The following is a 72,089-nucleotide window of genomic DNA, read 5'->3' as shown; positions in this document are numbered from 1 at the left end:
ATTGGAACCTTCTAGGCATTCAAAGTTTTCGTAAAAACGAATTTTAAGAATCAACTAGGCAAACGGATAAGATACTCAAATTCAATAAGATTGGTGAGCATCTTAGTCAAAACCATATCGATCATCTAAGTAATTGTGTAAAGGTTTTCATAAATTGTCTCCAAAACTGTCACCAAGAGTGTTATTGGAAATAGAAACAAGTCATTGTTTGATTTATTGTTTGATGATTCGATTTATGCTTAAAAATGATTCATGGATTGTTCCATGAATAATGTTGCAAGAGTCCTTGATCTTACACCAATTAGAAGGTTTTGAAACACTCTCTAAAATATGGAGTATGAGTTCATCTCTCACTAAGTACATTTGGAAGTCTATGATTATGAGCTTCATGTTCTTCGTGAAGTGCTCGACAGTCAAGGACTTAGATTAGAGATGTGTTATGTTGCTGGACTTCACAACAAACATTTTGGATAATTGTTTTACAAAGCTTCTGAGAATAAATGTTTATTACTCAAATAGCAGTCTTCCAAAAGAGGGAGCTGATATCCAAAAGAGTTAGTGGGAACCACATAGATCTTGATAAGAGTCAAGAGTCAACCAATGAAGAACCTAAAGTTGGTCCTAGATTTCAATTCAAGTTTGAAAGAATTATTGAGGAAACTGACATACCTTCGAATCTTCCCAATAGACTTGATAGAGGACGTCATATACCTAGTTGTATAGATTGGTTCATTGGTAGACAATAATCAGAGTATTTCAGCTATCAGAAGTCATGGCAGGCCCTATAATTTTACAAAATAGAAAAAGGACATGGAGAGCAATATATAGTCTATGAATGTTTGAGTAACTTGGTTAATCAAACACTTGATCTTAAAACTATAAGTGTTAGTAGATCTTCAAGAAGATAACAAACATGGATGGGAACTGAAACATAGTCAAACCAAAATAGGTTATGAACAATGTATAAGCTTATGAAGTTCATTTATGAACTGAAAAAGCATCTCGCAAGATGGGATCTTTGCTTCAATGAAAAAGTTCAAATAGTTTGAATTTCAGGAAACAAATATGGACCATCAGCTATGTGGAATACAATGAGAGTTATTGGGATTCTCATTTCAATGAGAAAGTTCAAAGAGTTTGAACTTCGATAAATGAAAATAAGCCATATATATATATATATATATATATATATATATATATATATATATATATATATATATGTTAATGATAGTGGGAGCAATTAGGATCTTTGTTTCAATGAGAAAGTTCAAAGAATTTGTATTTTGAGAAACGATGATAAGTGATGATAAAGGAAGTAACTAGGATCTTTGTTTCAATGAGAAATTTCAAAGAGGTTAAATTTTTAGAAACAAAGATAAGCTATGGATGTTACAATGTTAGTAGGAGAAACAATACACACACTGAATGTGTTAATCTATAAAGATAGATGTGGATAATTCATTAGGATAAGCCAATAAATATGAAGTCTCGAAGAAACTCAAAATAATTCATAATGTATGGCATTACATTAAGCTAAGGTCATAGTTCTATTATTGATCTAGAAGTAATGAATCATATCCCTCGTGATTTTGCTTGTAGGATCGATCATGTATGCCATGACACATACCATATATGATGACTCGTATGCCTTGATCATAACAGGTCAGATCATATCAACTTGGCGAGAATCAATTAATCAATATCAAGTGTGTTCCTTATTTTCCTAGGTGGACAAAGGATACGACTGTAGTATGAAAGAGTTTATTGTAAAAGTTACACTGATGTTAGGTTTCACGCTAATAAAGACAATTCTATTTGCAGTCATAATTCATGTCTTTTACTGAATGGTGAAGTATTTTCTTGGAAGAGTACCAAGTAATACACCACAGTGGATTAAAAAAAACATGGATTATATTGTAATTAGTAAGATTGAAAAGAAAGCTATGTAACTGAAAGAGATTCATTAGTGGCCTCTTTATTGAAATTCAATCATTGATGATCCTTATGAAAGATTCTTGTGATTGAAAGGGTGAACTTACTTCGAGTATGGATCCCAAAGTCATGAAAGCTCACATGACGTATAATCAGTAAGTACTATCACATTTGATATTTTTTTCAAATGTGAAGACATCATAGTCAATAGAGTCATATCGATAAAATCTTTTCGATCCATTCACCAAGTCAACAAGTCTGACAGTGAGACTGGCAGTGAAACTTGATCATGAGGCATTTGATTTGCAAATGATTTTACTAGAGCCCACTTAAAATAAGTTTGTTTTACATTTTAGAACTTAAGCGGTATAAGGTCTTAACCTAATTTGGTGATTATTAAGTAGAGATTTTAATATATGACGGTGATCAGTCATTTCAATTATTTTATCACTATGTTCTCCTTTTGTGTGTTTAGAATCACTTCCTGAATATTAATTTATTCAAAACTTCACAATCGGTCATACTATTGGGAGTGAGTAATGAGTTAACATTGTCATGAAGTGTTAGTAGATTGTCTATTGTGATTAGACATAGCATGGAGATTGCAAATAACGTTCAGGAGTATTTAAATAGAGATTTAAGTATTGGAACAACCCACCCTCAGAGAGATTACTTCATGGATTCAATCACGAGTAATTATGAGACGATAATATCTTTTATTCTTAAAAAAGAGAGACATTGATTTCTTTGCGTACAACTTGGTTGTGTTTTGGTCTTGCTCAACTGTTATCCGTAACTGGCAGTTATAATGGGTGAGTACATGCATGATTTAATCATTTAATGAGTATACAAAAACTATGTAATAAAAGTTAAGTTGTTTCTTCTCCCCTAATTGTAGAAGTGATATCCTTGGGCCCCATGATGATTTTGTGTTGATATCTTATGTTCCTGGTCGGGTACAGACTAAATTGATGTATTTAATTAGTAGTCTGATTTGATCATTAGAAATCAGAAATCAAAAAACATAAAGTTAACCTATTAGACTGATTCATAATCCATGACTCAGTTCACAATGATATCTTATAGAAACAGAGGAATAATTTACACTTATCTAAGGGCTGATACTTGATAAGATCAGAGTTCGATAGTTTCTATAGAATGCATGCTTTGTTGGTTATGCGATGATTATTTGACCAATAATAGTTGATGAATTGTCCAAATGGGAGACTGTTGGAAATATGTGTCCAATATCATAACTAACTGGTATAACTTTGGGAATAATAACAAACTCTTTTTTGGGTTGCAATCAAGTTAAATAATAGATAGAAATAGTTTTATGGTATTGAGATAATGATTTATTAATTTATTACATGTTAATAAATTAATTAGAAACTAGTTGAAATTAATTAAATTAATTTGGAATTAATTTAGGATTAATTGGAATTAATATAGAGGTGTAGGGATTGAATGTTAATTGTTCAATAGTTGAACAAATGGGACATTCTGGAACCCTTAAGGTGGTGAACGGTTTTGGGAGGTCCTAGAAGGTTTCCAAAATCAATTCATGTAACATATAAGGTAGTGATTTGTATTTATATTAAATCTGATTCTTTAACTGATTCAAATCAGGGTTATCTTATTACCACCATAACTATAAATAGGGGCTTAGGGAGCTCATTATTTATGTCCCTCATACAACCTCTTAAGAGGTTGAGAATTTTGTTCCCAGGCCTGTCTCCTCTCTTGTTTCCATGGTTATTATCTTTTGGGTGTGAGCCATTAGAGGCATTCTACTTTGGGTTCTAGTCCTTCCAAGTAATTACAAGGAGTTCGAGATATTCAAGTGGAACACAAGTATATACTATTATACTTGAAAGGTTAGTAATCATATACCTTTTGATAGTTTAAATTCATAGTTTTAAAATTATGTTGCTATAATAGTAAAACTTATATCATAGGATGCATGTACACTTAGGATTGTTTTTGAATGCTTCTATTGCCTTAATCTAGTATATAGTTGCATAGAAAGTCCAACACAAACAACATTGGTTGTTAGGGTGGGCAAGAGGCCTATATGTTGCTTAGGTGGCCCAAACGACCCAATTAACAAAAATATATTAGGTTGGGTAAGCCTAAGAATACCATACATTCCTCAACCCCTATTCTCCCATATGTTTCTATTATATGAAACCACCACCACGACTGCCATATCCTCCTCTATTGTCGAGACTGCTCCGACCATCGTCGTGAATACTAAATTGACTGATGTCGTGGTAGGTGTTGTAGGAATGCTCGGTAACTAGAATGTAGGGTAAGAAGAGTTATTTGTATAAGTGGACTGACCATTAGGGGAATGAACCTTATTCATACGTTGATCTTCAAGTAAGAGCATAGATCTTATCTTATGAAAGCGGGACTACGCACACAGTGGCAAATCAAGCTTGTAATATAGTCAAAATTAGGAGACAATCCGTTAATGGTGTATGTGGCAATATTTTTTTCTAGTACAACAACACTAATGTTATCAAGGATATCGACTATAGTCTTGATTCGAGTGCTATATTATATGATATTTGAATTGTCGAAAACAATATTGCGAAGTTTGTTGTCAAGTTAGATGGATTTGGTGTCCTTATTGTTGCGAAAAAGGGTTTCCAGGTTCATCCATACTTCGTGGTAGGTGTTGTAGGAATGATCGGTAACTAGAATGTAGGGTAAGAAGAGTTATTTGTATAAGTGGATTGACCATTAGGGGAATGAACCTTTTTCATACGTTGATCTTCAAGTAAGAGCATAGATCTTATCTTATGAAAGTGGGACTACGCACACAGTGGCAAATCAAGCTTGTAATATAGTCAAAATTAGGAGACAATCCGTTAATGGTGTATGTGGCAATATTTTTTCTAGTACAACAAAACTAATGTTATCAAGGATATCGACTATAGTCTTGATTCGAGTGCTATATTATATGATATTTGAATTGTCGAAAACAATATTGCGAAGTTTGTTGTCAAGTTAGATGGATTTGGTGTCCTTATTGTCGCGAAAAAGGGTTTCCAGGTTCATCCATACTTGTTGAGCAGCGGTGTTTTTCTTCAATATCATATGTAATAGAGGTCGTAAGATTGTCTCGTAAATCCACAGAGTCGTTCCGAATCCATTCAACTTTGGTGGGTGTGTATAGTGATTTGTCATTTGGTTCGACAAGATGATCTGAAACATATTAACCATTTTAGTGGGTTTCGAATAACTATTGTCATGAGTCGTAATTCAGTCAATCTAGATCCAAAATAAGTGGGATGTATACTTTGATGTTTGTAATCTCATAATTCTTTTATGTAGTCATGATGGAGAAAAGAAAAAAGATTGGGGTGGGATAGATGGTAGTAAAAGTATTCAGGTACAAGGAGTGTGGTCGGCGGCTAGGGCATTGTCGTTAAGAGCAATAGAAAGAAGGGTAGAAAGAAGTGAAGATAAATTATGAAGGGATAATTACGGGTGTCTGGATTGCTTATTTAAAACAACTTGCTTATTTGTAAAAATGTTTATAAGCTTTTTCAATGTCAAACGGAGTTTTAAAAAAGGTCTTTGGATTTACTTATCATGTATCAAAACGTAGTTTAATAAGCTGATAAGTTGTTTTTTAGTGTTTGATCATTTCTACTTATCAATGTTCTAAATAACGTTAGGCATGACTTTGTCGGCAATGTCAGACCTCAAGTTTTTATAAGTCGTGGCGAGCGACGTCATTTGTAAGGCGTGACCTAAGGCAGCAATTTTGTATATATATATATATATATATATATATATATATATATATATATATATATATATATAGAGAGAGAGAGAGAGAGAGCTAGTTTTAGGTGTTTAAACTAATTATTGTGTTATTGTATGCATAAATATGGGCCAATCAAAATTTAAAATATAAATAAATAATTAAATAAATAAATAAGGGTAATTAGGTAATTTTATAAACAACTTCCCCAAATACTTTCCTATAATTATGCTAGTTGATTTTAACCTAATTTATCCCCTTTTAATTACCACCGACGTCACTTTGAAAAACCCCCCGTAGGATTCGATCGAAAGTGAACAAGATCGACTTCGTCTTCGTCTTCATCTGATCAGAAAGGAAAGACGAACAGAAGCAGGCAGCGACTCGGTGATCAGTGGTGGCTACTGTCAACAGCGGTGGAGTATCGTCATCATCTTCGCCGATTGAAAATCTTGCCATCGTAATCACACTTTCAACTCTCCTGCTGGGGATCCATCGTTTATCTGATTTTTCACACGCAACCGCATTATTTTAAACTTCCGATTTAACCCTATCAGAGGAGAGTGGATTCTCGGCCTCGCTTCTAAAAATCGATTGAATGGGATTGGTTCCAGTCGACAGGCAGTGAGAGTGGAAGAATTGCTTGAGGATCGATGCTTTGTGATTTTGAGAAGTTAGTCGGTGGAGGAAATATGAAGCAGGGCAGGCGGAGGCAATGAATTGGAGGAAAATAGCGGCCGATCGGAGGAGTGCCACGCAAAACGGCTTGAAACTGCCTCCGACTCAATATAGGTACTATATATAAGCCTAACTTGAAATTTATTATATATATAAATTTTACATTAGCAAATCAAAAAAGATTTTGGATAATGGAAGCTAGCAGTAAACTGTTTTATAAGTAAAAAAATGGTGAATGAATCGTTATACAGATCAAGAAGAGATAAGCATAAAGCAAGTGAAGCACTAGAAACCCGATTATTCAACTTAGATAAAGCACTAGAAACTAGTTATTTTTGGTTCATTTTTTGTTTCTTTTTCATTGTTGGTTGCTATTGTTTTATGTGGCAGATTATTTTGTCAGTTGGTGTGTAGTGTATTCAATGGATGATATTGGTGAGATTCCAATTCTATTGGAATGGAATCATGAATTCCAATTCTGTTGGAATGGAATCATGAATTCTAATTCTGTTGGAATGGAGTATGGATATTTTCTCACTGATTTATGCATGTTCTACAATTCTTGGTTATTGGTTTTGGTGCAATTCACAAGTCCACAAATTTTTCCAAAGGAATTTAGTTTTTTATTTTTCATTTGCTAATGCATTATTGGAATCTAAACTACAATTTGGTTTTGTTTTCACAGAAATTGATGCTTGAAGAACGGACCACAAAATTGAAACTGGTTCTAAGCAACATTATTCTTTTAGAATGTATTAGTGTCGTTGTTAGATTTTGATGTTTCTTTCCCGTTTTGAAAGTTCTTTTAGTTTTATTCTTTAACAATAAATGTAATTCTTAACAATTGTTACCCGTATTCTATAAGAAATAATGTATTTTTTGTTTTTTTATTCTTCAATTGATTGTTCAAGAATTTGTTATTCTACAAGAAGTTTTTAAAGTCATGATCAAGAGATAGGTTCAAGAATATTTTTGTAACGTCCGTGTTTCTGGGCTAGGCTTTAATGTCGTTGTAATAGTCTAGGTTAACCTTTGTAACTCATTTTGAAATAATAAGAATGTATTATTTGAGTATTATATGTTTATTGCTTAATTGTGTGATTTAAATGAATTAAGGATAAAAATAAGCGATAAAATAAAATATTAGATAAGCCTGATATCTATGAAGGAATTTGTAGTGGTCGTGGCAAGGTTTCCGAATATATAAAGAATGCCGAAATCCGAGTTATAACGGAGAAGTTATGACCTGTCGAAGTTTCGTAACAGAACCGACACGGCACTGTATGACGTAAAATACGAATTTAAGATAGAGCGATATTTAGCCTTAGTGATCTAAACGGAAGTCGAAGAGTTCGTTAAACCGAGAGCGTGCATAAAAAGAACGTCTAAATCTAACTTCGTATGAGCAAGTTATGATTTTTCTAAATTTCGACTTAGCGGTATGCAACCCGAAACTCGAATATGAGATCGAGCGGCTTTTAGCCGAAAAAATCTAAACGAGAATCGAATATCTCGTCGTTAGTAGTCCAACGGTAAAAAGACAGACGAAAACGGACGTCGGATGAAGAAGTTATGATTTTATAACGGAGTTTTCCTGTCCCGGCCTACTAAAAATAACACAATAAAAATAAAGTGAAAATTAGCCGACGGAGTCTAAATGAAAGTTGTAGATCATAGCCTCACCTAAGCGTGGATATAAAGAACGTCGAAAACGGAGCTCGTATGCGAAAGTTATGAATTTTTGAAGTTTGAGGCATGCATACCAAAGCTTATCCGAACTACACCCCGCGTAGATCTTCGTACGCCCATCGTACTGCTTGTAGGGGAATTACGCCCAGCGTAATCAGGATTTACGCCCAGCGTAAATTGGGGTTTCAGCCCCTATAAATAGAACTCAAGGGCTGCCGAGTTTTGTTGCTCAATTCTTCTCTATCTCTCATTATTGCCTCGTTTTGCGTGCAACTTATACCCCGAAGCCCCGGTATCATTCCCGAGACCCGAAGCAAGTCCCGAAGCCCCGAGTATCCCGAGAAGTAAAGTTTGCGAGCCGAAACTCTGCCCGCGTCAAGCCCGGTTTTGGAGAAAACATCCCGGTTTCATCGAAGATTATTGTTTTAAGAGACGAGGTGTTGTCCGATCATCGTGTTATCAAGTGAGTGTATATTCGTTTTCTTCTAACACATAGATATGAAGTATTCTTTATAAAATATGTGCTATGTGTTTATATATTATTTGTTTATTTGAACTAGTTGTTGAATGGATGTTTTGTACACGTTTTAAGCTGTATATAAATGTATATATTTTATCTACTGATATGTTGGGTAGAACATGGGTGGACAGTTGGTGTGTGATGAAATAAAATGATGAGAGGCCTCGATGTTGTTGTGATCTAGTCATCTAGCGGAGTATGGATGACGACCACCGACTCTTTCTAGACAGTCCAGTGGAACACTAGCAGGCTCATAACCTGTAGGTGTTGTGAACGATGTGTTCACCGGTGTACTTTATCCCCCTCGTGGTTGCCTTTAGGACATTTATTGTGGAGGAAACCCCTTCGCAGTAATATCCACCTCGATGAAAATCCTTAGACTAGGTCCCTTGTGATAGTTGTTTTAGGGACATAAAGTGAGGATAACGGGAATGGGGAATCGGGTTATTGTTGGTTGGTGAAATTAAATATAATTATTTATTGTGGGTTGAAAACCCTATATGCTCACCAGGCTCCCAAGCCTGACCCACTCAGTTTTTCTTTGTATTACAGGTAGTGGCACGAGAGCATAAGTTGGATGACATTGTCAAGATATTTTTGGATTATAGACCAGTAGTTATATGTAACTGTTGTAAGGTCTATTTTGTATTGTTTATGCTTTTGGTCTGTATCGGAACATGACATCCCGAGTTTTGATATATAATGAAAATACATTTCTTTAATAAATGCTTTGATAAACTTTATTTTATCATGTTTTGTTTTGGGGACAAATTTCCGCAACTCTTTTAAATCAATGGATTTACTCTGAAATTATTTTAAAAGCATAAATGAAACCAGTCTTTTCTGGCCGTGATTTTGGGGATGTCACAGTTGGTATCAGAGCATTAGTTTAAGCGAACTAGGAATTTGTAGGATTTCTAGACTTAAACTTAGAATGCTAAGTGAAGATTGTGAGATGAGTGTCTGTTATATTTTAGACACGAGCACTAGTTTATCTTAGGAAAGTTGCCTAAAATGCTTTTATGTGCTAAATGTTATATGTTTTCCATATATGATATTATTTGTTCAGATCTATGGTTTGTTGCCAACCGGATCTGGAAACCTTATGTGTTTAGGATTCTAAGCGTATGACGACGGTATTATAACTAGCATGTAAACGTTTCGGAGTGATAAGGATGATTTGATTATCTATCGTGATTGAAGATTTAAATTCACCTTATTCGGTGTATAGATCAAGAATGGCAAGAACAAGAAGCGGAGTTGGAAACGCGAACGAAAACAGGAATCAACCACATGTAATCGAGCAAATACCTGTTGTAGCTGCTGCACCTGAGCCGGCGACAATGGCTGGTGTACAATTGATGATTCAGACGATGTTGGATCGTCAGATGGAAGAAACTAGACGTCTGCTTCAACAAAATCGCGAAGAACTTTCAATTCAAGTTGAAGAGCCCGAAGTGAATGGAGGGTCGTCGGAAGGAGGTAACTTCAGTGGGACTGTTGGTCAAGCCAACCCACCGATTGTTAGACAAAACAATCGTGATGGAGGAAATGATGGAAGAGGATGTAAATACAAGTATTTTATGGCATCTAAGCCACCGTGTCTATCCGGAAGCCCGACGCCGGTGCAAATTATGGATTGGATCTCCGAAATGGAGACAATGTTTGAAGGTTGCGAATGCACCAACAGGCAGAAGACCGCTCTTGCGATCCCTTTGTTGATATCTGGCGTGTTGACTTGGTGGAAGCTGTTAGATGACTATATGCCCAAGGGAGAAGCGAGCAAGATGTCTTGGGAAGACTTCGTGGTGCAACTCAAATTGCAATACTGCTCCGAGCAGGACCTTCTGCAAATCAATAATGAGTTTTAGAATTTGAAGAAGGGAAAAATGAGCGTTACTGAATACGCTGCTAGTTTCACAGAAAAGATGAAACTTATTCCATACCTAGTTCCAACAGAACTCTCAAAGGTCAATAAGTTTGCCCTCGGATTACCAGCGGATTTTGGTCCAATGGTTAAGCAAGCAACCACATTGAAAGCCACCATCTGGGCTGCTAAGAATGTTGAGACTCAGATCAGGGAGAAGGGTCTAGAGAGATCAGAGGGTGGTGGAAGAGGAAGCTTGATGGGCCTTCAGGGTCCAACAAGAAAAAAAAAATTCTTGAAGTCTAGTTCGAGAGGAGGAGGAGGCGAAGCGAAGTGGTGCGACAAATGCAAGAAGAAGCATCATGGGAAATGTGACGGGGAAGTCACGTGCTTCAAATGTGGAAAGCCAGGGCACTATGCCAATGAATGCACCCTCACCAAGAAAGTTTGTTATGGGTGTGGGGAGGAGGGGCACATCTCGAGGGATTGTCCGAAAAAGAAGGAGGCAGCAAAACCCAACATTCCACCAAAGCCGAAGGCGATAGCCTTTCAGATGACACTGGAAGCTTCTAAAGAAGAAGCTGATGTCGCTTCAGGTACCTTTCTCGTAAACAAATTGTCTGCCCAAATTTTATTTGATTCTGGAGCCAACTACTCCTTTATTTCGCATGAATTTGGTAGAAAACTAGCTTTGCCTGTTGATAGACTAGATAATGCTTTATTAGTCGAAGTTGCTAGTGGCAAGTTTGTACCTGTTAGCCATCGTATGAAAAACATCTTAATCGACCTGAATGGGAATAAGTTCCACGAGGAATTATTGCCTATCGAACTTAACGGTTTCGACATCGTGTTGGGAATGGATTGGCTTAGTGCCAATGATGCCGAAATATTGTGCTGGAAGAAGATAGTAAAAGTAAACCCGCCAGGGAAAGAGTCATTTATGGTGTATGGGGACAAACGCAGGGTAAATTCTGGAATCATTTCTCTAATGAAAGCCAGAAAGTGTTTGGCCAAAGAATGTACATCATATTTGGCGTTCGTGATTGACGCAAAGAAGGAGAAAAAGGAGATGCAGAGCATTCCTGTCGTGTGTGAGTATCCGGAAGTATTTCCCAAAGATCTTCCTGGATTACCACCTGATCGACAAGTAGAATTCCGTATTGACTTGTTACCAGGAACGACGCCAATAGCAAAATCACCTTACCGATTAGCACTAACGGAGATGAAGGAGCTGATGATGCAACTTCAGGAGTTATTGGACAAAGGTTTCATAAGACCTAGTTCATCACCCTAGGGAGCTCCGGTGTTATTCGTGAAAAAGAAAGACGGGAGTATGAGAATGTGCATTGACTACAGAGCTGAATAAGGCAACAATAAAGAATAGATATCTGTTGCCAAGGATTGATGACCTGTTCGATCAACTACAAGGTTCAAGTTATTTTTCAAAGATTGACCAAAGGTCAGGATATCATCAGCTGAAGGTGAGAGAGCAGGATATCAAGAAGACTGCATTCAGAACACGATATAGACACTACGGGTTTTTGGTTATATCGTTTGGACTAACCAATGCTCCAGCAGCATTCATGGATTTAATGAACAGAGTTTGCAATCCGTTCCTTGATAAATCTGTGATAGTGTTCATAGATGACATTTTGATTTATTCGAAAAGCCAAGAGGAGCATGGCAGACACTTGCGAGAAGTGTTGGAAGTCTTGAAGAAGGAGAAGTTGTATGCTAAGTTCTCCAAATGTGATTTTTGGATTCGAGAAGTCCAATTCTTGGGTCACGTGGTCAACCAAGAAGGGATAATGGTTGATCCAGCTAAGATTGAAGCTGTGATGAAGTGGGAACAACCGAAAAGTCCCACGGAGATCCGAAGCTTTTTAGGATTAGCCGGATATTACCGAAGGTTTATCCAAGGCTTTTCTTCGATCGCTACTCCATTAACAGCTTTGACTCATAAAGGATCTACTTACACTTGGAGTGATAAGCACAAAGAAGCATTCGAGTTGCTAAAGAAGAAGCTATGTGAGGCACCGATTCTTTCTCTACCCGATGGAGTTGAAGACTTCGCTGTCTATAGCGATGCGTCTGGTGTTGGGTTGGGTTGTGTTTTGACCCAAAGAGAAAAGGTGATAGCATATGCGTCTCGACAGTTGAAAGAGCATGAAAAGAACTACCCTACTCATGATTTGTAGTTGGCAGCGGTAGTATTTTCTCTAAAGATATGGAGGCATTACCTCTATGGCTCGAAGTGCAAACTTTTTACTGATCATAAGAGTCTCCAATATCTCTTTAGTCAAAAGGAATTGAATATGAGGCAGCGACCATGGCTAGAATTACTTAAGGACTACGACTGTGAGATACTTTACCATCCCGGTAAAGCCAATATTGTTGCTGATGCTCTCAGTCGGAAAGTCAATCTTGAAAGAAAAAGGCCAAGAGCGTTGAGAATAGAAGTTGTCTCGACAATTGTGGAGAGTATAAAGAAAGCTCAAGAAGAAGCTTCTAAGAAGAATGACCGAAAGGAAGAACGTTCAGGCAAAACGTTAGTGTTTGGTACAAACAATCATGGACTAAAGGTATTCCAAGATCGTATTTGGGTACCTAAGTCAGGAGGAATAAGAGATCTTCTGATGGAAGAAGCTCACAAAACCATGTACTCAATTCATCCCAGTAGCACTAAAATGTATAGAGACCTAAAACCCTATTACTGGTGGCCGACGATGAAGCTCGACATTGCGAAGTATGTGGCGGAGTGTGTGACATGTGCGAGAGTCAAGTCACAACATCAGAAACGATACAGGAGTTTAGAACCTTTACCTATGCCTATGGGTAAGTGGGAAGACATCACTATGGATTTTTTCACTAAACTGCCCAGAACAAAGAATGGTCACGACATGATTTGGGTGGTCGTTGATCGCTTCACTAAGAGTGCGCACTTCATAGAAGCCAATGAGAAATGGTCTATGGATAAGCTTGCGAATTCTTACGTGAAGGAAATTATGAGGCTTCACGGTGTTCCGTTAACGATTGTGTCAGATCGTGGCAGCCGTTTCACCTCAAGATTTTGGAAAAGTCTACAAGAGGAATTGGGTACCAAGTTGTGTTTAAGTACAGCTTACCATCCACAGACTGATGGTCAGAGCGAACGAACGATACAAACACTTGAAGATATGCTGAGAGCATGTACCCTGGAATTCCAAGGTAACTGGGACGAACACTTACCTTTGGTAGAATTTTCCTACAATAATAGTTTCCACTCGAGCATAAAGATGGCACATTATCAAGCTTTGTACGGACAGAAGTGTCGTACGTCATCTTGTTGGCTTGAGGCTGGGGAAAAGCAGTTTATGGGACCGGAGATAGTCCATCAAACTGCTGAAAAGCTGAAAATAATCAAGGAAAGAATGTTAGCAGCTCAGGATCGTCAAAAGAGTTATGCTGACAAGAAAAGATGACCGATGACTTTTGAAGTTGGAGATTCGGTTTTGATTAAAGTCTCGCCGTGGAAGGGACTTATAAGGTTTAGTAAAAGGGGAAAGTTAAGTCCAAGGTTTATTGGACCGTTTAAAGCTCTTCAGAGGATTGGGAACCAAGCTTACAAGCTCGAACTACCCGAAGAACTGAATGGAATTCATAACACTTTCCATGTGTGTTATTTGAGGAAGTTCACGGGAGAAGTTCCCGATATAATTCCAATTTCTGAGTTAAGTATTGATGAGAACAAAAGGTTAATTGAAGAACCGGAGGCAATCGTTGACCGAAAGACTAAGAAATTACGACGTAAGATGGTCGAATTGGTGCTTGTCCATTGGAAACATACGAATGGGCCAAATCTCACATGGGAAATGGAGAGTGACATGATGAGTCGCTATCCGCATTTGTTTGTTGATGTGTGATTCCGGGGACGGAATCATTCTAAGGTGGAAAGAATTGTAACGTCCGTGTTTCTGGGCTAGGCTTTAATGTCGTTGTAATAGTCTAGGTTAACCTTTGTAACTCATTTTGAAATAATAAGAATGTATTATTTGAGTATTATATGTTTATTGCTTAATTGTGTGATTTAAATGAATTAAGGATAAAAATAAGCGATAAAATAAAATATTAGATAAGCCTGATATCTATGAAGGAATTTGTAGTAGTCGTGGCAAGGTTTCCGAATATATAAAGAATGCCGAAATCCGAGTTATAACGGAGAAGTTATGACCTGTCGAAGTTTCGTAACAGAACCGACACGGCACTGTATGACGTAAAATACGAATTTAAGATAGAGCGATATTTAGCCTTAGTGATCTAAACGGAAGTCGAAGAGTTCGTTAAACCGAGAGCGTGCATAAAAAGAACGTCTAAATCTAACTTCGTATGAGCAAGTTATGATTTTTCTAAATTTCGACTTAGCGGTATGCAGCCTGAAACTCGAATATGAGATCGAGCGACTTTTAGCCGAAAAAATCTAAACGAGAATCGAAGATCTCGTCGTTAGTAGTCCAACGGTAAAAAGACAGACGAAAACGGACGTCGGATGAAGAAGTTATGATTTTATAACGGAGTTTTCCTGTCCTGGCCTACTAAAAATAATACAATAAAAATAAAGTCAAAAAATAGCCGACGGAGTCTAAATGGAAGTTGTAGATCATAGCCTCAACTACGCGTGGATATAAAGAACGTCGAAAACGGAGCTCGTATGCGAAAGTTATGAATTTTTGAAGTTTGAGGCATGCATACCAAAGCTTATCCGAACTACGCCCCGCGTAGATCTTCGTACGCCCAGCGTACTGCTTGTAGGGGCATTACGCCCAGCGTAATCAGGATTTACGCCCAGCGTAAATCGGGGTTTCAGCCCCTATAAATAGAACTCAAGGGCTGCCGAGTTTTGTTGCTCAATTCTTCTCTCTCATTATTGCCTCGTTTTGCGTGCAACTTATACCCCGAAGCCCCAGTATCATTCCCGAGACCCGAAGCAAGTCCCGAAGCCCCGAGTATCCCGAGAAGTAAAGTTTGCGAGCCGAAACTCTGCCCGCGTCAAGCCCGGTTTTGGAGAAAACATCCCGGTTTCATCGAAGATTATTGTTTTAAGAGACGAGGTGTTGTCCGATCATCGTGTTATCAAGTGAGTGTATATTCGTTTTCTTCTAACACATAGATATGAAGTATTCTTTATAAAATACGTGCTATGTGTTTATATATTATTTGTTTATTTGAACTAGTTGTTGAATGGATGTTTTGTACACGTTTTAAGCTGTATATAAATGTATATATTTTATCTACTAATATGTTGGGTAGAACATGGGTAGACAGTTGGTGTGTGATGAAATAAAATGATGAGAGGCCTCGATGTTGTTGTTGATCTAGTCATCTAGCGGAGTATGGATGACGACCACAGACTCTTTCTAGACAGTCCAGTGGAACACTAGCAGGCTCATAACCTGTAGGTGTTGTGAACGATGTGTTCACCGGTGTACTCTATCCCCCTCATGGTTGCCTTTAGGACATTTATTGTGGAGGAAACCCCTTCGCAGTAATGTCCACCCCGATGAAAATCCTTAGACTAGGTCCCTTGTGATAGTTGTTTTAGGGACATAAAGTGAGGATAACGGGAATGGGGAATCGGGTTATTGTTGGTTGGTGAAATTAAATATAATTATTTATTGTGGGTTGAAAACCATATATGCTCACCAGGCTCCCAAGCCTGACCCACTCAGTTTTTCTTTGTATTACAGGTAGTGGCACGAGAGCATAAGTTGGATGACATTGTCAAGATATTTTTGGATTATAGACCAGTAGTTATATGTAACTGTTGTAAGGTCTATTTTGTATTGTTTATGCTTTTGGTCTGTATCGGAACATGACATCCCGAGTTTTGATATATAATGAAAATACATTTCTTTAAGAAATGCTTTGATAAACTTTATTTTATCATGTTTTGTTTTGGGGACAAATTTCCGCAACTCTTTTAAATCAATGGATTTACTCTGAAATTATTTTAATAGCATAAATGAAACCGGTCTTTTCTGGCCGTGATTTTGGGGATGTCACAATTTTTATTATTTATGGTTCAAGAATATTTTTTTTAATATACTTATAAACATATTCTGTTAGAATGTCCGAATTAAAAGAATTATAATTCGTAAAATTGGATTTTAAAAATTAATAGAATCTATGATCCCTTAAAATATATAATTTTCCTTTATTAAATTTATATTAATTGTCTAAAATACCCTTGTAATTAATTTAGATGTTATTTTTCAATTATATTTAATTCAATAACATATATTAATCATTTTCTTAAAATAAGTAAAATTGATTGGCTCATATTTATGCATACAATAACACAATAATTACTTTGAATAGAATAACCTAAGCCTATATATATATATATATATATATATATATATATATATATATATATATATATATATATAGAGAGAGAGAGAGAGAGCTAGGTTCAAATGTTTTAACTAAGTATTGTGTTATTGTATGCATAAATGTGGGCCAATCAAAATTAAATAAAAAATTAAATAATTAAATAAATAAATAAGGGTAATTTAGTAATTTGCTTAATAAATTCCAAAAATAATCCCTATAATCATGGTATCTCTCCAGTTTAAATCTCGTTCTCCTCTTTATCTAAAAACTGATTCTGAAAACCCTAGAACAAATCGACATCAGCGACCCTTCATCGTCTTCTTCATAGATCGGGAGAGGGAAGAATCGAGCAATCAAGCATCGAACAGAGGTGGTCTTGGTGGTGCTATTGGGATCTTCCGTCGGGATTGTTCGGGAAATCTGCTTCAAGCCCGGTATGAAGATGAGTTCAATTCCAATCCCCCCTCGTTTGTGTAAATGACTGAATTTTCCAAAACCCTAGAATTTTACAACCAAGGCCATCTTCTCTTTGTTGATCTGCTCACTGTTTCGACCTACCATCTCTCTCGCTCGGCTCTTTGATCTGCCCTCTCGCTCTCCTCCTCATAGCATCAGGTAAACAACACCTCCTTTCTGTAGCTCCTCCTTTCGTAAATTGTCTGTTCGGACACTCTAGATTTTGGAGCCATGGAATTATTCGGGGTTAATCTGGGTAATTATTTGTTTGGTAATGGTGAGTTATGCGTCTTTAAGTCTTGCCCACACTCGTCATTTTCACTCACAAAACACATTACTCAATTACAGAGCTAGAAGACAAGTACAGACAAAAACACACATTCTGTATCAAGTGATGAGGGTACTATTCATGTTTTCAGCATCACATCTATTGATAATCCAGTCCTCATTACCAGTTCATCTCGTGCTCTCATTAAAGGTGCACAGTACACACAGTCGCATTGGTTTTTAATTAAAAATCAACCATTGTTCTCGAATCTTTGACAAAAAGACATACTATAGTTTCATGAATATGTCATTAAATTATGTTGCAGGAGTTATCCCTAAGTATTTTAGCTTTGTGTGGTCGTTGGATCAGTTCCGATTGGTTGAAGGCTCTCAGTATATTGTTGCATTTGGTCATCAAAAGAACACAGTGGTGATTCTTGGCTTAGATGGAAGGTATTAAAGTTTCTTGACAGATTTATATTCATTCTGGAATGATGATTACTCTGTTTTTGATGGATTAAAATTGTTGTAATTGTGCAGTTTCTATAGATGCCAATTTGACCCAAAAGCTGGAGGGGAGATGACTCAACTGGAATATCACAACTTTGTGAAGCCTAATGACTCTTTCTAATTTTGCTTAACAACATATGAACATATGTCTTTTCATGGTATGTTTGTTGCTCTGTTACACTTTTGCTGATGCTTGTAAAGGAATGGGTATATATATAATTTTGTAAATGCCAATGTATATGTAATGTAAAAATTGTCAACTTGCTAAATGATAACTTTTGAAGATGTTCGCAAAGAAATCAGAAACTAAAACTGTGGATCCCACACAATTAAGTCAAATTGATTTGTGTACAGAATCACCCCGACGATCCAGATTCCGAATCTTGGAATAATCTTATTCATTTATGCAGATGATTCAATGGATGATATTGGTGAGATTCCAATTCTATTGGAATGGAATGACGAATTCCAATTCTGTTGGAATCACAGAAGTTGATGCTTGAAGAACGGACCATATTATTCTTTTAGAATGTATTAGTCGTTGTTAGATTTTGATGTTTTCTTCCCCGTTTTGATTGTTTTTTTAGTTTTATTCTTTAACAAGAAATGTAATTCTTAACAATTATTACTCGTATTCTATAAGAAATAATGTATTTTTTGTTTTTATTCTTCAATTGATTGTTCAAGATTTTGTTATTCTACAAGAAGTTGTTATTCTTCAAGAAGTTTTTAAAGTCATCATCAAGAAATAGGTTCAAGAATATTTTTATTATTTATGGTTCAAGAATATTTTTATTTTTAATATACTCCTAAACATATTCTGTCAGAATGTCCGAATTAAAAGAATTATAATTCGTAAAATCGGATTTTTAAAATTAATAGAATCTATGATCTCTTAAAAATGCAATTTTCCTTCATTAAATCTATATTAATTGACTAAATTACCCTTGTAATTAATTAAGATGATTTTTTCAATTATATTTAATTCAATAATATATATTAATCACTTTCTTAAAATAAGTAAATTTGATTGGCCCACATTTATGCATACAATAACACAATAATTACTTTAAACAAAATAACCTAAGCGTGTATATATATATATATATATATATATATATATATATATATATATATTCTACTATTATTTATTTTTATATACATATATGACTTAAGACGACACTTTATTAAAGCATAACGTCAAGTACAAGCCTCTGAGTCACGACGAGTTTTTTAGAACCTTGCTACTTATAGATATAAAATAACAACTAATTGTCAAATATATAGACATATATTTACAATAGGGTGAATTTGATAATTAGTTTAAATAAGTCATAAATTATTTTAAATAAGTTAGAATCCACTAACTTATCAAAAACTATTTATGTAATTCAATAAGCATTTTTAATTTTAATCTATCCGGACACTAAAAACTATTTGTTAGCGATGGCAAAACGCAATCTTCCCTAATAAATGAAAAAAAATTTGTCACTTGTCAATCTTTCATGAGTTTTGACACTTGTCATTTTATTGTATTTTTGAAATAAATATTATCCACTTGTCAATTTCTGATTTGTTTCAAATTTTAAAATTATAGTCATATATATATATATATATATATATATATATATATATAAAGTATTAAATATAATATATATGAAATTAAATTGCAATGAATACGTTTCTTCCTTTTTTACTTTAAAGTTTTACATCAAAAAATATTTACTGCTTACACTTTAATGTTTAATCTTTTATTTTTTTAATTAACTCGTATAATGTACGGGTCTTACACCTAGTAAGCTAATAAGTTAAATAATCAATTCAAACACCCTTTTAGAAATTGTTTGATACGATATTATTAAAGTATAATCCCCTTCTCGTTAATTGCACTAAAAGGTAGTACAAGGCAAGCAGGGTCGATCCACAGAGACACGAGATAATTAGTCTATACCTCTTTGCGCAAGGTACCATGGTCACCAACAGTAAATAGGGGGGTTTTGAATGCAATAATTAAAACAAACAATTAAAAACACAAGTAATCAACTAAAAGAGTGAATTAAATTCAGAAATGGTAAGGACTCCAACCTCATGTATGACAACTTAGCAATGTAATTCCAAGATAACATGATATTTGCTCAATTCTATCTAAGTTGGTACTTGAAAGTGTTAACAAGCTCTAACACTTCCCATTCACCACATTAATTAACCAAAACAAGCTCTTTGATTAACCCTAACCTTACTAACCTAATCTAAACACGCTCTTAGAATTAGATTGAAAGATTGCATTAAACTTTATGTGAATGTTCTCAACAACACCCAATACTCCTCACAAGCTCGGGAGCGTAAGAGTGTATGAATAAGATTTACACTAAATTCATTCAATGGAAATCAGTTTAGTGCTTATTACTTGTTCAATTTCACAAAACAATTACGGATTTTGTAAAAGAGATAACTTGAATGACCTAACCCTAATTCAAATGGCCAATAAGAATCACAATTAGAATCAAACATTCGATTAAATCAAAATCAAATTCACTAGATAGAAATTAAAATCAAACATCAAGTCATATGATTGAAATCATAACTAAGAAGTCAAGACATGAAGTTGGAGAAACTAGGGTTCTAGCCACACATGGCTAGAACTAGATCACAAGTTTAAAAGATGGAAATGTATGCAATTACAACTTACAAATACTAGAAATAATGTTTCCAAATGATTGCAAATCAAACCCTTGCAAAAACCTTCGAAAATCCTTCTCAAAATGTGCTCTGATATGTTGTGTGTCTGTAAAAATGGCCCTTAACCCGTAATATGAAAGATAGGAAAAACTGCCAAAAGTTGGTTTCTGGGTCGAACACGGCCCGTGTTGGACATAGAGTAAAACTGACACGGCCCGTGTTCAGCATGGTTAACAGCTCCCATTTTGATCAACACGGCCCGTGTTGGACATAGAGTAAAACTGACACGGCCCGTGTTCAGCATGGTCAACAGCTCCCATTTTGGTCAACACGGCCCGTGTTGATTTTTCAGTGTAAATCCAACACGGCCCGTGTACCCCTCTGACTCCGAATCCAAACTTGATTTTTCCAACTTTTTTGTTCTTCGCCCGATCATCCCGAAATCTTCACCAATGCTTCCCGACACTTCCCAAAGCGTGTTCCAACCTCCGGTTTACCTGAAAAAGACATGAAAATGTGCAACTAAGGTTGTTCTAGAGACTAACATGAAATATGATGAAATGCAAGACAAATGAAGGACAATTATGCTAAATAGATGCATGAAATGGGACTAAAAGGTGTGCAAAAAAGGTGCACAAATTGCACCTAACAAACACCCATAAAAAATCAAGCCAATTTAAAACTTTTTCAAACATCCAAAGCCATTAGTTATTACAAAATGCTTTTAAAATAGTTTAATATCAGAGTATCCCAGAAATCATAAGTCCAAATCACGAGGATGTGTACGGTCACGCCTTCGCCTTGCGAAAATCATCAGCAGTACCTGAAACAATAAACTAAAACCGTAAACACAAAGCTTAGTGAGTTTCTCCCAAAATACCCCCACACAAAACAAGCATAAACACAAATACTCATGCCTTGCCCAATCAGCCTCGGCCTGGAATACCAGTATGTCGGGTCCAATCAACCATCGGGTTGGAATACCCAGGGTTTGTTGGCCTACCGCCTCAACCCTACCGCTCCTCCCGAGCCTCCGTGCCTACAGCTTACAACCGGCCCGCACCGGTTATCTTGGCCTTCCCCACAAAGCAGGACCGCCTCAACCCAACCAAACACAATATGTCGACATATAAACAATCATGATCAAGTAGGCACATAATACATGCAACAACAATCATACAGCTCACTACTGTCTACTAATCCTCTCACCACATACAGTCCCGCCACCAGCTACCCCCATAGAATGCATAACCATAAGTAACCAGAGGTGAGATAGCCACCCGAATAGATAGTCCTACTCTAGAGCCACAACTTAACAAGGAACAGGCAAGAGAGCCTAGACCAAGAGTTCTCAGGCTATCCTACATAACCACCGATAGTCCCTAAGGGCACTCCGTAGATGATAACCAGCAAACCCAGCTAACATACAGTTCTACAGGTTGTTACCATAAAGCAACATACTCAATACCAGCAGACGTATCTAACTGATCACTACAACATATCAGCATACTCAATACCAGAGCACAGATCTAGCAAATCACTACAGCATATCAGCATACTCAATACAGAGCACAGATCTAGCAAATCACTACAGCATAACAGTATACTCAATACCAGAACACAGATCTACTAAATCACTACAGCATAACAGCATACTAGATATCATCAATCCAAAGAATGCATAACCGTATATACCCAGAGGTGAGATAGTCACCCGGACAGGTGACCCTACTCTAAAACCACAACCAAACAAGGAACAGGTAAGAGAGCTTAGATCAAGAGTCCTCAGTCTATCCTACATGACTATATACGGTCCCTAGGGCATCCTTTTACTAGCAGATAATCAATACTAGTGGGCCGGCCTTGGTGCCTTAGACCCACGGTATAGTGAGGCGAAACTCACCTCACACTGCTGACGTCCCGCAGATAAAACTCCAGCTGCTGGTTGACAAATTCTCGAGCTGTCAGCATCAAAACAACACCCAATTAATAATTGGGTTCCAAGCCCAAGGTCCAACTCACACTCCATAGGCCCAATAGTCAACCAATGGACCAAAGCCCATCATATGGCTCAAATTTCCAAATTGGGCCCAGACATCTACTTGGTCTTACCCTAAGGCCCAACCACTTAGTCCAGTCCAAACATTTGGCAATTCAATTGGTTCAACCTCTCATAATCCTCAAGGCCCAGTTATGGCCCATCTATGGCCCAATTTTCCAAATTGGGCCCAAACCCTCACATGGGCCTTACCCTAAAGCCCATCCAAATATTTTAGTCCATTTACTTGTTGTTGGATATCCTATCAGTAGCCCATTCACCAAAGTCCAATAGAAAGGCCCAACTCAAGGCCCAAGTGAAATTAGGGTTTTCACATGAAATGACGATTAGGGTTAAGTGTTTCTTACTTAACCCATTAAGGACTTAATCAATTAAGTCCAATATTGCCTTAGGTTAATTTGCCAATGATTATTAATTAATATTTTAAGTTTATTAAATAATTCTCGTGCGTGTCCCGACCAACTCTAAAATTAGGGTTTCTTAATATTAGGGTTTTCTAAACCCTAATTAGGGTTTCCAACCGCTAAAGTTAAATTATTATCTAATTAAATAATTATATAATTAATAAATTGGGCACCACCCACTGCCACCTCGGGCAGTGGTGGTCGGCGGCGGTTCATGGCAGTAGGAGGCGGTAGCCACCCGCACACGACGGAAGTTTGAGTAATAGATCCAACAATCCAACACACATACAATGTATTACAACACACGCACACACACTAGCACCAAGAGAGTAAGAAAAGGCCCAACACAATCACCAAAAATGGTGGTTGGCGGCGGCAGGGGGTGGCAACCACCACCTCACGGTGGTGGTGGTGGTGGGTCTCTTTTGGTTCTAAGTCAAGCAAACACACCAATACATGAACAACAACACAACACACCCATACACGTGACCCACACACCAATAAACGCACACAGCCACCCACATATGGTGGCTGATGGTGGCAGAAAAACGAGAACGGCAGCAGACCGGCAGTGACCACCAGGGTTGGCTGCCATGGTGGTCTTTCTACTTGACTTCCGGCCAACAACTCGCATACCACGGGAAGAACACAGAAACACATGCACAACGCCTCTACAACATCCCTCTTCGGGGTGGTACGACGACCGGAGCTACTGGAGGTTCTCACGAGCGGCGCCAGCAACGGTATTCGTCGGGTAGATGGAAACTTAACAGAAAGAAATGGAGGAGGGTGAGTCGTGGTCTTCTTACCAAGAACGGATGCAACACTCGCACTCCCGGTCGTTCACAGCCTCCCTCTTCGGTCTAGACAACTTCCCCCGGCAGCCCTCGTCTTTGCCAGCAACGAACAGCAGTGGACAACAACGAAAAACAGCGGCGGTGGTCCGGCGAAAGCGAACGACGGCGGCTGGAGATGGAAGTTATAAGGGTGGCGGCTAAAGGTTATTTAGGGTTAGGGTTTGATAAACTGCGTTTTTAAACGAGACAAGGGATGGGAGGTGACGGGTCTTAGTCCCGCCTCCACATATCAAACTTAATGCATTTTTAACACTTTCAGCCCCTCTATTCCTTTTCTTTTCGAATTAAATCCATATTTTACTCTTTAGCCCCTGCTTCCAAAGAAACTATTCAATACAAATCCATATGTTACCATTTAACCCTAAACATCCAAAAAATATAACTTTTAACTCCTGAGGCTAACGCTGATAAATTATTATGAATTTAAGGCAAAAAAATAAAATATAAAATACATCTCGAGGTTTTATGGATTATTATTTATTTATTTATTTTATTATTATTATAATTATTATTTACTTGTTAAATATAAAACGGAATGTTACAGAGAGAGAGTATAGGGTTTGATAAAATCACCACACCTTGTGGAGGAGATTTCATTAACAATATATAATACACGAAATGTAGAAAATACAGAAAACAATAAATACAACAAAATATATTTCTAGTTTAAAGGGATTCTATAAGATATCCTTAATATCCTTAATATCACTAATACTCCCCCCCCCCCCCCTCAAGCGAATTGGTGGAGGTCCAACACGAAGTGTGGAACAAAAATGTTCAAAAAGAGGCTTACGGAGACTCTTAGTAAAAATATCGGCCAATTTCAACTTCATAGGCACAAATTGAGTGTAAAGTTTTCCAGAAGATATGAGTTCCCGAACAAAATGGTAATCAATGTCGATGTGTTTGGCGTGCTTATGCGCAAAAGGATCCGACCAAGAAAAAAAGCACTCTGATTATCACATAAAAGCATTGGTCGATCAGGAGGTAAGACATGCAATTCACGAAGCAAATGAGTCACCCAAACAATCTCACCAGCATTGTTAGCCATGACACGATATTCTGATACACAACTCAAACGAGAAACTGTAGGCTACTTCTTTGCACCCTAGGAAATTAGATTACCACCCAGAAAAATAGAATATCCATAGGTAGACCGCCGAGTTTCAAAACAACAAGCCCAATCAGCATCCGAATATCCAAGTATCGTTGAAGCGTGTAAGAACTGACTCGCCTGATTAACCGCATAAGATAAATCAGGACATGTAATGGTAAGATACTAAAGAGCTCCAACCAGTGATTGATAAGTAGTGGGATCAAAGAAAGGAGTCCCAACATTTGAGAGATAAGCACTTGTAGAAAGTGGAGTGGCAATTGGCTTGGAATGAAACAAATTGTCACGAACAAGCACATCATGGGCATATTTAGACTGGTTTAGAAACAGGCCAGCACTATGTATGTAACTTCGAGGCCAAGAAAGTAGCTGAGACGACCAAGATCTTTAATTGCAAAATCTTGATTTAGCCGAGAAATAAATGTGTGTATGGTGTCCGGTAGGTTTCCGGTGAGAATAAGATCATCAACATATACTAGAAGATACAGAATACAAGATCCTTGATGAAAAACAAACAAGGATGTATCCGTTCGACTACATGCAAATCCAAGTTTAGCAAGGAAATCACTTAATCGTTAAAACCAGGCTCGAGGTGCTTGCTTCAGGCCATACAAAGCTTTCTTAAGGCGACAAATGTGATTTGGAAAGCACGGGTTGACAAAACCAGGTGGTTGCTCCATAAACACCGTTTTTGAAAGTTTACCATTTAAAAATGCATTTTTAGATCAAGTTGATGAAGGTGCCATTTGTTGAGAACAACAAGAGATAATACAATGCACACAGTAGATGCCTTGACAACCAGACTGAAGGTAAGAGAATAGTCAAGGCCAGGAACCTGTTTATATCCTTGAGCAACAAGGCACGCTTTAAGGCGTTCAACAGATCCATCCGAGTGATATTTGGTGCGAAATACCAATTTAGAATCAACAATATTCAAGCCAGCATGACGTGGAACAAAATCCCAAGTAGAGTTCATTTGCAGTGCTTTTATTTCATCCTGCATTGCACAGAGCCAGTCTGGATCCTTAGCTGCACTTTTAAAACCTTTGGGCTCTTTAGAAGAAAAAAGAGCAGCATGAAGAGCATGATGAGTGAGTGCAGCAAAGTCAGTAATGTAGCGAGGTTTAAAAATACTAGTGTGTGCACGAGTAACCATAGGATGGGTCAAGACAGATATACATTACCCCTTTTCTTTTTCTTTTTTTATACTTCATCCGTCCCAAATTAATAGTCCATGTTTCCTTTTTGGTTTGTCCCAAGATAATAGCCTACTTCTAAAAATAAATATCCCTTTTACCAAAAAAACCCTTATTTACCATGACATAAAAAGCAACAAAATGATGCAATTAAATATAACAAAAGGGTAAGCTTGTCATTTCATTTAATAAAGTTAGTGCTAATTAATGTTTTCTTAATCTGTGTGTTTTTTGTCTGTGGACAATAATTTTGAGACGGGGGGAGTATAACATAAAACACATAATATAAAGAGATCCATTTCCATCCTCACCCATCTTTGTGTGTGTGTGTGTGTAGGCATGGAAATTGCACCCGATTTGGTGGAGAACCCGGTTGACCCTCCCCAATTGGGGACGGGTATTCCCCGCAAAAACGGGCACCGAGTATGGGGTTGGGGATCCCTGTTATGCTAAAACTAGGGATGGGGTCGGGGCCGAGTATACCAATCCCCGACCCGCCCTGCCCCCGCATTGATTATGATATATATATATATATATATATATATATATATATATATATATATATATATATATATATATATATATATAATTTATTGATTATGAAATAAGTCCACTAAGAATTAATTGATTTTTATTGGACCGAGAGTCCGTATACCAAATTATGTTCCTAATTCCAAGAGTTCTTAAATCCTCACTTTGTTCGACGGTCTGTATACCAAATCGTCACTTCTTGTTTTGATGTTTGTTAGACTTTATGATTTATGTAACATAATCTGGTTATGACCTCTGTTTTTTATCACTTTAATAAACTTGATTTTTTGCGTAAGTTTAGTTTTTTTTTTTTTTTGATAAAATGGGATGGGCCGGTGATGGGTCATGGATGGGCCGGGGAAAAGCCCAAAATTTAAAGGGGAGGGGATTTGATTCCCCGCATCCGTTAGGGATGGGGATGAGGATGGGGACGAGGACGAGGACGAGGACGAGGTTAGGTACTTGGGGATGGGGACAAAAATGGTCAACTCCGCCCCATTTCCATCCCTGTGTGTGTATCTGTGTGAGTTTTCAAAAAGAAGGCATATGGAGAAAGACAAAGGTTGTTGTTACTTCCATCCCGATGAAGTTTTCGTGGGAGTTTGTCCTTTATGCTTATACGAGAGGCTTATTGTAGTAGCCACAAAACGATGTCGTCGGATGCATCCTTACAGAAGTAGTAGTTGCAAGTCCTCAAAGCCTCGCATTATGTTTGTCATCGATTCTTTGATTCATCGGAAAACCAAGAAACAACTTCACAATCACGGTGCATCTGCCGCTCACGATGACTAGTTTATATCAATAAGATTCGATGATAACAATGGTATGGGTGCATGGGAGAAGGGGAAATTAGAATGCAATGATAATCAAAAGAGTGTTGTGGAACATGCAAAGCCATAATGGCCTTCGATGAGATGGCGAAAACGGATTGGTCATGTTTTCCAGCTCATTACATGGAAAAGGTCGAATAGACATATTGTCAAAGGTAATAAGTGGATAAGAAACATAACGAGGAGAAAGACTAGCGATTGAATATCATCGCCAAAGTAAATTACAAATACATTCCTAATTTATAAAAGGGATTCTATAAGATATCCTTAATATCGTTAATATATTCTAAACTTCTTATGGGTATGGCCTTTGTTATTTGCTGATTCGGCCTAAGGATCGTACCAAGTTTATCTGTTGTACCCGACCCCTAGTGATGAATCCCAACTGTGTGATCAAATCCTTCCACAATAACAATATTCTACTTTTTTTTTCGATGTTGTGAACGTATAAAATTGTGGGGGTTTGGATTTGAAATTGCACAAAATCACACAAAAATTGGCCTTAGGGGTAATCATTTTAATTGGCTGAACTGGTGTTGTACCCCCGGGTGTCATAGACTTATTGCTAAAGAAGTACACATTGTCTTTCCTTTGGATAAAAAGATTTTTGTTGGTTGAACTGGGGAATGCTCTCTCTGATTGTTATCTGACCTATCGATAGCCTTTTATCTTAGTATAATAAAAAAGTTGCTTGCTATTGGAGATACATTTATTTGAAGGTTTCAGTTTACGTTAAAGATGCATCATTATTTTTAATTTTTTTATAGATTGTATTTGTTATTGATAGACAAATTATGGCTTATATAATTAATTATCAATGTATATCTGACAAATTGTTAGCAATCTAATTTAAACAATGAATTTTCGTTGTGATTTTAATCATAGAGCTTATCATTAAACCTTCTAGCTATAACATCAAATTTATCGACACATATATCTTTTTGAAACATTATATATATTATGCAAAAAAGAAAAAAAGAAATTGACTGTAATATATTTTGATACATGTTTGTGTAACGTAATTGTAAGGCCATGCACAAGATGGTGACATGACATGGAGCAAAACTTGTCATACATTTTGCATTATTTGAAAGTGCCATTTCGGGACGGTGAGCTCATCTTGTGTGGGTTCCATTAAAAATAAAGAACACATTATTTTTTAATATTATTAGCTAATTTATTGTAGTAAAATAATTGCACTATTACACGAAAAAAAAACAATAAAAGTAGAAAATTGATAGTGTTCACTGATGCATATATAGCAACATCATAAGTGTTAACAAATTGCCATTCAGCTAGAGTAAATTTATTTGTCAATGATTTTCCTTTTTGATTTTGAGATAAACAAAAAGAAAAAAATAAAATTAATAAAATAATAAAAATATATTGGTTTATTGCATCGTACGAAAGGAAGAATGTAGGCATTAATATTATTGATATTTTAGGATTTGTATGGGATTTTTAGAAGGCCAAAAATAGTGTTTGGATGGGTTGGTACGTCGCTGGCAGTGGAATTTTAAGAAACAGTACACGAGTGGGTGGGGTTTTGTTTTGTAGGGATTCCATCAACTTTACGCAAACGTATGTGAATGGGTCAAATTCCAGGACAAGGGATTTGGTTTCGTGAGTGACAGCTTGCATGTGCACGTGCAACAATATACAAATCGTATTCACGTCAATCTCAATCCATTCCGATTCAAACAACTTTCTTTTATATTAAGATCTCAATTTTTAAACTAAATTATAAACTCTAGCTTCAGCCTGTTTGTTGATCAGATCTATATTGGAATATGATTACCTTTTGATTCATTTTATGATACCATTTTGTTCATTTTGGTCCTTAATTAACTAACTATCATGTCATGTGTGCAGTACTCTCTCTCTCTCTCTCTCTCTCTCTCTCTCTCTCTCTCTCTCTCTCTCTCTCTCTCTCTCTCTCTCTCTCAAATAAGTTTTTTAGTCTGACACTCAAATTGATAAAAAAAATGAGTTCAAAAGTCAATTTGAATGTTCATTAGTTTCATCTCAGGTACATCAATTAGTAGGTATGAGAGGATTAATGTCAGATCCTCAAGGGAAAATGATTGATTTACCCATTCAAAACAATTTACGCGAAGGACTGTCTTTAACAGAATACATTCTCTCTCTCTCTCTCTCTCTCTCTCTCTCTCTCTCTCTCTCTCTCTCTCTCTCTCTCTCTCTCTCTCTCTCTCTCTCTCTCTCTCTCTCTCTCTCTCTCTCTCTCTCTCTCTCTCTCTCGATTCTATAGGATATTAAGGATATCCAACATTTTTATATTATTTATAAGAGAATAGTGGCCTTTGTGAGAAGCAGGGAGAGATATACCATTACCAAATGTGACATGATCCTTACCTTTGTATGTTTTGACATTGTCAAGATTGGAAGAGGAAGGTGTCATGTGAGTAGTTGCTCCAGAATCAACATACCAATCTGGAGAGTTGTCATGAACTTGGCATTGAGAGTGAAAAGTAGTGGAAAGGTTTGCATCGGCTTGGGGTGATCGAGTTGCAAATGAGTTGAGATCAGGACACTGAGTTGCATAATGACCTTCCTTACAACAAAGCTAACAATGAGGAGAACGACGACCACGATTTGAAGATTGGGAGCAAGTTTGAGTTGCAGTAAAAGCAACTTCTAGTGGAGTGGAGCCATGAATGGATTGCAGGAAAAGTTCATGACCTCAGCTTGAGAGAGTAGATCATGAAAGGAAGGCCAAGGTTTAACAGCACGGTGAGCAGTGGAAAACGTCTCAAAAGAAGACCCAAGACCACATAAGAACCAATGGGATTTGTCTATATCATCAACAGAGTGACGAATTACAGATAGTTGATCATAAATATTCTTGAATTTACGCATGTATTCAGCAACAGAGGAGTTACCTTTCTGCAAAGTTTGGAGAGAATCACGTAGAGTTTGCATGCGTTCCACAGAATCATGGTTGTAGGCTGCTTCAAGGGCACGCCAAACCGAACAGGAATCCTCAAGACCTAAGACTTGATACAAAGCTTCATCAGAAAGCGAAGACCGGATAATAATAAGGGCACGTTGATCCAAATGGAGCCAAGTATCATATGTTGGATTTGGGGCGGCATCATCATTAACGGTGATGGTGGGAGAAGGTTTGACAGTGGAACCATCAGTGTGACCAGAAAGCTTTTGATACGAGAGAAGAGGTAATATTTGTTTCTTCCAAAGAAGATAGTTGGTTGAAGAGAGCTTAATGGTAAGCATGTGCAGAAAGGTGGAGAGAGAAATGGAAGAATCGTCGCCAACGGCCATGAGGAAGAAGAACATAAACGCGACTAGAATGATCAAAGTTAGGCTAATACCATATAAGGTTTGATAAAATCACCACACGTTGTGGAGGATATTTCATTAACAATATATAATACACGAGATGTAGAAAATACAGGAAACAATAAATACAACAAAATACATTCCTAGTTTAAAGGGATTCTATAAGATATACTTAATATCCTTAATATCGTTAATAGATAGGTTAAGCTCTATTTAGTAATCGAGACAGGATGTGCAGGATGCACACTCAGAGTGATAAATGTGAACTCGAGAATATAAGAGTCTGGGGGCAGAGCCCCTGGGTGTAGGGTTCCAAGGGGTTGTGCCCCTAGAAAGGTCTAAGGGAACCGCCCCTTGCAGAGTCCAAGAGGCAGAGCCCTTGGCAGTGGTTCCGTTGATTGGTCAGTTGATGGATTCAAGGGGCAACGCCCTTGTGGGGCTCGAGGCAGCCCCTGTAACCTAATCAGATTACTATATCGGGAATGAGTCCATCCATGCAAATTCCATCCAAAACTAGTAGTGATATCATGATGATGTCATTAGTTGGTTATGTCATAATAACCAACACTTTTGGCGCCAAAAGCATGCAACTTCCGTCTAACCACCTTGTAACTAATTAACCACATTGGCCCCAAAAGCATGCAACTTCCATCTAACCACCTTGTAACCAACTTCCAACCGATTTCTTACATCTATATAAGAATGATGAATGTTCCAAAAAATGGGTTAGAACATATATATATATATATATATATATATATATATATATATATATATATATATATATATATACGAAAACCATACTTTTGATTTGATCTATCTCTCATGAACACAAAACAGCAAGGTATTTTCTGTGTTTTTGATTTAAAAGTGGTCTGACTTCTAAATTGTAATTCTTTGGATTATCCCAAATCTGATTCCGTGATACCCCAGGCTATATATAGTCAAAATCACATATTTTGGAAAGTGATTGCAATCACGATCCTAGAAATATCAAATTAAATTGATATTCTTAAGACCCCAAATTCTAATCTGTTATAGACATGACTTCCAAACTCGAGAAGTTGGATAAGTTTGAAGGCACTAATATTCTTCGTTGGCAAAAGAAGATGAATTTTCTTCTTACTACACTGAAAGGTGTTCACATTTTAAGCACTCATACACCAAAACCAATGGAGGATGAACCCCTTAAACATACCTGAAGAAGATATAGATGGTAAAATGGTGATTACATCTATCGTGGGCACATTCTGAATGGTATGTCTAACTCTCTCTTTGACATCTATCAAAATCATGAATCTACAAAAGATCTATGGGATGCCCTTGAATCCAAATACATGGCAGAGGAAGAAAGAAAGAAAGAATGAACAATTCAAAAACAAAAATACACAAATTAGGGGTACTTACCAAAATCGTGGATGAAAATGAAGCTCCAATTAGATTAGGGCTTTGTTTAACATAAAAAGCTAAAAGGATATTTGTTTTAGGGTAGGTGAGAAGAGGGGCTGCCAATAAGAATGCCCAAAAGGACGTGGGTATATCTAAGTCTGGGTTTAGCAACCAACACTTTAATTGTATTGTGTCCATTAAGTATGATGCTTCTCTTGTCACATGTTTTTATTCCTTGGTAATTATATCGTAAATAATTATGTATATGTTGATCCAAGTTGCTCACTAAGGTTTTGTAGTTTATCATTGTTATAATGAAATCATATGATAGGTACTAGTCCTAGAAGAATACTAAAGGAACTAGCTCAGTCAATAAAAGGCTTATGAAGACCTGAAAGACATTTTATTTTGTTGTTCCTATTATAGTGAGTCACGACACCCTGATTTTAGCGAAGTTACACATGTGGAAAAAGGGTTGGAATGAAGATTTATTAAATAAGAGGTAAAAATGAGAAAATTATTACATGGTTTTGAAAAATGATCAAGGCATTTAACGATGATCTTCAACAGTGAGTCAGTTACACATGTGACAACAGGTTTCAAGGATGATCGCAATCAGGGAAAAAAAAAATCAAAAAAAGGTCGAAATAAGTATCAAGATTTAGTGAGGGTTTGATTGGTGCCTCGATATTGATATGTGCAGTTAGGGTTTGCATATAGCATTATCTCTTAATATATATTTATAATAATTACAGTGTAAAGGATCAACTTTAGAAGGGAACGCAAACAAAAACTCATATATCTTCATCAGACAACCTTACACGACTATAAATAATCTCATACGTCCAATAATAAATGATCACACATAAAAGTTAAAAGAATCATGTAACGTGGAGTTGCGTTAACTGTTTTAGGTGGTATTATATAACATATTACAATAAAAATACATACAAATGGTACCAATACCACAAGAAAGAAAAAAAAAAAAAAAAAAAAAAACAGTAATAAATCTCAAGACTTTTAATCGGATGAAATCGCTTCGATGCGAGACTTAGCTGTATAATAAGGCACTCAAATTAAGTGAAAATTTTCCCATGGATTACGGTAATAAGACACTTTTTAAGACGATAGTTGGAACCTTCCACTCGGCTTTTTTCTCCTCCATCCCTATTGACAAAGTTAACAAGAACATTATTTACTAAAATATATGTTTTATCGCCTTTTTACCACTATCAAAAGATAAAAAGTAAAAAAATGAGGGGGAAAGGTGAAACTTACAAAGGCGGCATAATACACAAAGGTTAGGCCAGCTAGAACGACAAATGCAATTTGGAATATGTTATACCTGTGAATAATTAATGGATTAACTAATGAGTATAGATTTTTTTTTAAATATAAAGTGAAATTGGGAGAGTAATTGAGACTGACTTGTATAAGTATTTGATTCCACGAAGAGATTGCAGGGTATGACCGAATATTTCTTGGGCAGCTGTAGCTTGTGCGTAGTATGCAAATGCGGTCGAACAGAATTGAATAACACTAAAACCAACAAACAATGGATTGGAATGGAATATGAGTCATTAATATCTCTATGGAATGGAATGAAAAAAGGTAATAGAACAAGCAATGGAATGGAATGAGTCATTACATTTTACAATCATGTGTCATTGGTCTGTCTGAATAAAATGAATTTCATATGATCTTGTTTATATCGGATTTTACAATGTATAGTTTTTAACTCTACTCTATAAACATTAATTAATGAACTTTTTATTCACGAAATTAAAAAGTTGAACATAATAAAAACCTGTTGAACCCAAATAAGGTTATAATAAGAATATATTTGTGTCGTGTATTTTACCCATAAACCAATCATCTTGTAAAATATATTTGTGAATTGACAGGGGAAAAAGGTGAAAAATGAACTTTTTATCAATTATGTTCTGAGATTCTGGTTAAAAAAAAATAAAAAATAAAGAAAATGAGTCAGCCTACCTGATGGAGCAAAGAAGAATGAGAGCCACATTGAACAGGAAAGAGTTCATGAGAGTTCCTCCCCACCTGGACAGAAAGGTCATTTTACTTGATACTCAATTCACAAGTCAAAATTAAACAATTAAACATAATTGGATAGAAAGGTCATTTTACTTCATTGGATGGATAGTGATAAACACTAGTCTGAGACCAAGCATCATTGCACCAGCAATAACTGCAAGCAGAAGGTAGAAGCAGAAAAACGCAAAGGCAGCAGTGCCCAGAAGACCTGGTGAAGGAAGGACAATTTGGTCAATGTAACAACATTAATCAGTCATATGGAATAGGAATCAGAAATAGAAATTACCCCAAATGTCATCCAACTTTATGAAGACCTCATTTAGGAATGGAGAAAGTGGAGGGTCGATCAACAGATATATAATGATGTGTGCAACCCAAGCAATTGAAACAATTAACCTAACAATAGGGATACAATCAATCAGAACCCAATTCTAATAAATACTATAAGATTTAATTTTGATTGTAATGGAATTAAGAAATAAGAATTACCCAAAGACTCCGAGTATAAGCTTTGCAAGATAGCCAAGAACAGTCATGGCCCAGGTAGTCTCTGCCTGAATGAGTTACTTAATATGTGATTATCAGGAAAACCATTAAACAAAATATAAGAAATAAAAAAAAAAAAAAATGTTTATCACCTTTTCGCCTTGAGGGTACATCTCTTCTAAAGCCATCACATCATCCTCCAAAAGAAATAACTCCTGAAAATATATAAATATAATTAACAAAGGTAATTCAATGCCTTAATGCACCTAGATTTTTTTTTTTAAATAAATATACCTTTTCTAGGGCTTTCATATTTTTACGCCATTTCCTTCCTTTTGAACCACTCCTTTCTTCCTGATGAAGTGCATCAGCTGCCTTCTTTAACTCTCTTGCTTTTTTACCAAGTTCTGTAGCTTCCTAAACAATTTTTTTTTTATAAAAAAAACAAGCAAAACCTTCATTGTTAACTAAAATTATTGGCAATGCATTTGTGAATTATAAAGAGCAAAATGTAATGTAGGGATACCTTGATATACTGTGATCTAGTAATCACTGCCTTTGGGCGCCTTATGAAAGAAAATATTAGCCCCAGTGGGAGGCAAGCAATGCCAACACCACCAAATATCTGATTATCACAAGATAAGGTTTAGGATAATGCACAAAAAACCTAACATTGTCACATCTATTTGGGGAAGATAACAAATGTTGTTTCTGAAACACCGTTTATTCCGACCTTGAAATGGAATACAATTAGAAAGTGTTTGGTATGATGGAATGGGGGAAGAAATGGAACGGAATGGTATGGTATGGTATGGTATGGTATGGTATGGAACAAAAATCAGCCCACGAGAAGGAATACTCCATTCCATTTCCTCTTCGATTACTGATTACCAAACACTACCTTAGTAAGAGCCATCTAACTCTCTACATGCTACATGACATTAACAATCACAAATCCAATAAACTAAACTTACAGAGAAAAGCACAGAGCCCACAATTGTAGCAAGAGCAACAACATATTCTGGAAAAGTTGATCGCATGGTCCATGTTGTCTCTGATGAAGGACTAGCATCATAGGCAGAACACTGTCATCCATAGAAGAGAAAGAGGCATATAAGAACTAGATGTGGCTAATTTGTTTTGAAGATGATACCAAGATACCCCATCATTTAAAGATTTTTTTATAAAGAAAAATATAGATTTTATCCATCACCTGGCGTACACCATTGCTGACACATGGTTGACCACTAGAGAATTGGAAAGTGCTTGGGAATTGCACTGTTGAAGAAGACAGGTGTCGAACTGTGAAATCAACTTTTCCAATAACACCTATCAAATGAGGATGATACAACTCAGTAAAAATGTAACATACATCCAATAAGAGTACAAACAAGAAGCTTTTAGGACCCATTCGTTACTTAGGACATGAAAAGTTGAGAAAGATGAAAATCCATTATGGCTTAAATGAGAGTCATGTGAAAATTTGAGAAAGATGCAGCAATATTTGATATATTAAGAGATGTGACATGAAAAGTTGCCGACTCAAACACCAAAAAGAAGATATATATGACATGAAGTCTCTATATGTTTAAATATAAGACAGAAGAGTTTAATTATAATATAAACCAGGTATTTGTGCTAAGAACTACTTGTTTGTGACACTAAAAAGGATTCTTGCTTATATTTGAAAGTGCACTCCATAAGTTCTGCAATATGAAATATAGTAATACTGTGCACATCTTTTTATCTTCAGATACCGAGATACCCCATCATTTAAAGATTTTTTTATCTTCAACAAATCCTTACTTTTGTTCAAATATAATAGATACGGATAGGTTTTATAAGAATTATAGTTGTACTCAATAACTCAAAGACTAAAAAGTGTACCTAGAAAAACAAGGCACCTTAACCCTGTATACCCCATCATTTAAAGATTTTTTTATCAAAAATAGCCATCTAATCAAGGTAACCCATAACTTTCTTCCTTAGTTTTTTTACCTAACTATTGTAATGTATTGTAAAATCTGTAAAAAAATCCATCATCAAAAAAGGTTTTTTTAGCTCTGTGAAATCCTTGGAATGCTGCTACATTATGTGCGGAAGTGATCAAGCTTAAAATGAAATGTTTGATGGGTCAAAAATAGCTTTTTGCTCTGAGCTGTTCTTTTTATAAAGTACCTGATCTTCAAAAATTCACATTAAATCACTAATAAATCCAATTAAAAAGACTTTTTACTTGTTAAAATCGCCTACGAGCTTTCTAAAACTCGTATTTTGTAAGTTTCTCAAAAAGACTTCATTACAGTAACTAAAAATCACGTTTTCGTAAGCAAGCAATGCTGTGAATTCAGACACCATGCCCATTTATGCTTTAGTGTGACCATGAAACTAACCACTGTCAGATTATGTCAAAGCATAGAAACATCTCATTCATCGATCCTATTATAAGTATACAAAATGCAAAGCTAGAATAGTAATTTTTGCCATGTAAGCTAATTTTTTTGGCAGTGCCCATCATACCTACTTGCATGGGAAACCAGGGAGATCAACCTCCTAAATGACTAAAAGTAGCTTCTACTCCTAATTGCATTTGATCATAAGTGAAAATGTTTCTTGTAGCCATAAAGTAATAAATGGAGGAGATACTAACCGTATAAGATACCCAGCACCAAGCCACAAACAATGGCTGTAGTTACCACCCAGATCAATGCACTTTTAATCCTCTTGCCAATAGTCCTACGAGCAAAAATAGTTAGAAGCATAAATACATACACTTTCAATGTTTAATATGCTCTAACAAGTCTTTTGGTTCCAGAATAAGATGCTTTTTGACTAATTAAGTCAAACAACTTAGAAATTTTTTCTATGTATGCAATAATTCTTGAGAAGATCAAGTGTCCTTGCAGAAATTCTCCACAATACAAAAATAAATCTCAACTCAGACATCTACATTTAGGGTTTAATGAATGCTTCACCAGGTGAAAGCATCTTAAAGTTGGGTTTCCAACGTAGTTGATTTCAATTACAAAATTTGAAACCTCCATTTTCCTATTTGTGGCATCTCGATAAGGTAGCTGTATACTAAACTTTTCTAGACGAGCTATGACTTTCAAATCGAACGATGTTGCAGATTTTACATCAACATTTAGCTATTAGTAGTGTTCTTAACAAAGTTGTGATGAAATCATCATTTATTTCAGCTACGAAGTACTTACTTGTCTTGGTCGCCTTCGTAGTAAAACATTGCGAAGGGAATGACGAAGAACACAAGAATAGCATCAATGATGTAGATAGCAAGCCACAGATCCTTCATCGGCAATGTGAGATTACAAGCACCATTATAAATAGCGTGCTGACAAGCTTGCCGGTTGGCAACATCAGCGGGGAGCATAAGTATAGAGATAGCAGCGACCGAGAGTCCCAAAACTACGACAAATTTGGGGAAATACGCCTGGTTTTTGTCATCGGGATGTTGGTAATTGACAAGGAGGTACAAATTGAAGATGAACACCAAAACACAAACAACTATCGCCACAATCACAAGCGCAAGATTGAAATCCCCCATTGTTGACCTTAGATTCGACTCAAAATCATGAACTGATTTGAGGTTCTAGGGTTTTGCTGTGTGCAGTTTTTTTGAAACTTCAAATGAGATCACTCTCTTTCTCGTGTAGATCTACTTTTTGCGGTGGGAGAGGCCGGTGGTCAGCGGTGGCGATTAGGAGTTTACGATTTTGTCCTCGGAGGAAGCCATGGAATTGGTTATAAGAGGGGTTGAAAGGGGAATTCGGAGTTTACAGTGTGGAAGCACTAGGAACAGCCTGGAAAAGATGGACCGGAAAAATGATTAGAGTTTCAAACCGGTCACGCTTTAATAGTTAATAACTTAATACGGTCTAAAAGGGAATAAAATGACAAACAAATTTTCTTTTTCGTTACAATCAAAAAAATTTATTGAAGATAAAGAAAATTTATATTTAATTCAGTCATTCAACAAAGCGATTGTTTGATAGTTGTTAATTGAATCAGATTTAACCGAGTCACATATATGTCTATATTATTTAATTATATCTCTCATCGACTATGTTGCATGATGAAAATGATTATTTTACCTTTTCGGATAAAATATATAAGTTCGATAGAAATATAACATAATTATATAGAATGACCATTTTACCCTTCACGGTAGAAGTGCACAATAACATCAAATGAAACAGTAGTATTCAAAAAAATCCATAATTAATGGAAACAACATAAAACAGTATAATGTTAATTATAACAAGAACCATTTTTGCAATGACATTTTATGACTTGTAGTTGCAATTGAAAATTAATGGAAACTTAGTAGTCCTACCTACATCAAGTGTGGTGTTCAAAATGATAGTGGGAAGTCCAAGGCCACAAACCTGGCAAATCCAATATCAAGATTTTACAACAAAAATCAACACATTCATTCAAAGTAAATTCATAGCTAAAGATATAGAAATTGCACGCAACATTGCAAATTTTATGAAATAAACTTGTCTCATATGTATGTATGAGTGGTTCGCAATCTTTATCATAAACAACATGCTCATTCTCATCTTGAAATCCATAAGAACCCCATCAATTGGATTACATAAAACAGCCTTTTGAGCCCTTAATTGGATTACATAAAACCATTCCATTCTCATCCTCCACCTCTCCAACACCCTCCCTTGAAATCCCAAACACTAGTTTGAGCCTTTTGAGCAAAAGAATGTGTTTTTGAGTGATTTGGAGTGTTCTTGGTGCATCTTGGAGAAGAATGAGCTCTTTGGAGTAGTGTTGGTTGCATTGGAGCTTGTACATCCAGACTGTGTTCACCTTGATCTTTCTTCTAAATGTATAAAGTTTGAATCTTGACGATGCATTTGATAGATCTAGCTAGTCTTGGGTGTTATGAGCTTTTTGTCACTTTAGTGTATAAAGTTTAGATCTTGAAAGTTTGCAACCTTGTTATGGATAAAGTTGGAAACTTTATCCATCTAAACATCATATCGATTCAGATCTAAAGGCTTGAGACTTAGACTTAATAGATTAAGTTGGAAGAGATGCACTTTTTGTCCTTTTGAGACTTAAAGACTAGATATTGGTTGGTTTGACCATTCTAATGGATAAAGTTGGAAACTTTATCCATTATGGAGTTATTAGGAACCATAAAAATGTCATCTTGATGGGTTTTGATGAATCATGCTTAAGTTGGTGTTCATATTATGGGTTGAGATGGATAAAAACGGGTTTTGGGTCCCATTAAAACATGCAAAGGAGTAAAGTTGGCAACTTTATGGATTAAGACCTTATTTAGAGGTTAGATTTGAGTGTGGACGTTTTGGTCTTAAGCATTAAGTGCTTAATGTGAGTTTTTGCCATATGATGAGTTCGTTAGGCATACGTATGCGTAACGCTCAACGTAATGCAAGGATTTCACGTCGGTAAGCTTTGGAGAGTTGTACTTTGTGTAGCAGCAGGTAGTACATGGGGCGTACCAATCTGGTACGCGGGACGTACTCCTGGAAAGCTCATTTTGGGCCCTTTGGTCCTTGGGTCTTTTGGGAGTTGGGCCATGAGATGTTGGGTCAGATATGGGGAGGGTAAAATGGTATTTTACTCATTGGAAGGATAGGATATGGATTTGGACCTTGGATTTTGGGATTTGTCTTAATTGTTGATCGAGGGTATTTTGATTGTGTGAGGATCTCGATTGTAGTAGCGTATGCGTTTCGGTTCTCTTGGATTGAGGTGAGTCTCCTCACTGTACTCGTGGGTCGAAGGCACCAATACCGGCCCATTAGGATCTATTATGCTAGTTGTCTTTGTGATCTTGCATGATATGTTGGGCTAGGCCCATTGTATGACAATATAGGCCCAATTTGTATGTTGGGTTGGGCTTATGGACTAGGAAGGGCTAGGCCTAATGTATGTTATTTGGGATGCTAGCTATCTCTGTGACTCTTGCATGGTATGTCGGGATGGGCCCATTGTATGAGGGTTATGCCTATTATGGTGGGTTGGGCCCAATATGAGGGCTAGGACCAATGGTATGCATGGTACATGGTATTTTTGGAAACTCCCTAAGCTTTGTGCTTACGGTTTTATGGTTATGGTTTTCAAGTACTTTTGGTTCGAAAGGGAAGGGCCCGACTTGATCGCTTCGCATTCACCCATGTTTCCGCAACTATATGATTTTTGGGATTGTACTCTGATAACTTTTTTTATTCTGATATACTTTTGAATGATTGAAAATGATAATTGGTGTTTTTGGTTAAATTAAAAATGAAATTGTCACCTATATAATTTTTGAGACGTTACAATGGCTATAAGGGAAGGTAAAAGATCACAGTTTTCTTAGTCCATGAGCTCCATGAAGCATTCTAAAATGGTCAAAAGATGTTAGAGTCCATTCAACTCCAAGATCACCCATAAAATGGACCAAAAGTGCCAAAAAAAACCCCAAATGTCAAGATCTAAAGAACTAGATAACAAGATTGAAATTTGTACTTACAATAGTCCAGAAATGTGGTGTCTTTGATGGATCCAAACTTGAAGCATCATTCATTGCAACCAAAAGAACATTCTTGATCTTTAAACTTTATCAAAATATCATAAAAAGCACCCAAAAGATGAGAAAGAAAAGAGGAAAAACTCAACTATTGAATGTGGAGGCTAAGGTTTCTCCCGAGGGATTTTAGAGGTGATGGAGGCTGATAAAATGGCCAAAAAGTCAGAACCTTATGCTTAAATACATTGAAAACCCTAAAAATAATAGGATGGGGCCTGACTGATCGTCGTGCCATGGCCACATTTCGCAGTTTCGTGGCGATTGCCACGCCGTGGGCTCTGATCCCCACTTTGTGGCGACAGTTTTCTACACAAATCCCTTACAACTTCAAACAACCATAATTTCTTCGTTTCAACTCTATTTTTGACGATCTTTATATCCACAGAAAGGTATTGATGAGCCCTGTTCTTCTATATAGTTAATTTTGGATTAACACATGTCGAACTAAAAACCATAATTCATGCAAGAAGCCTAACATATAATTTCCCCATATACCCTTTGGCTTCAAAACACAATCCAATGGCTTAGATTACATAACCAATATCATCAACATCTAATAAGGTCTAAACTCTATTCCCTTGAAGACCAAGGCCTTTACTCGATCCATTTCTTGTCCACAATCCTGAAATAAGAAACTTCTTGAAACAGAATGTTAGTCTATGGATTTGTCTTGATATCTTTTAATATACTTTATGTATGTTATACTGTTGATTTGGACTATATGGTGTGTGTGTGTGTGTGTATATATATATATATATATATATATATATATTCTTTGATGATATATTTATTATGTTTTTTGGGAACAAATTCCGTAATATTATTATTTAAAATGGATACTCTGACTTTTAAATAAGCATAAATATAATTTTTAAAATGACCTTGAAATTGGGGATGTCACACATTTTGACGTTGTAAAATTTATTTATGCGGTTGATTTTACTTTTTACAAAAAATCATAACTCCTCCGATTAAAGTCAAAAATTTAAGAAGTTTATATCTTTTAAACCGTGTCGTCGTGTACTTTCCTAATATGTTACCCATTATACTAGTTAACACAACTTTTTGCTCACTTAGTTATGCAATTTACGTATATTTTGGACTATATTCTCTCATACATCAGAGTTTTAAGCCTTGTGTTTAGATAGTTATCATATTCTAAGTCTTTTACAATTTGTGACAAGTTTTGCAAATGTCAGACACCTTCATTGTCTTCTTCCTACTTTACTATCCTTGAAGTCAAGATGTTGGATCCCTTATAGGTTTGGTCGCTACAAAGAGTAAACATGTATTCTATTGGTTCAAGTGAAATTGGGTAAATAAACTCCGATGGAATCTGAGGCTAATCTCTTAAAACGTCTTTTTTAGATCCAACTTCTCAAAAAACCCATCATCGCAACCGACTCCTCCACCTCCACCAACATTGTCGTCAATGTCCTATACTCTATATTTCACAACAATTTCTGGAAATCAGACTATGGGTTTTTTATTATACATCACATGATCAATATCGATTTCTACACTTTCTTCTTTCTTTCTATGAGATTGTGGTTTTTCGATGTACAATATTTGTTTTATTAGAGGAAGTTTGTTCGAAGTTAGATTCCTATGAAATAAGAACATGACAATGAATAAAGAGGAAATGTACAAAGAAGCCATTAAAAAGCGGTAAATGAATAAATGGGCGAGAAGTTGTCAATCAATGGACCACATTTGAATTGATTAAACTTAGGCCTGTTGAAAATAACCAACACCCAATTACCCGACCCGACCCATTTTAAATTCGGATAGATCGGGTCGGATAAATCGGGTATTAGGTTTGAAAATTCGGGTAATCGGGGAACCCGATATTAAAATAGGTCATGTATTGGTAGGTTTAAAAAAATTCGGGTATACCTGAATACCCGATTAATAAAAACACCTAATGTTATTAACATATTCATCTATATGACTATATATAATTACATTATAACCCTTTGTTGTTATTTAGTCACATTGGCTTTTATAAAATTAAAATGAATGTTTCAAAGTAAAATCATAAATTTGCTACAAATGAATGTACTAAAACAATAAATATCTGTTAGTCATCGCATGAACTTTTAGAAACAAATAACTAATATATGGTTGTTAAACTACAAAATTTTGCATAGAACTATTTCTTGCAAAATGATTGTTGCTAGAAATTATATGCCTCTAATTTCAAAGTAATATAACGCATGCAAAATCATTTTTTATATAACCTTTAAACTTTATGTTCAACTTCACGATGCCCAAACTAATCATAAAAAAATTTGCATGCTCAAACTCAAATGTAATAAAAATCCAATTAGTGATACTTAAGTAATTTTCGGGTATATCCGAAAATACCTGACTCGACCTAAAACCTGAATACCTGAAACCCCAAAACCCGAATTGCAATATAGGTCGGGTATCAAGTATTATTATTTTATAAAAAACCTGATCCACCCTACCTGAACTATCCAAAACCTGAAACTTTTACCCGATCAACACCCTAATTAAACTACCCTACTCATGGGCTCCCTAACAACATAAATTGACTAACAACAAAAGTTGACAGAGTGTTAGAATAATGACCAATCGACTATCGTGCAACAAATTTGGCATTTAAGGACTTCACAAATAGAAAACCCAACTAAAGAACTAAACGTACAAATAACACCATAACGTACAAATAACACCATAACACAAGGACCATTCTAGTAATTTCTTATTTTTTTTTATCAACAAGCTTATTTATTTAATTTCCCATAAAATTAACGATTTATCTATATTTATCAAAAATGTTCTGGAACTAATTTTTTTGAAGATTGTTGTCTAAAAACTAATTTATTTAAGAGACCAAAATTACAACAAATTAAAACTAAAAAAACTAAAAAAAGCCTCTCGTGTCAGAGTTCTGAAAACGTGAACCCTTCCGCTGTTCCGCTGTTCACAAATCCCACCGAAGGCCAAGACACACCGCTTCAATCCAAGTCCAGTTGGGGAATTGTTAGTATTAGGGTTCATGAACTAGAGATTTTGCTGTTTGCTGATAGATCATGGTCGGAATGATGCAAACGATTTCGAGGGAGAAGTTTGCTAACCTCATTGACTCCGCCAAGTTCTCCACTGATGTTCCTTCGAAGCTCGAGACCTTACGTAAATTGAAAGAGAAGTTTTCTGGCGCAGAAGACCCTCACTTGGTCATGGAGTTCCTTCCTCAACTTCTTGATCTCCACACAGACCGCTGCAGTCCCGTTCGCAGATACGTTGCAGAGTGCGTATCATAAACCCTGATTGATATTTCATTAAGCTATCGTTTTTTCCATTATATTTCTCAAATTGGCAACACGTTGGTAACTTTGAATAACCTTCTATCCAAAATGTTCAATCCCTACTCATTTGTCTGGAGAATTATTTTGGCCAGGAAAGAGTATGGGGTTTGCATTGGAATTCTTTCTAGCATTCAACGAGAGCCAGGTCCAAAAACTAGAAATTTAGTATAATCCTTTTGTCTTTGGGCCAAAATCTAATAATTTAAACCTCCCCTGTTGACTAAAGATATTGCTAGAGAAGTTTAGATCATTCACCTGGATAATTTACATCCCTATATTTGAAAGGACATTACACGAATGAAAAAATGCTCAACATCAGAAACATGGAGTTGCCTATGTGCTGTGTGAACTTTTTGATTTGTGGTTTTCCCCTATAGAAATTAGAAAAGCACCGGACTTTATGACTGGTTGCTTCTTTTTTGCAGGATTGCTGGTGATGTTGGGTTGAATTATACTGATTTATTACCTGAAGTTGTACCTTTATTGATAACTTTCTTAAGAGATGGTACACCAGCAGTTGCTAGACAAGCAATCACATGTGGAATCAGTTTATTCCAACGAGCTCTTACCAAAATGGCAATTCAGGTAACTTTCATATGTTGATTGCTAAAATAAATCGGATGATGATATCAGTTTTCAAACATATATAAAGTTGAGGAGAAGGAGATGCTATTGTGATATTTGATTTTTTTTCTTCACAATGATCATTCGTATCCAGCATGGTTCCAAAATATATAGCATTACTGATAGATGTAGCTCACAGGGTTTGTATTCAAGTGAGTTGGATGATTCTCTTGAGTCATCATGGGCATGGGTGTTGAAGCTTAAAGATGAAATATATTCAATGGCATACAAGGTAAGCACTATTCTCAAACATTTGGCACAACCTTTTTACATAATGTATGCATTCTGATTCTCTGTAACTGAATATTTTTTCAAGCCGGAAAGTGATGGAAGAAAGTTGGTTGCACTTAAGTTCATTGAAGCAGTAACTCTTCTATATACAGCTGATCCAAGTGCCTCTTCTGAACCACCTGAAGATCAAACTTCTGGAGGTATTTTTCCTCCACTATCAATAAGTTATTTGTTCTTTTGCATGGTTATTGAGTATTGATGATGCTTTTTGTCTGACTACTTGTGTTGTAGAGATGCCAGATGAATTTAACATAGCATGGCTTCGTGGAGGGCATCCCATACTTAATGTTAGTGATTTATCAATTGAAGCAAGTAGGAACTTAGGTTTGTTGCTTGATCAGCTAAGATATCCAGCTGTGAAGTCACTCAGCAATATGGTGGTTATTGTGCTAATCAAGAGGTATCTGATCTCTGTCATTCAAATATATGCTATAGTAGTTTCTATATGAAATCTCACTTCTAGAAAAGTGAATCGTTGTTCTTCCAAATGTTTATTCAAATGTTACTTTACCATTGCTTACGCCTCTTAAATGCATCTGCAGTCTTTCAGCAATTGCAAAGAAAAGACCTTCATTTTATGGTCGAATTCTTCCAGTTTTACTTGGTTTGGATCCATCAAGCACTGCTGTTAAAGCAGGACATGTGTCAGGGGTTCATCATGCTTTAAAAAGTGCTTTCCTCTCCTGTTTGAAATGCACTCATCCAGGTGCTGTTCCGGTAATTCTCCCACTTTCTTCATTTCTTCCATGCAGTTGCCACCTGTCTATTACATACAAACTCTCTTTTTCTTTACCCCATTAAGTTGTGTATGTCTAAAGTGGTTGAATTGGTAAATGATGTGATAAAGTGTTGTACATATAAAGTCTGTTTCTTTTCTAGAAAGAATAAACTGTCTAAATGAGACTCAATGACCATTTTACCCATACATTCCAACACATAGTTTTCATTCAATTCATCAGTTAAAATTTAGGAGGAAAAAGGAAGGAGAAATAGGTAAAGAGTTGGTGTCGTAATACATCAAGCCAGGTTTTTTGGCTTAACCCTGTAATCATTATGTCAAATTAAGTAAAGGGTTGTGTCTTAATACAACCATATATTAAGTGCTTAATGCATAAAGCTCTTCTCATTGTTATTGTTATTATTAGTGTCATTAGTATTAATTATATGTTTTTGCATAGTGGCGGGATCGTTTAGTTGGATCACTTAGAGAAATGAAAGCTGGAGGATTGGCTGAAGAAGCCCTTCAACAACTTTCTGTGGCTAATTCAGTAATTGCACAGGTACCTGACCCCATCCACATAAACTTCTCATTTAAATGGGTCGATTTGGGTTGTATTTAATCTCAAGGGGTCAAAATCGTAAAATTCAAAATTTTGGCTTAAAATGGATGTTCAATTTCTTACAGGATATAAAACCCTCAACAGAAATATCTGCAGTCAGGAAAAGGCCTGAAGTACAAGATGTTAATGATGTGAATAAAGATGATGATGCACGTGGAAAACGTGCCAGGTCAACACCTAATTTGACCGAGGAACCTACACAAGACTCAAAGGGCGATAACGGAAATACAAAAAAGAATGTAGACAATGGACCTGTGCAGCAGCTTGTGACTATGTTTAGATCATTGGTTGCACAGGGTGAACAATCTGCTGCAATGTTGGAAATTCTTATTAGTAGTTTATCTGCTGATTTGCTAGCTCAAGTAGTCATGGCCAATATGCCAAATCTTCCTTCAATTCGCCCTACACAAGAAGGAAAGGAAGATATTCTCAACAGTGAGTCCCATCTGTCTACATATTTGGCAGAAATAATTTCACGCTCCAATAACTCTCAAATTACTCAATCTGCAACCGATATGCACACTGATGAGCCACAGAAGCCTGAAGTGGAAGTTGAACACCCTTTAGCAAAAGTTGCTGACATGGCACATTCTGTTACTGAGCAAGAAGACGTGGTCCCCACAGCCTCGCCTTTTTCTGTTGATATACCATCTATAAAAACTGTTACTTCAGTAATTCCATTAGAAGATACTGATATAGGGGAACTTGAAGATGGTATACCTGGTCTAGATTCTTCCACCCGGGATGATGACATGCCTGAAATCCAAGTTGACACCTCATTGGTTTCTGCTGACATGGAAGAAGACACTCAAGAACAAATCACGAATATTGCCAGGTCATCAATGGATATAGACATAGTTCCTTCAATGTCTACAGATAAGTCTGAGGAACTTAGTCCAAAAGCAGCAATGGCAGATGCAAACAACATCAATTCATCAACAGCAACTTCTGTTCAGTTAACATCTAAAGTGGTTTTGCCTAAAATGTCTGCACCTGTTATTAGCCTTACAGATGAGCAAAAGGATCTTGTACAAAAATCGGCTTTTATTCGCATCATTGAAGCTTATAAGCTTATAGCAGTTGCTGGAGGCTCACAGCTTCGCTTTTCTTTACTTTCCTTTTTAGGAGTTGAGGTAATAAATAATTTGCACAATATCTAATAGTTTACTTTAGTCTATACTACGATTTTGAGTACTTGAATGTTGTTGCAGTTTCCTTTGGAGTTGGATGCTTGGAGACTTTTACAAACACACATACTTTCAGATTATACAAGTCATGAGGTAATGTTTCCATATCGATTACTATTTTATTCAGCATGAATGATATATTTATAAATTCAAAATATTTAAAACAACAAGAGTGACTTATTCTTGATTTCTTTCAGGGTCACGAGTTAACCTTACGTGTCCTCTATAGACTATTTGGAGAGGCAGAAGCAGAAAATGACTTCTTTTCTTCAACAACTGCAACTTCTGTATATGAAATGTTTCTTCTGAAAGTGGTTTGTAAATGTTGTTAGTTTCTTTATAATTATTATCATTCATTTTACTATTCTAGCATGTAAAGTATGATTTATAAAGTGTTGAAGTACATTTTTGTTTCAGGCAGAAACACTGAGAGATTCTTTTCCATCCAGTGACAAATCTTTAAGTAGATTGCTGAGTGAAGTTCCTTACCTACCAAAGTCAGTTCTTAAGTTGTTGGAATGTTTATGTGTTCCTGGAAACAGTGAACAAAATGAGGAGATACACAGTGGAGATCGAGTGCATCAAGGTCTCAGTATTGTTTGGAGCTTAATTCTTCTTAGACCTCCCACTAGAGATGTTTGTTTAAAAATTGCTTTACAGGTATATACTATATTTATATTTATATATAATAATATATTCTCTTTATCTTGAAATTTTGACTTCTAACCATACTAGGGTTTTTCAACAGAGTGCAGTGCACCACTTGGAGGAAGTGCGAACGAAAGCCATTCGTCTGGTATATATATCATAAATTACTAATTGTTTTCTCTATATTTTTTTTTTTAAAAAAAAATGTTGATTTATTGTGAAATCTAGGTGGCAAACAAGCTTTATCCTATATTGTCCATTTCTTTGCAAATTGAAGATTTTGCAAAGGAAATGCTGTTATCAGCAATGAATGATGATGCTGAATTAACAAAGGTGTGGATTTTACATAATATGAAATGTCAACGACTCAAAAAAATTTAATATTTAACTTCTCATTTTATATATATGTAGGACACTGAGATGGAAAAACCTTTGACCGAAAGTCAACCATCATCAGTCAATGCCATGATCACAAAGGATAGTTCCTCTGAGGTGGGCCAGCCATGTACATCTGAAAGCATTCAGACCACTTCAATAACTGATGCACAGCGATGCATGTCTCTCTATTTTGCCCTTTGTACAAAGGTATAAATATAATATTTATATCATCACTGTATTTTTTGCTTTTCTTTTTTTAAAGATATTAATTATTTGCATCTTTTTGAGTTACAGAAACATTCTCTTTTTCGTCAGCTGTTGATTGTTTACAAGAATATGTCAAAAGCAGCAAAGCAGGTTTGACTTTTGAGAAGTTTGTTGTGCATGAGTTATTTTATTTTATTTAACAGCAACATAAATAAATGAAACTACATTGCTATTTTCTAATTTATTGTCTTTTTGTGAAGGCAATTTGTGTCCAAATCCCAAAACTAGTTCGCACAATTGGCACATCACCTCAGCTTCTTGAAATCATTTCAGATCCACCTGCTGGAAGCGAGATCCTTCTAATGCAGGTCATTTTTATATATATATTTTATTATTTTCAAGAAAGTGGAGAACGATTTTTTTTTTTCTTCATGTTCATTTGTTTTCAACAGGTTGTGCAAACACTAACAGATGGGGCAATTCCTTCACCTGACTTGATAGCTACCATTAAGAAGTTATATGACACAAAACTTAAGGTATAAAATATATTACTTGTTTTATGCATTAAATTCTACCTTCATGTTAATCTGTTTTACATGACAGGATGCAGAGATTCTTATTCCGATATTACCCTTCCTACCGAAACATGAGGTTTTCTTCCATTCTTCTGCTATAACAAGCTCTCAAAAATACAAAGAAAACACTTAACACTTAACATATCTCTTAATTTTAAACAGTAAAATTCCAACTTTTTCTTCATTCATGTTTTTGATCTTCTGGGAGAAAAAGATAATTGTCGATTTTGTAAATGAATCATTATTATTTTTTTTTTGGTTCTTGTGACGTATGTTCATATTGTTAACATTTATTGGTTTTTATTTTGGCAGCTTCTTCAGATATTTCCCTGTTTTGTAAATCTTCCACCAGATAAATTCCAGGCTGCACTTACACGTACCTTGCAGGTAATTTTTATTTCTTTCTTCTTTTTAAGACATTGTAGTTTAAATATTTTGAAATTATGGCATTGTACATAATGCTTTTGAATTCTTTCTTGTTACAACATTGTACTTTGAAACATCTACTCAAATATAATATAAACAAGTAAATGAAAGTACATTGGTATTTCTTTCATTTAACCCTAATATTATACAGGAATCGTCTCAAGGTGGCCAAGGTCCAGTTCTTACTCCAACTGAAGTACTAATTGGTATCCATGGCATTGATCCTGAGAAAGATGGAATTCCCTTAAAGAAGGTATGTATTTTTATTCTTAAATCTTTTATTTTTCCTTTTCCACTCATTATTCTGTTTAATTTATTTTTTTGCATAAGCAGGTTACAGATGCATGCAACACTTGCTTTCAGCAACGACAGATATTTACCCAACAAGTTCTAGCAAAAGTTTTAAACCAATTGGTATGTATTTGGGTTGAGGTTGACCGGTCAACTCTGTTTTTTGAAAAAAATTTAACTGAAACATTATATTTATATTTATATTCAGGTTGAGCAGACTCCTCTTCCAATGCTGTTCATGCGAACAGTAATCCAGACCATTGGTGCATTTCCTTCTCTGGTAAGTTGCAATGGGGTGTTTTGGATTTGGATACGTGTATTTCATTTGAAGTAATCATGTGATGTGAATATGTGATATTGAATATAATACAGGTGGATTTTATTATGGAGATTCTATCTCGCCTTGTCACAAAGCAGGTGAGTGTTACTTTACTATTATTATTATTACATATTTTTATCTACAAAATTCATGATTTATTGTTTTCTTCAGATATGGAAGAATCCAAAGCTGTGGGTAGGATTTTTGAAATGTGCTCAGCTAACAAAACCTCAATCTTTCGGGGTTTTACTTCAGGTAACAATAATATAATGAAATGATGGAAATTTTTTGTTTTTGTTTTTGTAAATGATTAATTTGTGAAATGTGAATTTTGTTATTAGCTTCCTCCTGCACAGCTGGAAATAGCATTGAATAAGCAGCCTGTACTCAAGGCTCCCTTGGTTGCCTATGCGAGTCAACCAGACTTAAGATCTTCACTTCCAAGGTTCTCTCTATAACCATAACTAACTAACCATGTCCATTGCACTCACTCATAACACCTTGTTTTTTTTTTTTTTTTTTTTTTTTTTTTCTTCCAGATCCGTGCTGGTGGTTCTTGGGATTGCACAAGATTCTCAAAGTGTAAGTCACGCGCAAAGCACTCAGTCTCATTCTCAGGCACAATCACAATCACAATCACAGACACAGTCACAGCCACAGACGCAGTCTCAGTCTCAGTCTCAGTCTCAGTCTCAGTCACAATCACAGACGCAGTCTCAGTCTCAGGCACAGACGGTAGATACAGATACAGGCAATTCAGATAAAGTAGTGGCTGATGAACCCAAGGAATCTACTAACAGCTGAAACTGGTGTCATACTTTTGTAACAACTTAAGTTCACATTCCCATAAATTAATTAATTTCTTTTTTCACTCGTCTTTATTTGACAAAGAACAGTTGCGACAAATCCTTTTCCGATACATAAATCTTTTTGAAAAGATTATTTTAAATAATTGATCATTATAGACCTGGAATGTTTTATAAAGTCACTTCATGTTGATTTGTCGTTTAAAGCACATATCATATTTTTAAAATAAAAAATATTACGTGATATTAACATCAAATAAAAACATCATAATATACGATATCTAAAAAAGCATGTCTAAACATATAATATATCGTTACAATCTCATAACACCACATTTGATAATATATAAATTGTCTGTGAGTATCTTATTTCTTTGATTTTGATTCAAGTCTTGTATGCTTTTTATCACCATCAATGGTGGTTCTATACAAGTACTACACCAGATTGATTATTCATATACAACCACATGTTGAAGATAAAGACTAATTTTTACTTTGAACAAATTGACATGAAGGTGAAAAAAGGTTAAAGAAATTTTGTAGACATAAACACATTACAAATGATTACTTTTAATGACTCATGGAAAACACACTATTAAATTAGACAGCTATATTGAAACAAAAGTAATTAAATATAATAAATATCACTGAAATATGATTATGAGGCTAAATACAAAAAAAGGATAGCCTTTTCCTCTTGTGGACATCTCCCCTCACCATCTCTAACCAAAAGAAAAAGAAATTAAAACATAGTATATGTTAGGATTTTTATGAAAATCATGTTAAAAATATTTTCATAATAAACCCCTAAACTAAAGTTATGTTTATATATCTAAGTAATAACTTTTAAAAACTAAACCAAGAGAGGAGATTTCCGTCATTTTAAACTTCACCAATTCCAATGGCTTCGTTGGTTTCACTGGGTCCACCACCACGGCTGCACAACTGCAGTAGCTCCACCGCAGCCGACTCGATCTCCTCCTCGCCTTTCATACTCAAATCAGAACTCATTTTCTTAGCTTTTTCCCTCACCACCTCCCCTAACTTACTAACGACCACGTGCCGAACAACCGCCGCCATCTTCTCCCGACTGAGCCGCCCATTTTCATCCCTCACCACCTCCATTCCAATCCCAACCTCCTCCACCAAACGAGCGTTGATCGGCTGATCAAGATGCATTGGCATGGCTATTACTGGAACACCAAACTTCATAGCTTCTATCGCTGAACTCCATCCACAGTGACTCACAAATCCACCAATGTTTTTGTGCCCTAATATTTTTCCTTGTGGCGCCCACCCTTCAATCACTAAACTCTTATCCTTCACCCTTTCAAGAAACCCTAATGGCAAAGCTTCTGAAAGGCTAACTTTTCTTTCAACTTTTGGAAACCTTAAAACCCAGATGAAATTCACATCGCTTATTTCTAACCCATATGCAATTTCTTCCAAATCATCATCAGAAAGAAAATATTCGCTCCCGAAAGAAACAAAAACAGTAGATCCAGCAGCTTTTGTTTCAAGCCACTGCATCACACTGTTTTGTTTCTCGTCTTCTTCTTCTACAGGTTCTGCAACAAGTGGACCTACTGGCACAATCCTTTTGTCAGTAAGAACAGAAAGGTAATCACTGTACTTACCTTCAATCTCCTTGAAAGATTTTACAAGAACCATATCGGAAGATCGATTTACACACTCCATTACAAAGTCTTCATCTTTACGCATATCCTCTAAGCTTTTAACAACCTTTCCGTACTCGTAGCTACGATAGTAGATGGTGGAGAAGGGAAGCGCAATACCAGGGTGGTTGCTCAAGTGAAAATGAACCATGGTGGCAGCAACACTTGTGGTGATGAACACAACGGAAGGGATTGAAAGGGCGGAGGCCGCCATCGGCGCCCATGGTTGAATGATATCGTAAATCAACAAATCAGGTTTTAGGGTTTTCAAGATACCTGAAAACTCATCAGTTGCCATGTCAAAAGCTTTCTTGAGAACAGGCATAAGATGAGATGGGAGGCCATTGGTGGTGTGAAGATCTGGTGGTAGCTCCGGTAGAGACGGAAGGTTAAGCTCTATGAACTGAATTGCAGCTGTTGAACTCTTGATTGACTTGAGATTTGCAGGCGTCGAACATAGGTGGATGTTAAAGAGGTTGGTGTTGCTTAGTTTTTTGGCTAGTTCTAGGAAAGGAGAAATGTGACCATGGCCTAACCATGGGAACATCAAAACGGTTTGCTTTCGTTCATATCTGTTCCTCGTCATTTTTGTGATTGAGATGATATCGAAGGTCGTTTGTTTTAGAGATTGTCTGTGCGTTAATTATATAGACAAAGTTATGATGGAAACTGCATACAATACGTATGGGGAAAATCTGCATGCAATCTTTCTATTCTACGTGCATGATTCAGCTTTGGGGTATCTTTTTAAAACATAAAAGATATATATATATATATATATATATATATATATATATATATATATATATATTGATCGGCGGTTTATTTTATAATTAAATTACTCTAACGGTATCTTAAACAAAAATGCGATAAATTTGAAAGTTATTCAGCTTTGGCGTATTTATTAAAATCGATTATTGGTTTGTTTTAGTAAAATCGATTATTTTTAAATAAGTAATAGAATCTATATAGATCGATCTTTTTAATTAAGTACATAATTTGATGTTTATCACCCAAAAAGGTTATAAATCTACCTACTTAATATATGAATACCTATTTGACACGTTATATCCAAAAATCTCTACCCTTCGAAGTGATATCTACGAAAATTCCTGATGAATTGGGATTTATTTAGGAAACAGGTTATATCCAAAAATCTCTACCGATCCATAATCGTTGCCAAAAATATTAATGCTCCATTTTTCTTCTGTATTTTTCTCATCTAATCATCTCGCCGATTCTGCTTCTAGATATCAATAAAGTTTTTTTAATTTACTCTTCATCATTTTTTTCGAATCTTCTTGAGTGTTTTTGGATTCCGAGATGATTGATTTGAATTTGATAAGTATACTCCGTCACCACCACTGCACCTCCATTGTTATGGAAGCATATGATGATGAAATCGACCAAAAAGGTGAACGGATTGCAAGACACGGGTTTGTATTCCATAATATGTTGATTGTTATCTCCTTTCTCTAAGTTTCTGATCGATTTTCTATCAATAAATATTGGGTCTGTACAATTTTTAATTTGTTGATGGCTTCTTGACGTATTCCAAAATTTTATGTGTCTCTAATTTTTTTTTTCTTAAATTTACACTTTTATCTACCATTTGGTCAAATACATGCAAAGAAAAATGTACGCTAAGCATATGAACAAACACCAATGTTTGTCTGGCTCGAGAAATTCCGTTTTTATCTCCATTAAAGGTATAATCCCCGCCAATTCCTTCCTATTTAGCAATATTAATCCGCTATGTAAGTCTCCAGTCTTTTTTTTGTTGGATGATTCTCTTCACTTGTGACATCATCAACTTCATGATTTTGTATCATTTTAAAAAATCCTATCGTTTTTGTTTTTTTGGTTCAATTTTGTTGGCATTATAATTTGTTAATACCATCTAGGTTGATCAATAGCAACGTGATCCTTTCTCTATAAATATTAAGACTATTTTAAGTTGGTAAAGAAAAGAACTAATAAAAATTGGTTTTTTATTAATCATTTTAGGTCTATTACTTACTGAATCTTTGAGTAGCAAGCATATTTTATTTTCACGAGAAACAAGAAATTGATCTTAATTTTTTTAAGTGATTGTTTTTGCAACAAAACTTGTAGTTCTTAAGTAGACAATTAGCAAATCATGTATTGATTAGTTGAAGTTCAGGTTAATCACTTAACTTAGGTTACTGTCAACAATTAAGTACTTCACATTTTAACTAGTTAACTTATGTTGTTTTGCTTAAATATCACATGACATTTAAATTTATCTATTAAGAAGCATGAAAAGAAAATAACTTACAAAAATATTTTGGTGCTATAATAACAGGAATATTACTTATCAACATATTTGATTTGTATACTATATGAATAGTAATATTAGAATATCATAAATATAAGTTGGTACAATAATAATAACTCTATTTATAACATATTTATCCTTATTTTCTTCTCATTTGAACAATACTAAAAGATAGCACTAAAAGTCAAATTCCAGCTTTTAACCGGTATACTTTCATATATTTGTATTTTTCATCCAGTAATATTGTATTTTAAATTATTTTCATTACCATTTGGAATTATCAATAATGTTTTTCATTTTCAACTTCCACAAGTTTAAACCTAGTCTTGATTAATAAAAAAAGACTTGTGGTTTCCACGGGTTTAAATGAGAAATGTGACCATGACCTAACCATGGGAACATAAAACGGTTTGCTTTCGTCCATATCTATTCATCGTCATTTTTGTGACTGAGATGATATCAAAAGTGGTTTGTTTTAGAGATTGTCTATACGTTAATTATATAGACAAAGTTATGATGGTACGTACAGGGAAAATTTGCTTACAAATTTGCATGCAATCTTCCGATTTTACGTGCATGATTCAGCTTTGGCGTATCTTTTTAAAACATAAAAGATGGGCGTTTCATTTTATAATTAAATTAGTCAATGGTATCTTAAACAAAAACTTGTTATTTACTTTCAATTTTGTACATCTCTTGCGTATCCTTGTGATTATATGTAGAATCTACTTTTATACACACTCGAATATGTAAGTAGTTCTACTTTTAAGAGTTGATTGATTAAATTGCTTGATCAGCCAGGATATTGTGAATGTCATATGTGATGATGTATTTAATTTTCTTATAGCCTGGTTTGCACATTCTTGCAAGAGGATCTTCTAATGGTAAACGTGTTCAATAAGATTTTTTTTTATCTTTGTAGTATGGTTCGAACATTCCATTTTTTATAACTATCATTGTTGATTGAATTTTTTTGTTATTATTAATGTTCTTGATTTGACTCTTTTTGTAAATTTCAGTCAAATACTGGTGCCAAAGAACATGCAATTGTGATGCCTGATGCACACATGAGACTGATATCTCTAGAAGAGAACCCATGGTTCACATTAAAGGTATCAACATCAAAAACACTAAATTTTTTTAGCTTTTTTATATTTGATTAATCAATTGTGAGTTTCATTTGTCTTTTAAGTTCCATATTAAGTCAAAACTTTCTTGATAATCATTTATTTATAATCATGGTTCGCATTAAAGGTATCAGCATCAAAAACACAAAATTTTTTTAGCTTTTTCATATTGATTAATCAATTTTGAGTTTCATTTGTCTTTTAAGTTCCATATTAAGTCAAAACTTTCTTGATAATCATTTATTTATAATGAATGAAGTATGTAATGGTGTTAGTTCTTATTATGAATGTGAAATTCAGTGTGGAGTAACAGATGGTGGCTTTTCTGGAGTAAGGGCTCTGAAGAAGCTTTGACTGCTGTAAGTTTGTAAGTTTCTTTGACTGATAGATTTTTGTCATGTAAAAAAAAGTAAATTTTGTTAACTGAAATCGTATACATGTATCGCAGATTGAGATAACATCTTTGTTTGAGCATCATTTGAAGGAGTAATAGATTAATGTATTGCAATACTATTTCATCCATCGTTGCTGAAAGGATCATGAGAATGTAAAGGCATATATTGCATAAAAAACCAGGAAGAGTTGAATTTTTTTTATTATTTTATTATTTTTTTTATGTGTAATTTGCTGAAAAGTTGTATGTCTGCATGATAATTTACACTCTGCCAAGTGGAAAATAATTTACCCAGGCTTTTCGTTTTTAGACATTATGAGTTTGTTTAAATTTTAGAATAATTTTTATTTATCTTTATAAATTCATAATATATTTTGTTAATTAAATGAGTTAAATACAAAAGTAGCAACAAAATTCAATGATGACTTTTTATGGTCACTAATTGGATAAGCCAGTGACAACTTTGTATGGTCACTAATTGAATAACACAGTGAAGACTTATCGAATAAACTAGTGACGACTTTGTATGATCATTAATTGAATAACATAGTGACGACTTTTTATGGTCACTAATGGGACAAAATAGTGACGACTTCCACTGATTAGTGACGAAGCCGGTTGTCATTGATTTAGTGACCAATATATTTTAGTTACTATTTAGTGACTACTTATATATTTTGGTCGCTAAATCAATTTTGTGACGGATTTATAGTGACGACCGTAATTTTGGTCACTAGATAGTTGGCCCCTAGTTTCCGACTTTTAGCCAAGAAAAGGAAAGAAAGGAAAATAAAGTAAGAAGAGAAAAAAAGAGAAATGAAAGGAAAATAAATTTGTTGTAACGCCCTGTTCCGAATCGCCTTCCTAATTCGGGACTGTGGCCTGAAGATAGGTTATCATAAGGCTTAGGGCCTTTGGAAAAGAGAGGTCTAGACCCATTTAGGTACAGACAATGTAATTAAGGTGATCCGGGAGTCTGGGTCGTGTCTTGGAGCTAAGGGGCATATCGGTAAAGTGGCAGTTCGATCTCTTTATGAATTTTGGATTTTGTTCAGGATGTTTTGAGGTGAGGATAAGTTGATAGATGTGTAGAGCTTCTTTCCACCTTTTCGTGGATATAAAGAACGTCGAAAACGGAGTTGAAACGAATAAGTTATGGCCGTTTGAAGTTGGCGTGGTTCGAATGAGTGATCGTTGACTTGTTGACCAAGCTCACTTAAGACTCACGACGTGAGATGCACCTGATTCACCAAAACCCTTATTTTCGGGTATTTAAAGGTAAGGGATGATTAGGATTGCTTCTCTTCAGCCTCCTTCACCTCCAAGACCTCTGAGAAACCCTAAAATCGATCCTTTTGAGCCCTTGAACCATTGTTGGTGGTATTGGTGTTTTGATTCCTTGAAGAAGAAGAAGAAGAAGAAGAAGAAGCTCTTGTGGTGGTTCCTTTTCGTGAGATAAGCTCCTCCTTGTGGCATTTCTGAGCTCATAAGCCTCTGTAAGTCTCAAAGATCCCACCTTTCTCTCCTAATCTTGCTAGATCTAGGTTATGGTTACCTTATTTGCATGGGATCTTGAATTATCATGCATGAGGTCCATAAAGTTAGCAACTTTATGGACCATTGAGTCATTTGCTGTGTTAGAACCCTTGGATCTGGATTTTGGTGCAAGTTTTGGACTCCAAGTTCGAGTCTTGGCCATTTTTCCTTCATTTTGATCTAGGTTGGTGTTTAAGTCATGTATTGGACATATGTGACTGGAAAGCTTCGATTTTTATAATCCTTAGGGTAAAGGAAGACCCTATATACTGTCCCATGTTAAGGCTTAATGGATTAAGATCTTAATGCTTATTTTTGGTCAGATCCGGGCTCACGACGTGAGGAATGAAGCCTCACGACATGAGAGCGTGTTCGAGGAAGTTTCTGGGCCAAGTCACGACCTCACGATGTGAGAATAAGGTGCTCACGACGTGAGCATGCATCACCTGTGCAAGTTTTGGGCTCTTTTATTGTGGGCTAGCTTGGTATTGGGCTTATCCTTTGGTTTGGGCTCACAATGGACTAAGGATCTTAGAGTAATGGACTTATGGTTGGGCTTGCCTTGCTGGGCTTGCCCTAATGGGCCTTGGATGATGAATTGGGCCTTAGTTGGGCCCAATAGGCTTGGACCCTTGGGCCATCAGAAAATCATTGTTTCAGAAAAGTAAATGGGACTTTAGGGAAAGGCCCATGTAAGGGTTTGGGCCCAATTTGGAAAATTGGGCCATTGATGGGTTTTTATGGATTTGATAGTTTTGGGCCTTAGTTAAGTATCTTGTGGGCCAGGGGTAAAATGGTCATTTTACCCCAAGTATGGATTATGGATCATGGTATATCACCTAATTGCTAATAGGGTGATATTTTGGTACTGATAGCTTGAATAGTTGCCAGGACAACAGCTAAGGATTCTTGCAGTGGAGTTCATCAACATGAGGTGAGTTACCTTTCAATAGAGGTGGGTCTAAGGCACCAATGCCGGCCCACCAGTAAGTGATTATGTATGAGATGATTGTCTTTGTGATAATTTTCTGGTTTGCCACTATCTGATATGCTTTATGTGCTAGGATGATCTGATATATGTGTTAGTAGTAGTAGGGGTGAAATAGTCCCCGGATACCGGTTGAAAGATACCGAAGGGGTAGTCAGTACCCATGCATGCCTAGCAGTATGTTCATGATATGTTATTATGTGGTAGTGGTAGGGGTGAAATAGTCCCCGAAACCGGTTGAGATAAACCGGAGGGTAGGTTGAGCACCCCAAAATTGCTTGACATGGGTAGGTCGGGCACCCCAAAATTGTCTGGCAGGGTAGGTCGAGCACCCCATAATTGCTTGACATGGGTAGGTCAGGCATCCCATAATTGCCTGGTAGTATGTTATTTTTCTGGTACGTATGATGGGGGAACTCACCAAGCTTCGTGCTTACAGTTTTCAGTTTTGGTTTCAGGTACTTCGTTTTCAAAGGAAAGGAGCTGGCTCGATCGCAGCGCATCACACTATGTTTTCCGCACATGAGATCTTTGGGATTTCACTCTGATATTGTTTTATGATAATATGTTTTGATTATTGACACTTTGGTTTTGACATGGTATATTATTATGGATGTTTTTATATTGTTGGTTTTATAATAACTTATTTAAAAATGAAATTTTTGGCTATGGATTTTGGGATGTTACATTTGTATTTCGTGTTCCCGAGTTGGAGAGAAATGAGAGAAAAATTAAAGATTTTGTTCTTTCTCTCCAAATCCTTCCAAATAGGAAGGAAAGTTAGGAGGGAAATGATCATTCCACTTCTTTCCTTTAATGAAACTCGGAAAAACCAATTTCTTTTATTTCTTCTTATTTCCACCCAATTCCTTTCCTTTCCCTTGTTAAGTTGAACTCGGGAACAAGGTGTTAGTGACCACTCCTATTGTTAGTGATCATTTCGTTTTCGTCACTAATTAGCATTTTTTTTTGTAGTGTAATGTGAATGATTGAGTTGATAAAAAGACATGTGAGAGAGTTGTTGTTTGAAGGTATGATGTGTGACTGATTCCATCAAACCAACTAGTTATGAGCCAATAAAGGGTGAACCATAGCCCAACCATGAACAACCCAATCCATAAATATCTTTCAGTTTTGCTCTTTTCAAGTGTTTGTGTTGCTCTTTAAACGCATATCAAATTGCCCCAACAACTACATGTCTGTCACACCCCCAAACCGGAACGGCGGAAACGTTCGGGGGCGGAGGACGTCATATGTAGTATCACAACACATGTATCATAGTAATCAAAGTAACAAACAACCATTGCATTAATATTAAAGTGTTTACATAGTATTAGATTCACAAAATATTGACTCCAAAATAAATAACAAAACAAGACATTAAGCTATATGCTGCATCTTCTGAATCCCAGTGCGCGTACCTGTCTACTAGTTCCCTGAGAATACAAGTTATTTTGAAAGAGTAGGTCAGCATTTAAGTTGGTGAGTTCATAAGTATTTTAGTGATGAAAAGTAAACTGTAAGTTCTTTTAGAAAAGTTCGCATGTTCCTCTAGAAAATCCTATATTTTATGATGTGTTGAAAGATAAGTAAAAATGACTCTACAATCCCTTCTATGAGTACCAAATGGATACAAGTTATATAAAACCCAGAGTAAACAGACAATCGATTGTGTGAATCTGCCCTAAGCCCACAACCAAACAAGGACCAAGGAATGAGGCGGAAGTCACACATCCCATTGTTTGTTAGATCTTCATTGTATATAACCCTGACGTATTCATTTGGTACTCACGAAGTTAACTGTAATAGTTCCTTTATATTTGATGAAAACATTCCTTAAGAAAATCATATATTTCCTTTAGTAAAAATGGTAACCACAATAGTTCCTTCTATAATCACTTAGTTTATACTTGCTATATGTAATCTAATATCGAATGGACAGTTAAATGTGTGAATCTACCCTAAGCCCACAACCAAACAAGGAACAAGAAATAAGGCGGAAAGCACCCATTCCACTGCCTTTCAGATATTAATTAAATATAATCCTGATGTATAAGCTAAGGTATTATAGAATTAACCATTTAAGGTCCTTTAAGTTATACTGTTTTAATGATGCGTATCAAACCTTTTATTGAAAAGTTTCTAGTTTTATCTACTTAATGATCTATTTGAAAAGTATGTTTTTGTACTAGAAAGCGGTGTACTAAATTTGTATGCTATGACCTGAACCATACCTGTTACTCCCTATGCTTACTTGGTGTATACAGGATATATATATATATATATATATATATATATATATATATATATATATATATATATATATATATATATATATATATATATATATATACATGAAGATCGAATAGATAGTAGACTGTGTGTATCTGCTCTAAGCCCATAACCAAACAAGGAACAAGAAATGAAGCGGAAAGCACACATCCTACTGCCTGTCGGATCTGATTAATATATACCCCTAAAGTGTCCATCAAGGAATCATAAAGTTAGCTGTAACACTCCGTTTATTTATTTAATAAATAAATAAATTAATGAACGAATTGAAGCCCTAAAATAAATAATTATATGTCAAAGGTTGGTCTCGAGGAGTTAATTGACACACTTTAAGATATTGGTGGTTAAAAGAGTAACATATGGACCTTATTTGAAAAGATCTTGAAGAGAGGGGGGCTGTTTGGTAAGTATTATACTCAAATTGTCAGGAATTTTAGAGGCTTAAGGGCTGTGCGGTAAATTAAGGATTTATTTTGTAAGGAATTATGGAAGGGAGGGCTAAAGGGTAACTTTTGGATTTAAATTGAAAAAGATATGGTAAGGAGGGACTAGAGGTGACAAATTTGTAGAAAGTTTGGATGGGATACGGAACTTTAAACCCCGTGCGTTTTTTCCCTCCCATGTTTGGATGAACAAACCCTAACCCTATCTAGAATTCTCTACAGCCGCCACCACGTTGGGAGCCTCCTCAGCCGCCTGCATCAAGAACCAATCACCCCACCTTTGTGTTTCCGATCGAGCAAGACCGCCAGACGCCGCCATTTCTCTCGTTGCCGACGACCAAGCCGTCACATCACTGTCACTATTCCATCGCGGGGACGATGAAGACCACCAGCGGGAGTCCGTCCCGTTGTCGTTGCTGCTGTCATTCGCGACCACCACACCTCCTTTCCATCTTCTGCTGATGTGTCGCATCGTGAAGACTAAATCGCTGATGTCGTTGTCCGGTGGAGGCGACCTCTGCTTTTCCCGCTACTTACGCCACGACTGAAGACCGGAGATCGGAGCTAGGGACGTCGTCACGCGGGCTATGAGCGACCAGAAGACGTTCGGAATGCCGACAACGCCTCTTCCTTGTTCCTTCTTATGGGTTCGACGTCTTAAGCCGCTGTAGCCGCTGGAGATGGCCCTTGGGTGTCGTTTCAACCTGCCCCAGCCGCCTAGTGGTTATTTAGGGAGCTGTGGTCGCGTGTAGGTTTGTGGAGGTGTTGCTGTTGAAGCCGAGACTTGTGGTGTGAGGGTTGTTGGCCGGAATTAGTGAGAAAAGCCACCGCCACCACCGTGAGGTGGTGACTACCGCCACGTACCACCGCCGACCACCACAAGGGTGGTTACGGGTGTGTGTTTATTTAGTGTAGTGTGTGCGTTTATTTCGTGAGTTCATTGTAATTGTAAAAATTGGAAAAATAATAAAAGAAACCCTAACCACCACCGTGAGGTGGTGGTTGCCGCCTCCTGCCGCCACCGGCCGCCGTGTCGGGTGGCGGTGTGCCTTGTTGGATCGTGACTTGTTTGGATGTTTGGACAAAGGGAGTCACAAACCCTAATGGGCCCAATGAGGCTTAATGGGCCTAATAAACCCTAATGGGCATAATGGAGATTAATGGACCTAAAAGCCCAAACAGATGACTAATGGGCCTAGTGAAACCTTAATGAGTCTAGTGGACCTTAATTGATTAAAAGAAATATCAGTTGGGCCTAATGGGCTAAGATGGGGTTGGAAACCCTAATATTGGATTCATGGGCTTGGATTTATTGGGACCCACTTTTGGGCCATTGGAATAATGGAATTGTGTGATTAAGCCCAATCACACCATATGACTTATTTAGAAGAAGGCTGGACTTAATGGATTAAGTCCTTAATGGATTAAGTCCTTAATGGGTTAAGTGAGAAACACTTAACCCTAATCGTCATTTTATGTGAAACCCTAATTTCACATGGGTGTATTGTTGGGCCTTCTATTGGGTCTTGATGATTGCGTTATTAATGGGCCTTGGGTAAGGCCCATGTAAGGGGTTTGGGCCCAATTTGGAAAATTGGGCCATAGATGGGCCTTAGTTTGGGCCTTAATGATTATATGATGTTGGGCCTTAGAATAAGACCATGAATAGGCTTGGGCCCAATTTGGAAAATTGGGCCATATGTTGGGCTTTGATTTCTAATTGACTTTGGGCCTATGGATTGGGCCGTGGGCTTAAATAAGCCAAGCCTGGGGTAATGTAGTAATTATCCAAGTATCTATTATGGTTATGTGTTGGGACCCAATTATTAATTGGGTGTTGTTTTGGTGTTGACAGTTCAGGAATCTGTCATCCAGCAGCTGGGGTTGAGCCTGCGAGACTTCAGCAGTGTGGGATTATGTCTACGGGACTTCAGCAGTGTGAGGTGAGTTACCTTCCAGTAGCGGTGGGTCTACGGCCACAATGCCGGCCCACCAGTAGGAGTTGTATGTTAGATGATTGTCTTTGTGATATCATCTAGGTTTGCTACTACCTGATATGTTATATGCTGGCATGATATGTTATATGTGATAGTAGTAGAGTTCGGTTGTTAGGACCGAAGGGTATGTCAGGCACCCCAGATATGTCTGACAGTATGTGATGATATGTTTATATGCTGGCATGATATGTTATATGTGATAATGGTAGTAGGAGGGGAATAGTCCCCAAGTTCAGTTGTTAGGACCGAAGGGTAGTTCGGACACCCCAAATATGTCTGATAGTATGTTTATGTTATGATATATGTGATAGTAGCAGTAGGGGGTGGAATAGTCCCCGAGGGTCGGTTGTTAGGACCGATGGGTAGGTCAGCACCCCATAATGGCTTGACACGGGTAGGTCAGCACCGCAGAATGGCTTGACATGGGTAGGTCAGCACCCCAGAATGGCTTGACACGGGTAGGTCAGCACCCCAGAATGGCTTGACACGGGTAGGTCAGCACCCCAGAATGGCTTGACATGGGTAGGTCAGCACCCCAGAATGGCTTGACACGGGTAGGTCGGGCACCCCAGAATTGTCCGGCAGTATGTATGCTATGTGATGGTATGGTATGTGGTATGATGGGGGAACTCACTAAGCTTCGTGCTTACGGTTTACAGTTTTGGTTTCAGGTACTCGTGTTCAAAGGAAAGGAGCCGACTTGATCGCAGCGCATCACACTATGTTTTCCGCACATGAGATCTTTGGGATTACACTCTGATATGGTTTTATGAGAATATGTTTTGATTACTGACACTTTGGTTGACACGAGATATTATTATGAATGTTTTTATACTGATGGTTTTATGTAATAACTTATTTAAAAATGAAATTTTTGGCCTTGAATTTTGGGATGTTACAAGTTGGTATCAGAGCCTTGGTTTGAGGGATTCGGACATACTCTCGGGTGTGTCTGAACTCAAACTAAGGGCTTGGTATGAAAATTTACAAAAGTAAAACCATTTTATAAAAAGGAGTTTGAAAAGAATCTGAAAAGAGAAAAGAACTTTGAGAAGAACAAAGTGTGTGATGCGTGCAATCAGCCGAGCTCAAGTAAGTTTCTCCCCAAGATACCCATACATGTTATGTTATGATCTGATATGATTATGAGAACTGCATGCTAGATTAGGGCTGAGGATCTAGGAGGATACCTTATATGCCTATTGTATGTGCTTGAAGACTTGCATGCTAGTACTGATCAATCAGTGATAGGATAGCCTGTTTAGGTTATTCCTGATTGTATGAGCCTTTGAATTGCATGTACAGATTCCTGATTAGAGGATATAATGATTTGATTGGAATATGATGGTTAGAGTTTCCATTGTCTGAATGCTGCTTGCTTTGTGCTTTGTGGGACTTTTAGTAATGTGAGCTAACTATTAAATGAATATGCTAAGTCACATGTGGCACAGGTTGGATAATCTCAGAGTGATAGATTTGACCCTATTGCGCAGCTCTTGTTTGAGTCCAACCGTTCTAGGGATGAGTCTATTACTCGAAGGATTATCTGATCTCTGTTGCATGTGGCTATATTCATGAGGTAGCTAGTTGACATTACTGGGAATCTTTCAGCAGTTGAGGACTGGGTGGGTACGAGTGATGGGTTTTGAGCATTCTAACACTTCCTAAGTGTACATGCAACCCTAATAACCTTGGATCTATGTTTGTCTTGTTGTTGATTATGATCCTTGAAACCTTGTGAGCCTAGCACCCCAACTGTGATGCCTCAAATGCTTCACACAACACCAAATGCAAAGGAGTAAACTTTGAGAGAATCTTACACTTGCAAAATCGGCTCTAGCCCTCTTGTTTCTTAATGTCGCCTATTTTGGTGGAGAATGGGTTTCTTATATAGTGTTGACACATCTAGGGTTACACCATGTAAACCCTAATGTGTCATGACTCTTCATTTCCATGACCCGTGGGTTTGTAACTCCCATGGAGCATCCTATGGGTGGAACCCAACTTGATAATCCATGGAGCCTCTTAGCCCACTATATAAGATATGGAAGATTTACATAATCTACCCATATATTTAATTAGTTATCTTTTGATCACTTAATTAATTCTAAATTAATTCTTGATCAAACTAATTAAATAATATTATTAATATATTAGAACTTATAATATATTAATAAACCATAAGTGTTATTTCTCTCATTTTAGTTTATCCAATTGCATGGTGCCATGCAACCCAAATGGACCATGCCGGGTCGGGTCAAGTACATACCAGAAATAGTTATGGACTTAGACACCTTATCCAACAGTCTCCCACTTAGATAAGTCTAATAACTATAACTGCAATACTTCAGGAACCGATCGGCAATCGTAGCTCTTTCAAGGTCTCTCGGAACTGAGAAGATGATGATACGCCATTTAAGATAAGTGATCATATAATCCTCTGTTCTAGATATCAGCCGGACAAATACATGGAACAGTGTCTTACTTTGTGTCCAGCAGTTTGTTTCCCGATTTCCGATTTGTTTGACAAAGAACTTAATTGAACACATCAACTTAGTTCTGACCGGGCCCGGTACATAGGTCAAAACAAAATCATCGAGGGGCCCAGATATCAGCTTCTAATCCAAGAAGGAACTGATAAACTTCGACTCATATGTTTGTTCTACTACTCATTGAATTATACACAAGAGCACGTTTTATAACATCGAGTTACCAATGCGTTTTCGTACAATCAATGCATAACCAACTCATAAGTAACAAATCATATATCTAGGTTTGAAGACTTATATGATATTACCGTCTCACGATCACTCGAGATAAATTCCATGAAGTGATTCCAGTGAGCGTGGGTTGAGTCCAATGCTCAGAACTTATGAGCACTCATGAGTGTTGTAGCCATGTCCAACAACTTAGACCTCTGCAACCAATCATGACAGTCTTGATTCATACCTACTTCCGACATATGACCGACTGTGGAGGTTCGAATAATATGATATACCAAACATAATTATTCTGGAAGTCAAAACATGCAAAAGAAATATAGTAAACGATCGACAAGAGATAGCAACACTTTACTCATAAATAAAACACCTTTTATTCATCATCTAATGTCAATTACACTTTACAAATTTCAAGGTTATCTAACTACTAAATCTAATATCATCCTTCAGCCCTATGCTCCGAGCATGCTGGAGATGCTTAACCCGAGTCAGTCCCTTCGTGAGGGGATCTGCTGGATTCTCATCCGATGATACCCTCTTTGCCACGAGGAGTCCTTCTTCTATTCGATGTCTGATGAAATGTTATTTTCTGTCGATGTGTCTGGATCTCCCGTGATCCCTTGGTTCCTTGGCTAAGGCAACTGCACTTTTACTATCACAGAAAATTTCCATTGGCTCTTTAATAGCTGGTACAACTCCAAGGTCTCCAATGAAGTTCTTCAGCCATATCGCCTCCTTTGCTGCCTCGCTAGCTGCTATATACTCTGATTCGCAAGTTGAATCAGCCACTGTCTCTTGCTTGGAACTCTTCCAAGAAATTGCTCCTCCGTTTAACGTAAAGATCCAGCCTGACTGAGAGCGGAAATTATCCCTATCAGTCTGAAAGCTAGCATCACTATACCCTACAACTCTCAAGTCTTCACTCCCACTGAGGGTAAGGACCCAGTCCTTAGTCCTCCGTAGGTACTTGAGGATATTCTTTACCGCAGTCCAGTGTGCCTTGCCAGGGTTCCCCTGATACCTGCTAACCATGCTCAAAGCAAAGGCTACATCAGGTCGAGTACATGTCATAGCATACATGATCGATCCTACAGCCGAAGCATAAGGTATTCGACTCATTTCTGCTATCTCAGCCTCAGTACTAGGGCTTTGTGTCTTACTCAATCTGGCGTTACTCTGGATGGGTAACTCTCCTTTCTTGGAGTCCTGCATGCCGAATCTCTTCAGCACCTTATCCAAGTAGGTACTCTGACTAAGTCCAATTAGTCTTTTACTCCGGTCTCTCAAGATCCTTATCCCTAGAATATAGGCAGCTTCTCCTAGGTCCTTCATAGAGAAACACTTCCCAAGCCAGGACTTAACTTCCTGCAGAGTTGGGATGTAATTTCCTATGAGTAGTATGTCATCCACATACAATACCAAAAAGCTAACTATACTCCCACTAGCCTTGACATATACACAAGATTCATCTTCACTCCTAGAAAAGCCAAATTCCTTGACTTTCTCATCAAAGCAAAGATTCCATCTGCGAGGTGCTTGCTTTAACCCATAAATGGATTTCTCAAGCTTACACACTCTATTAGGGTACTCTGTGTTGACAAAACCCTCTGGCTGACTCATGTAAACATCCTCAGCCAACTTTCCATTAAGGAAAGCGGTTTTGACATCCATTTGCCATATTTCATAGTCATGAAATGCGGCTATGGCTAACAGAACCCTAATAGACTTAATCTTGGCCACTGGAGAAAAGGTCTCATCATAATCAACTCCCGGAGTTTGTGAGAAACCCTTTGCAACCAGTCGTGCCTTATAAGTGTGTACATTACCATCCATGTCGGTCTTCTTCTTGAAGATCCATTTGCACCCTACAGTCTTACGACCTGGTACATTCTCAACCAAGTTCCAAACTTGATTGTCATACATGGACTGTATCTCGCTGTCCATTGCCTCTTTCCACTTGGCTGAATCAGGGCCTGCCATGGCTTCCGCGTAACTGTTAGGTTCATCCAGACCTATCAGTGTCTCATCACTGATAAGTGTATCACCTTCCACAGTAATATGGAATCCATAGTAATGCTCAGGTGCATTCCTAACCCTTGTGGAACGCCTCAGAGGTACAGACTTGTCAATTGGCTCAACAGGAGTTTCCTCCTCAAGTTGAGTGCTAGGGTTTGAAGTTCCTTCACCACTTGACTCTTGAATTTCTTCAAGGTCAACTTGCCTCCCACTGTCTCCTTGGCTTATGAACTCTCTCTCGAAAGAAAGCCCTCCTAGCTATAAAGACCACATTCTCACTAGGTCTGTAGAAGAGGTAACCAAAGGATTGTTGTGGGTAGCCGATGAAAATACACCTCTCGCTTCGAGGTTCGAGCTTATCATGAGTCTCGCGTCTTACGAAAGCCTTGCAACCCCAAATCTTGATGTGGTCTAGTTTGGGTACTTTACCAGTCCACATCTCATGAGGAGTTTTGGCAACTTTCTTTGTAGGGACTAGATTAAGGATATGGGCGGCAGTCTCTAAGGCATACCCCCAAAATGAGATTGGTAGCGAAGCTCGACTCATCATGGAACAAACCATATCCAACAAGGTTCGATTACGCCTCTCAGCTACACCGTTCAACTGCGGTGTCCTAGGAGGTGTCAATTGTGAGACAATCCCACATTCCCTAAGATAGTCGAGGAACTCTGAACTAAGATACTCACCACCTCGATCGGATCGAAGCATCTTAATGTTCCTGCCCAATTGATTCTCGACTTCCTGTTTAAATTCTTTAAACCTTTCAAAAGTCTCTGACTTATGCTTGATTAAGTAGACATATCCATATCTACTGTAATCATCAGTAAAAGTCAAATAATAACGATTAGCATCCCTTGTGGCATGTTTGAAGGGTCCACACACATCCGTGTGTATAAGATCCAACAAACCTTCACCCCTCTCACAAGAACCTGTGAAGGGTGACTTTGTCATTTTTCCAAGTAAGCATGATTCGCAACTATCATCTGACTTTAGGTCAAATGACTCCAAGACTCCATCTTTTTGGAGTTGGCCTATGCGTTTCTTGCTTATATGTCCAAGACGACAATGCCATAATGATGCTTTATCCAAGTTATTATTATTAACAGAATCAATACACAATACATTATTTCCTAAGTTATCAACAACAGATACAGTTTCATACACGCCATCACAAGGTAATGCTTTAAAATAAAGAACATTATTAAAGAAAGCATTAATAGAACCAACTTCATTATCAAATGAAAAGGTGAAACCTTGTTTATACAATGCATGAAAGGAAATAATGTTTCTTGCCATTTCTGGCGAATAACAACACTTATTCAAATCTAAACTAAACCCACTACTTAGCGATAAAGTATAAACTCCAATCTTGGTGACAGGTAAAGCTTTCCTATTCCCCATGATTAAGTTTATTCTTCCATGCTCCACATTCTCACTTCTTCTTAGTCCCTGCAAATCAGAACAGATATGAATACCACAACCGGTATCAAGGACCCAAGAATTAGAATGGGGTGAGTTATTAGATAAGATAGTGTAAATACCTGCATGGTTGGGTTTAACTTTCACATCCTTCACATCTTGCTGGTACTTTGGGCAGTTCCGCTTCCAATATGACTTTTCATGGCAATAGAAGCATTCAGCCTCTTTAGGGTCAGAAGAAGGAGTGATGAAACCTTTCTTGGTTCCACTTGAAGAAGAGCCATCAAGGGTCCTAGCCTTGGTACCCTTCGAAGAGCTCTTCCTCTTCTTCCCTCGACCTTTCCCGATTGCCAAAACCGGGGCGGAGTTTGGAGTAGGAGTGTTAACAACCGACTTACCCTTAAGACCTGTTTCTCCGGTCTTGAGGAGTCCCTGAAGTTTGCTGAGTGTGACCTCTTCCTTATTCATGTTATATGTCATGCGGAATTGATCATAGCACGATGGTAAGGAGTGCAAAATGATATCTATTGCAAGCTCCTCAGGGAAGTTCACATTAAGCTTCAGCAACCGATCCACATACATTTGCATTTTCTGCATGTGGCTCGTGACGGATTCCCCGTCCTTCATCATGGTTGTTATGATAGAGCATATGATTTCATACCTCTCTTGTCGTGCACTTTGATGGTATCTTTCCATCAGATCTTGGTGCATTTCAAAAGGGTAGAAGTCCTCATAGGACTTTTGGAGTTTCGCTGTCATGGTGGCCAACATGATGCATGCCACTTTTGTAGCATCCCTTTCATGTGCCCGAAAGTCAGCGATCTCCTGGGGAGTTGCAGTGGTCTCATCAATCTCCTTAAGCTCCTTGTCAAGGACATATTCTTTGTCCTCGTAGCGGGTAATCATCCTGATGTTTCTGATCCATTCATTGAAGTTGGATCCATCAAAAATGACTTTCCCACACAAGTTCATAAGGGTAAAGGAGCCATTAGGATTAGAGCCAGAAGCAGCATTGTTTGAAGACATTTGAAAGAAGAGAACAAGATGAGTTTAGATATTAAGAGAGTCCTTAATAAAACACCCAAATGTAATATTAAGGCTAGGATCCAATCACAATATATTATAACTTAGAAGAGGTATGCCGTAATCCAAGCTATAACATATTTGAAAGGTAGGTGAATGACGATTCA

The 72,089-nt window shown here is 36.7% G+C and overlaps 4 protein-coding genes and 1 long non-coding RNA gene across 5 annotated transcripts; 2 read left to right on the top strand and 3 right to left on the bottom strand.

Annotated features, from left to right (window-relative positions):
- Positions 1–25,885: 25,885 nt before the first annotated feature.
- LOC145139551 (putative mitochondrial protein AtMg00820) lies at positions 25,886–26,335 on the bottom strand. Its single transcript, XM_079073339.1, has one exon. It carries the CDS (start codon positions 26,333–26,335, stop codon positions 25,886–25,888), a length of 450 nt encoding a protein of 149 aa, XP_078929465.1.
- A 6,948-nt stretch (positions 26,336–33,283) lies between these two features.
- On the bottom strand, positions 33,284–38,842 carry LOC145137965 (LIMR family protein At3g08930). Its single transcript, XM_079072107.1, has 14 exons — positions 38,200–38,842; positions 37,635–37,720; positions 36,198–36,313; positions 35,959–36,069; positions 35,511–35,609; positions 35,279–35,401; positions 35,137–35,199; positions 34,988–35,052; positions 34,785–34,894; positions 34,592–34,706; positions 34,439–34,504; positions 33,872–33,982; positions 33,722–33,788; positions 33,284–33,610 (listed from the first exon to the last, which is right to left on the bottom strand). The coding sequence occupies exons 1-14, from the start codon at positions 38,547–38,549 to the stop codon at positions 33,563–33,565; spliced, it is 1,530 nt and encodes a 509-aa protein (XP_078928233.1). The 5' UTR covers positions 38,550–38,842; the 3' UTR covers positions 33,284–33,562.
- A 5,618-nt stretch (positions 38,843–44,460) lies between these two features.
- On the top strand, positions 44,461–52,056 carry ESP4 (HEAT repeat-containing protein). The gene is made up of 26 exons (XM_079070842.1): positions 44,461–44,841; positions 45,325–45,484; positions 45,663–45,755; positions 45,840–45,954; positions 46,046–46,214; positions 46,357–46,531; positions 46,993–47,094; positions 47,220–48,287; positions 48,366–48,434; positions 48,539–48,655; positions 48,759–49,001; positions 49,090–49,137; positions 49,218–49,322; positions 49,401–49,574; positions 49,662–49,724; positions 49,835–49,942; positions 50,027–50,110; positions 50,178–50,225; positions 50,462–50,536; positions 50,727–50,828; positions 50,909–50,989; positions 51,075–51,146; positions 51,239–51,283; positions 51,357–51,440; positions 51,527–51,630; positions 51,725–52,056. Exons 1-26 carry the CDS (start codon positions 44,624–44,626, stop codon positions 51,987–51,989), a joined length of 3,987 nt encoding a protein of 1,328 aa, XP_078926968.1. The 5' UTR covers positions 44,461–44,623; the 3' UTR covers positions 51,990–52,056.
- Positions 52,057–52,873: 817 nt separating this feature from the next.
- Positions 52,874–54,229, bottom strand: LOC145139550 (UDP-glucosyltransferase 29-like). The gene has a single exon (XM_079073338.1). The coding sequence runs from the start codon at positions 54,212–54,214 to the stop codon at positions 52,874–52,876; it is 1,341 nt and encodes a 446-aa protein (XP_078929464.1). The 5' UTR covers positions 54,215–54,229.
- Positions 54,230–56,978: 2,749 nt separating this feature from the next.
- On the top strand, positions 56,979–57,637 carry LOC145136909 (uncharacterized). The gene is made up of 3 exons (XR_013720776.1): positions 56,979–57,078; positions 57,394–57,452; positions 57,542–57,637. It is a non-coding gene; the product is annotated as an uncharacterized LOC145136909 (long non-coding RNA).
- Positions 57,638–72,089: the final 14,452 nt, after the last annotated feature.

This window comes from Lactuca virosa, chromosome 9 (genome assembly GCF_052849685.1).
Source record: "Lactuca virosa cultivar CGN04683 chromosome 9, Lactuca_virosa_CGN04683_v6, whole genome shotgun sequence".
Lineage (NCBI taxonomy): Eukaryota > Viridiplantae > Streptophyta > Magnoliopsida > Asterales > Asteraceae > Lactuca > Lactuca virosa.
This window is presented reverse-complemented; position numbering and strand designations above follow the sequence as displayed.

Coding starts and splice junctions, on each gene's coding strand:
- LOC145137965 (XM_079072107.1), bottom strand. CDS start 38,549: ATGGGGGATTTCAATCTTGCGCTTGTGATTGTGGCGATAGTTGTTTGT. Junction 33,983..34,438: donor ATTCTTCTTTGCTCCATCAG/GTAGGCTGACTC, acceptor TGTTGGTTTTAG/TGTTATTCAATTCTGTTCGA. Junction 33,611..33,721: donor TTGTGTATTATGCCGCCTTT/GTAAGTTTCACC, acceptor CTTTGTCAATAG/GGATGGAGGAGAAAAAAGCC.
- ESP4 (XM_079070842.1), top strand. CDS start 44,624: ATGGTCGGAATGATGCAAACGATTTCGAGGGAGAAGTTTGCTAACCTC. Junction 45,955..46,045: donor TGAAGATCAAACTTCTGGAG/GTATTTTTCCTC, acceptor CTTGTGTTGTAG/AGATGCCAGATGAATTTAAC. Junction 50,990..51,074: donor CAAAAGTTTTAAACCAATTG/GTATGTATTTGG, acceptor ATTTATATTCAG/GTTGAGCAGACTCCTCTTCC.
- LOC145139551 (XM_079073339.1), bottom strand. CDS start 26,335: ATGGTTACTCGTGCACACACTAGTATTTTTAAACCTCGCTACATTACT.
- LOC145139550 (XM_079073338.1), bottom strand. CDS start 54,214: ATGTTCCCATGGTTAGGCCATGGTCACATTTCTCCTTTCCTAGAACTA.